The sequence below is a fragment of the Pongo pygmaeus genome, chromosome 15 (genome assembly GCF_028885625.2).
Source record: "Pongo pygmaeus isolate AG05252 chromosome 15, NHGRI_mPonPyg2-v2.0_pri, whole genome shotgun sequence".
Taxonomy (NCBI): domain Eukaryota; kingdom Metazoa; phylum Chordata; class Mammalia; order Primates; family Hominidae; genus Pongo; species Pongo pygmaeus.
The window spans coordinates 16,236,401-16,307,789 of NC_072388.2; the positions used below are offsets into that span (position 1 = coordinate 16,236,401).

Below are 71,389 nucleotides of genomic sequence, written 5' to 3' on the forward strand. Positions count from 1 at the left end.
AGTGAGCATCACATTATAAAAGCACAGCTCCAAAGGTGGTGATTTCAAGTGAGGACCCTTCAGTCACAAAGAGAGGATTAGCTCACATTCATTATTTCCAAATTTCCCTCACTAAAGCACACACTGTTAAGGCATTTTTGAGACATTTTTATCAAAATGAAAATGTGTTTGACAAATAATGGAGCAAACTGAGATATATGAAATATTTACTTGTTTGAATATCTGCAGATACTAGAAATGTGTCCTTAATTTACTCTGTCTTATATGAAATGTAAACCAATGCTATCCATTAGCTTCTAAACCTGGTCCAGCTGATGCATGTTCCAACTGCTCCAGCCCTGTTGCATAGGACAAGACTCAGTTTTTTCAGAATGAGCAGACCAAGTAAGACCAATTACTTATTGTCATTGAAGTTTGTGGTTTTTGATCACATTTCATAAGGGCAAAATATAATGTATTTAATCATCATAGTGGCCACTCTTTATACATAACTTTTTAAAAACTTAAATGCAAACTTCACAACCTTTGCCTCACACTGAATAAGGCCTCATAACAAGCCCTCCAGCTGACTCTGTACCAGTAGAAGTCTGATTTCACATTCCATGAGTGTTTGTTGAAGGAGAATATGTGTTCCTGTGTTCTACTGGGCATTTCTGAAGGATATTGACCAGAACAGCATATAAATCCTACGCTAGCTGTATCACAGATTGGCACAATGGCAGAAAGAATATCTCTGAGAATTTACATCCTGGCAGAGGCAAATCAATCAGTCAACTATGGAGTAAAACATCGTTAAATTCAATTGGAAAAAGAAGTTGAAATTTTCTAATATTCTTTGTCATCTAATATCTGATATGTTTTTCTCCATTCAGTTACTCTTCTCTGGATTTCAAATACAATTTCTAATAATAAACGTGTACCAATTCTATCATCAAGCTATGTTCTTTACATTTCTGTTCTTGATAATTATATACTAGTCTTTCAATATGAAGATAATGCTTCTGACCCAATATTCACAGTGTATGTGCCTCGAGTTGTTATGTTTTGCAAGAGAAATAAGTTTATTTTGATCTGATGCACTTTCTTTCCCAGTCTTCATGTGACCAACAGCACCAACTGCAAGACTGTCTGTCACCTGAGTGTGGCTTGCAACCAAGCACATGTGGGAATTCAGTGAAGGCCCCTGCCTTGGTCTCATTATCAACAAGAACCAGCCAAAGACAGTGGTCACTCTTTATCCATGTAAATAGACACTGTAATTTATTTTCAAAAAAATCCAAATGACAAAATCTGAGGTCATTGTAATATCAGAAATCGGCACTGTGAGTACTTGGAAGATGACAGTTGATAAACCTTGGAGGTTTACAATGGCTAGATTGTCAGAAGGGGTTAAGTGTATGTTCTAATAATAAGAGAACAAGAAAAAAGAATGCCCTGGTGATTTGTACAATTAAAATACAGCAGTACATATTAGGAAAACCAAAAATCAATCCATGAACTTTGAAATGAAGGGAGATAGTTCTGAGAGAACTAGAAGAACTGGACTTGAGATCCAAGTTTACAATTTACTTAATTTTTTAATAGATACTTTAAGTATGGAAAATTTAATTTTATTCTTATAGATAGTAAGGTATAATACAGAATATAAAGTCCATTAAATTAAGGTGGTTACAGATCCTGCTTTTCTTGACATTCCTATATTATGCTGATGGTTCCTGTGTGAATATTAGCATTACCCCCTTCAATTCACAAGTGTCTTGCGGTGTGTTCGTGTGTGCATGCTTGCATGTGTAGCTTTTGGTTTTATTCTTGTTTGTTTTGCAAAAATGAAATGATAGCAAACATGTGATCCTGAAACTTTCTTCACTGAATACGTATCTTAGAATCTTTATTTTTCTTATTATTCAAAATAATTCCTTTTTTAACCTACTATTCACTCATCATTAAATATAGTTATTTAATCCTCCTTTAAAACCACTTGAATTGTTTTAAATTTTGCCCTACTGCAAATAATTTCATCATATTCTTTTAACCTATAACTGCACATATGTTTTAGTATTTCTGTAGGTTAAATTTTTGGAAATGGTATCAGATCAAAAAGTTAACATTAAAATCATAATGAATATTCCTAAATATAGACACATTTTTGAATCTTCAATTTAATCATTTAATCACTTTCATACAATTTCAACTTTCCTTAATAATACTTCCAATTTAAACTAAGGAGATTTAATTGTTTAGGATCACAAAGATTTCTATCAGAGGGAGGATAAAATGTGAAATATTTCACTTTGTAATTTATTTGTTGCAAAAAAATCACTGCTGTTTGGAAATTGAGAAATTGTCCAAACAAGTACACTATGGACAACAAATGTCGTGAACTGCCTGTCCGCACTGAGGTTTGAGAGCCACAGGAGACTTGAGACTTCTTCCAAGACAGTTTAAAGAAGTCTCATTTGTTTGTCTTTTTATACAATGTAGCAAATCAATATATTAAATAACATAAGAACACCAAGTTTTCTTACATATAAAACTGGAATAACTTATCAAACAAAGCTGTTCCATGTAACTGAGAACTCATTAGCCCTGAGGTCCTAGGACTATATGAAGTCAGTGCAATAGCAGGCGATAGTCTCTCATGTGCAACTAGGGCTTCTGGTGGGGAAAAGTACAACATCCCAGATTCATCAGTGATGTGGCTAGATCGTTGGGTGTGAGAAATGCACCAGCCCTGACTCAGAGATGCCCTCTCTTGCTCATCTTCCTGTCATTCTGGTGCTGAACACCTGTGCCCACCCATAATGACCTGTGACCGAGGACATGGGCACAAACACTTTCCCTATCTCCCTTTTTCTTTCCCTCTTTTCCTTTTATTCTTTCCACTATCCTTCTTCCTCCCCCTGACAACCCCAACTCTTTTCATATCATCAACAAATGGCAAGTACAGGCCCTGAGGAAGACACAGATGACTAAGACGGAGCTTCTGCCCTTGAAAAGCCCCTGATCTAGTCTGGGAGACTGACATATAATCAGAGGATCAGACAGCCTGATGAACACCATGATCATGTGCCTGACACCTTAGAATAAAGAAAATGTGGCAACTCATCTTGCTAGGAGGAATCAGGACAGCTTGGCAGAGCACCTGGCATTTGTGATGTGTCTGGAAGTTCATTGTCTTTGAGTGTAGGAAACCACCATTGGAGCACATAGGCTGGACCTAGGAACCCTGGGCTCTGCACCAACACAGGCTGCTGAATGGAAGATAGGTGACATTGTCACTGTCCTCAGTCGCTGCCCTGGCTTGCCTAGAAGGCAATAAATTAAGTTGTTATAGGTGGTGTGTACTTGTACCTAAAGATGTCACTGCTAGCTGAGGGGAAATAAGCCCCTGAAGATTGTTAGGGCAGTGAAATTATTCTTTAAGACACTGTCATGGGAAATATATGACACAATGCATTTAGCAAAGCCTATAGAACTGTACAACACAGGGACTAAACCCTAATATAAATTGTGGATGTTAGTTAATCATAATGCATGAATATTGGTTGATCAGTTGTAACAAATGTGCCACACAAACACAAAATGTTAAAAATAATAAAAACCAGAGGCTGGTGGGGGAAGAGAGTATACAGGAACCCCGTATATTTTGCTCACATTTTCTGTAAACCTAAAACTGGTCTAAAAATCAGTCTATTAATTTTTTCAAACACCCTGAAACAGTATGTCTATCTTCCCTTAGCTCCCTGCCTTTGTGAAAATAAGAGCAGATTTTTGGTTTTTCTTCTTTAGGACAAGAATTATATTTTTATAAAAATTCCTGCATTATGTTTGATATATCTGATTATTTCTTTAGTAACTGGATCAAACACTTTAATATTAATGAAGGTAGATCCAATAGGATATCCTGGTAGATTGGAAGAGAGAGTGAGAGAAACAGAGGCATAAAGGATGATGCTGAAGTTTTTGGCTTGAGCAAGAAGCAGCAGGGCTGGTACTAGGGTGAACCAAGTGAGATGCTGAGGGCATAAAATTTAAGGAGGCCCTTGCATAGCCATGTGAAAGCAAGGTCAGCACTTCCTTGATGCTCTGAATGCCTTAAAGCTTGTGCCTAAGTGGTTGGCTTACTTCACTCTTGTCCTAGTCCTGACTGGATCAATGGTATCACCATCCACTGAGTTGGGGCAGGCTGAGCAGAAGCAAGTTTGGGGAGGCTGGATTGAATATACAAGCCTGGTTCTGGACATGTTGACTTTGAGATGGCCATTGAACATTCAAGTGGAGGCATCAGGTAGTCAGCTGGATCTCTGAGTCTGTATCTCAGGAAAGAGGCTGAGATGAAAGTTATGTATTTAGAAGTTATCACAAGACTAGATGAACTCATGAAGAAAGTGAGTGTGGATGGATAGTCAGATAGATGAGGGAAGACTTTCAAGGCCTGAGCCATGAAATGCTTGTATTTGTCAGAAAGAAAAAGAGGAGCCAGCAAAGAACCTTGAAAAAGAGCAGGCAATAAGAGAAGGAACACTGGCAGTGTATATTCCTGGAAGACAAGACAATGCTTCAAGGAGTAGAGAGTAATAAATTGTGTTTCATGCTGCTAGAGTTGACTTAGACAAAGCTTGAAACTTGAACTTTGGTGTTAGTAGCATTGAGGTCATTGACGATGTTGACTAAAATAGTTTTGGTGGAGAGATGACAACAAAAGCCTGAATAGAGTGCACTGAAGAGAGAAGAGGAAAGGAGACAAATTTGAGTCTGCAAATACATAAAACTCCTTCAAGGGCTTCTTTTAGAAAGAGGAAGGAAGATAGAGAGAGAGAGAGAGAGACAGAGAGACAGAATGAGAGAGGTGAGAGAGAAGCCAGAGGGGGAAGAGAGATCCAGAATTTAATACTTTCCCAGTTTTTCCAACTTGCATCCCAACCCCTTATCTCTGGGTTTAGCACTGGATACATTGAGATTCTAATATTATCTCCTTAGAAGGTGAGATGCAGAAGAGGAGATAGGAAATTGAGATAATAACTACTTTATTCTGATGGGTGGGAAAAATTCTATATGAGAGTTTTTCTACCAAGACACATGTGAAAGGAAGTGGCAACATGTGGCAATTCATCTAAGATCAGCAACTTTTTTTCTCTGTTTGAATTTGTTGATTTGGAAGTTATTTGTCTGGCTCTGCAACTGAATCATTATTTGCTCTACCAGTTTTTCCAAAGTTTCACATGCAGATGCCAGTTAAGAAAGAATACATTTTAGTCTGTCAATTTTTGCTTACAAAAGAGGATCTAAAAGTGTGTTCCAAGGTAATTTGAACAGACTCTTTCAAGATAGTGAATCTTTTAGTAGATCCGCAGAACAGTAAATATAACTTGATAATCACGCCAAACATTTCTTGCATTGTAAAACTTAATTGGCAGCTTCGCATAATAAAGGACTAAAATTATGAACCACACAAGATTTGCCTGAAACTTGATTGTTCAGTCTCAAAATTCTCTACTGAATACTCTTGTGCTTGCTTTTGTATTTATCCATTTTCATGTAACTGCTTAGAGCAGACATTTCTTTTTTCATAAAAATAAATTTTAACAAATATGCCAAACTCACTCCAATAGCATCCATCATATCATATGTATTATATAAATACATATTTTACCATTATAATTGACAAACCAGCATTTAAGAACTTGATTCTTTGTGGATGCATTAGGAGCAGTGTTTCTTCATAGGATATAATATTTCATAATTTCTTATTCTTTACTGCTTGCTGCACTGTAAGATGTTTATAAAATGAGTTGCTTTTGGGGTGTGAAATGAGCAATCATCAGAGGAAAAGCATTAAGGACAAGAAAGTGGAGTGAGGATCATGAAGAACTTGCATTTCTTTCTCAAGGTCGTGGGTAAATTTCAGCTCCATGGAAAATCTTGAGAAAGAATCCAGCAAGAATGAGATCATGAGATGTTAGCTTTCCCCAAGTAGAAATTCCATAATAGAACTATAAAATTGCTGCTTACAAATTTTTTCTTCTAACTTCTACTTGAAATTAGGGAATTGAAAGGGCCAGGAGGGACCTTGGAATTCATCTAGTCTGAACCCATTATGCATAGGAAGAGCTAAGCTGAGCCATTCTGCAAGTCACACTAATGTGACATAGAAAATACTAGAACCTAAGGTTCTGAATTACTGTTTCAGGTGTTCATCTGCTACAACAAACATTTATCAAACACCTAGTAGGTATAAGAGATCATTTAAACCCACCCCAAACGATACAAAGTTAAGGAAAGCACTCTTTGCCTTTGCAGAAATCACAATCTATTATCAAAGCATATGATAGAAATTTCAATATCTAAAACACAAGATCTAATGTGTTAAGTGCCATGAGAATGATATAAGAGTTTAAGAAGGGAGAAATACAACAAAGTTTGGGCAAGCCAGTATGTTTCTTGAAGGAATAGCACTTAATTTGTGATGTGAAGGTAAAATCTCAGTAAAGAAAAATGGGGAAGAAGATGGTAAGCCTGGAAGAAGGAATATTATTAGCAAGTGCAGGAAAATATACTCTAATCAAAAAGAGCAAGTAGCCTAATGTGACTGGATTTCAATTTACCTTTACATTTTTCTATCATGTTATTTCATTCCCATAAATTATGGCAATAGTCTAAATGAACTTGAATATAAGACCAAATTGCCTTGTCTTATGTAGTAACCCACTCAAGTTTCTAAGCAGAAAATAACCTGACCCCCATTCTCTGAGATTTGAGAAAAAAATTTGTGTATCCTTCACTAAAGTTTGGAATGCATTTTGGAAGGAAAGAGGAAAAGAAAACGAATATGTCCTGACCACGTGTATTACTCATTTGCTCTGAAAGCCACACCCTATCCCTTTTTCTGCTCAGCTCTGAATGTTAGTCTCACAATTAGGTTTAACTAAGTGAAGGCAGAGGAGCGGGCATCCAAAGGGTGGAAGGGAAGGAGAAGCCAGACTATTTCTTTTCACTCTCTGTACTTGAGGTAGCATCTCTTCTCTGGTTTTGGTTCCTGTTGTGCAGTCTTTGCCATGCTTCCAGCCTGGCAGCCTCGGCATTTCCTAAGCAGTTCCTTCTCCATGATTCCAGGTCCTACTGAGGCCCCAACTCAGAGAACCCCATAGTGCCACCACCTCCCTTTGAGCTCCATTTCTGATATCATAGAGATTTTCTGTTGTTGCTAACCTCTGGGTGCTTCACATTTCCTTATTAACCTCTTCCACTCTTCCAATATAGGATATTAAAAAGCATATTACTGAAATGTTAAAAAGCATAACTGCCTTTAGATATAATTAAACAAAGGGCCTCAAACAAATCACATGGACCTGCTTCTTTCTCCCTATTCCTGGACTCTTCTGTGCTCTTTTTGCATTGTCTTTACTGTCAGGCTAGTTCTTTCTATATAGTTAGAAAGATGACTGTTGTTTGGCCCAAGTTTACATCCTTATGGTTCATAATCCAAATGAAAAAGAGATTATCCATTTTCCAGAAACCCTGTATTAAATCTCAAAGTTGAATTTGATTGATTTGCTAGAGGGTAGGGTGATGAAGTTCTCTGGTCCTAGTCATTGGAGAGGGGTAAATGTTATTTCAGCCTCATTCAAGTTTTATGGAACAAGGCATAGTGTTTACTCAAAAGAAGGGATAACGGGGAAAACAACAGCCATCTAATACAGAGAGATGCTGAAAATTATCTATTTGCTCCTCCATATCCACTCTTCACTCTTTTCTAACCTGATTTTGTGCAAATGAAGCTCACCTCCTTGGCCACTCTCTTCCTTTGTCCTCTGACTTTATGTCAAGTGCAGCCAATGGAGTGCATTGCCAAAGGATTGGAAAGCAAGAGGAAAGATCCTTAGTGGGGTTTATTCCACCCCAACCTGGCCAGGCAGTGATGTGGCAGTGGTGGTGGCAGCATCCCTCACTGAAGCAGCTCTTGCTGGGTAGTATCTCTCATGTTCAGGTTCCCCAGTGCTCTGATAAGAGCTCCCACTTCCCCCATCCCTACAGGCCTGATGGTGGGAATGGCCTTCACCACCACTAGTCCCTGGGTGCCTCACTGCTTCTAGTGGGTTCCTTAGCTTTGTCCATACCCTGAATGAACTCTTGATTAAACCCTCTTCAGTTATCCTTTTTTTTAGCATGCCAACTGATCCAGCCAGGACCTGGTATTTATGGGTTAAATGATTATTGCCACTTTCTAGCTGACAAAGCCAAGCTTAAACATTTTCAGAAACTTACTAAAGACCACACAATGAGGAGGAGGTGGGGTTGGGACTGAAATTTTGGTTTATTTGCCTTCAAAGTCTGGATCTTAAAATAACAATTTCTCCGCCTTTGACAGACATAAACCCAAGAGCATCTATGCCATTGTCATGTGCCTTGTCTGTCTACCCTCTACATACATCCGAGTATGATGAGCCAGGCAGACAGAGATTTTGGCTTCCTTAGCAAAATTGGCTCTTAAGTTAAAAAGAAAAACAAAATCAGATGGAGAATCCCCTCTCTTACATTCACAACTTCATGGCTGACTCCAGTTTGCTTTTTGATAATATTCACATTCCATTTCTTAAAGTCTGTGAGCAAATGGGCCTTTCATAAGCCCATCCAAAGGGTAACTTACAATTTTTATTCTGTTCCCTCTCCTTGTACTTTTCTTAAAGTGAATTGCTAGTTAATGCCTGAGAGAGTAAAATTCCTGATCTAATTTTTTTCACATAATGTATAGTTTTATGTGGAAGAAAATAGGAGTCTGGAAGATACTCAGTCTCAATGAACTTTACTCCTCTGAGGAAGGTTAGCAACAGGGATAGGAGTCAGTAGAGGCACCCTCATTAGTCACCAGCTCTGATCGTAAATAGTGGGATAATCGGTTTCAATTCTTTACCATAGAACTTTCTCTGGCACCAGATTCATGTAAGTATAATTCAGAAATGTAAGTGGATAACAGCTTATTGTCCAAGGCTCCCAAGGACCATAAAAGAAGGTGCAAAAACAAATGCTTAAAAGTAGCCAAGTAACTCTGACCAAGAGTGCTGAAGTTCATTCCCCTTCTACATCATTTCCATAATAGCTCCATACCCAAATGGTATCCCAGAATACATAAAGGAATTAGGAAGTCTAAGAAGTTAAATGGAAAATAATAGCAGAAATAAAGTGCAATTAATACCATAGGCAGGAAAGGTACACCACTGATTTAGCTGAGATTTAACACAACTTTGGAATTCAACTTGGCAAAGCAAGAGGGGACATTGGAAAAGCCGTACCTTGCTAAGAGAGAAAGTAGCTTTCTCTTCTGAAGCAGCTATATATGTGCAGTCATAGAAGTCCCAATCCATGGGAGAAATGAGCAGTCCAGTTTATGGGAAGAATCCAATGCAAGAAGGCATTTACATGGAGCTAAATCACTGATCTTGAGGGGTCAAGGAAAACAGAAACCTTATTTAATGACAAAGTAACAAAAACAGAAATAATACTTTTTAAATTATTTTTAAAATCTTACTTGTGATGCAACTGTCCCAGAGTTGTGTGGGCTTTTCTCCAGAAGTACAGATTCACAAAGGGTTATTTATTTATTTATTTATTTATTATACTTTAAGTTCTGGGATATATGTGCAGAATGTGCAGGTTTGTTACATAGGTATACACATGCCATGGTGGTTTGCTGCACCCATCAACACATCATCTGCATTAGGTATTTCTCCTAATGCCATCCCTCTCCTAGCCCCTTACCCCATAATAGGCCCCATTGTGTGATATTCCCCTCCCTGTGTCCACGTGATCTCATTGTTCAGTTCCCACTTGTGAGTGAGAATATGCGATATTTGGTTTTCTGTTCCTAGGTTAGTTTGCTGAGAATGATGGTTTCCAGCTTCAGCCATGATTATTTTGAGAAAAGTTTAGAGTAAAACAAAGGATAGACAAAGGCCCTCTGTGGTCAGAGTTTGTCCTCTGAAAGCAGGTCCCTTTTTCCATGGTGCTAGGCAGTCACGGTGATACACAGACAATACAGAAATGATCTCCCTGTTTTCTTCAACAAAGTTCCAGTTACTCCCAGCATCTTCACAGTGGGTGAGAATGAACCTCTGTTGAGTGCAACATGCTCCGTGGTTTGTGTTTCTTTACTTTTTTTTTTTTTTTGCTACAAGATTGCAGGCTCCTTTGTAGTCTGCAAATGCCTTGAGAACAGGGATGGTCTTTACTCATCATTGTTCTTATTCCTTAGCTCAAGGCCTGGACACATAGCAGGCATTTAATAAAGTGAGTTCTGTTAACCTCATCTTTAAATGTTGATGCTGTTTTCTTTTCAGGAGAAAAACTTATTTAGGCCACACACATACACACACACCACACACATTCACACTCCAGAAAAGTAAATCCCACAGATACACACAAAGAACAACTGAAGTAAAAAAAAAAATGATAAATTGAAGGCAATAAAACATTCATTTTTATACTAAAATTAAAAAATAAGATATGAAGAAAGCTGAGCATAAAAGATTGACATATACAGAAGCTACAGGCAAACAGACCCACAAAGCATTCTTTCGTGTCTCCATGTATTGATTTTTTTTCTCTAACATGGGGAATGAGGTAGGATTTCTGTTGCCCCCTGCCACTTTCTGTTGGCTGCTGATGGCTACATTTCCTTTTCTGAGAATCTCACATATTGACCATAGATATTGTTGTCACTAAATAAACCACAGGCACCATTAATCAAATAGGAATTAGTGAAAAAGGAAAGAGGTATAGTGGATTGAATGATTTTTCCCTAAATGTATATGCATCTGTGTCTTAGTTCATTTGAGCTCCTATAACAAAAATACCAAGGTCCCTGAAGCCTCTTTTATAGGGCATTAATCTGATTCATGAGGAATCTGTCTTCATGGCTTAATCACCCCACCCCCAAAAAAAGCCCCATCTCTTAATACTCTCATATTGCGGATTAAGTTTGAACATATGGGCTGGGCATGGTGGCTCATGCCTGTAATCCCAGCACTTTGGGAGGTCAAGGCGGTTGGATCACCTGAGGTCAGGAGTTCGAGACCAGCCTGGCCAACATGGTGAAACCCTGTCTCTACTAAAAATACTGGGTGTGGTGGCATGCATCTGTAATCTGAGCTACTAGGGAGGCTGAGGCTGGAGAACCACTTGAACCTGGGAGGCGGAGGTTGCAGTGAGCCGAGATGGCACCACTACACTCCAGCTTGGGTAAAGAGCAAGACTCTGTCTCAAAAAAAAAAAAAAGTTTGAACATACGAATTTTGGGGGTACACAAACATTCAGACCATTCTAACCTGGAACATCAGAATGTGACCTTATTCGAAAATAGAATCTTTGTAGATATATTTGGGATATAAAAAGGATTCTAGGATAAAACACCCTGGATTTACAGTGCATACAAAAATCTAATGACTGCTGTCTGTATGAGAAGAGGGAAAAATACAGAGACACAGGGGATAAGACCATTTGTAAACTCTAGCACAGATTGGATTTATCCTGCCACAGACCAAGAAATGCAAAGGCCCACCAGAAGCTGAAAGAGACAAGAAAGGATTGCAGCCTTTCAAGGAAGGGTGTCCCTGCTAACACCTTGATTTTGGACTTCTGACCTTCACAACAGTGAGAGAATACATTCTTGTTGTTTAAGCCACCCAGTTTGTGGTACTTTGTTACAGTGGCCTCAGGAAACTAATACAGGAGGTTTTTTGTTTAGCATATTACAGGATATTGACTTGAGTAGGAACTCAGATTCCACAGAGAGATAGTTGGATGAGGTCTATGTATTAACACCACATGGAATATGAACTGTATAAGTGGGAAGCATTGTTTCCAGGAAGAGCAAATACCACACTCCAACCATATTGATGGTTGTTGAGTCAGGGCCCTCTTATTCTATGAGATTCCTGTCGAAACTACCTTATCAGCAACTGTCTGGCTGAGAGCAAGAATAATCTTTTGCCTCTGTTATATACAGATTTTATGTAGTTAATTAAATAAATGTTAATTTAAATGAATAAAAATCATATTAAATCAATTTCTAAAAACATATTTATTGGCCACTTTTTTTTAGGTCTTCAATAGAATAATGAAATCCATGAATAATCCCCAGGTCTTCAGAGTTTCATCTTGGTATCTTATCGTTCTTTCAAACTATAGGCTGAGGGAGAAACATTCTGCAGCTTCCCTTAGAAGACCCACTTTGGATCCACCTTTCCACAGAGGCATTTTTTAGGATTTCTGTGTCTAGATTTCTCTCTGGGAAAACCAGGGATAAAACCATCAGTCACAGTAATTGCAGCCCAGGGAATGTTCAGCTGGCACACGTGACTAGACCAGTGGTAGAAGGCATGCAGGACTTAGGATCTCACATTTCTTTACATTTGACCTTTACATTTCTTGTTATGGGCATTGTTTATTAATGTCTTCATTTTACACAGGAAAAAAATGAAGATCAGGATAGTTAAGAGAATTGCTCAAGATTACACAGCTAGTAAATGGCAGACTCAAGTCCTGAGCCCAGCAGTCTTGCCCCAGGGCTGTGTGCCATGTTGCTTTTCTCAAAATGCGCTTAATCCTATTTGCTTGATCACTCTCCTTCTTGAGCTCTAGAATGGTAAACACCATTTGTCCATGGAAAACAAAATGAGAACACCTATTTTTTGCCAGGCACTGTTGAGAGTAAACAGTGGTTTATAATCCAAGCTCAAACAGTGTATTGGGTGACTAAAATTTAATAATTCGTTTGCTTCTTTTAGGTAGCCTGATTGGATGATTGGCAGTAATTTTCCTATGTTTTTCACTCTTTTGAGGAACAGGCTGGCCCTGGGAGATGGGATGGAGTGAGAAGGAAGAAAAGGCAGCCTAGCTTTTATAAATCTCATCAAAGTCAAAAGTCTTATGGACACACCTTTGCAATAGCTCCCCTGGTAGTGACTTAAGTGTTATGTATTTCCATGTGCCCTTGTTTTAGTAATTTTTCCATGGGAAAACAAACTCATGACTCAGTAAAATTTGACAAAGTAAATTGCCTAAAATTTCACGACAAAACTCCCCCTAAATGACGATGGGAAGCCACAGTTAGAAACAAATTTTGGCCTACTATTTTTCAACTAATTTTTTAAATAGTGGTAAAATACACAAAACATAAAATTTACCATCTTAACCATTTTTAAGTGTGCAGTTCATTAGTGCTAAGTGAATTACATTGTTGTGTAATCAATGTCCAGAACTTTTCCATCAATCACAACTGAAACTCTATCCCCATTAAACAACTCCTCATTTTCCCCTCTCCTCAGCTCCTAGTGTACTTTTAGATTCAGACTGATCTATATTCAAATGTGGAACTGATTCCACATTACACGTCTAGCTGTAAAACTGGGAGTAATGTATATGACCTTTGTAGATCTGTTTTTTTCATCAGAATAATAGCAATACTTACCTTGCAGGTTTGTTCTGGGAATTCAATGGGATGACATATATGCAGTGGGGCTGCAAATGTACTGATGTTAGAGTCAAAATGCAAGAAAAACAGGGGCCTTTTAGTGTTCTACATGTAGAGTATTCTTTGTAGACTTGCACCCCCATTGATACTGGAGGCAGTCGTACGATCTTGGTTTGATCTAGTAATTGACATGTCATTTAGTTAACACAATCTGTTTTAGATGCTTTTCAGACTTTTAGATTCTCTCTCCTACTCCTGAACTTCCCTGGAATGACACCAAGTTGTATGAGGGGTTTACTGTGTCCTTGTGATAGTGGAGAGAAAAAAAAAAATTCAGATCATGTGGAATCCTCAGATGCCCTCTATGCCCAGCTGTGGACAGGCTGTTCCACCTCTCCTTGTCTGAGGATTGCTGAGCTCTGCCTAGCTCTGCCTATCCTTTTGGAGGGAAGCTTTGGCTTCCTGGAGTCCAAGGTTTCAGGCATTATTGTGTATTCGAGTCCACCCCCACTTTATCCTATCCACTCTGACCCCAAGCTTCTGACAGTTGCCCATTCCTTTCTCAACACTTCCACATCCCCTCTGGAGCATTTGGGAAATCTTAAACCCCTGTCATAACAAGTGCAGACAATGGAGAGCCAGGGCTCCATCGTGGACTCATCACCTGAACCCATTCTGCAGTCTTACCACAGAATTGCTCTGGAGCCACGATGGATCTGGCATCCAGCTGAAGACCCAGGTTGTTCTAGGGGCCTGCAGACTCTACCTTGGAAAATAATCTACTCCTCTGATATTTGTGTATTGCCCTGTACTTACTTCTATGTTCCTAAAAGACTTTTGCATTTGATGTATGATTCTTATGTGGGAATAGGAAACTTTTTGTTCTACTTTTTTTTTCTGCCTCCATTATGTGACAGGATGGCAAGGGGTAAGCTTTCCTGTTGCTTTCCCTTCCTGTCTGAATGCAACTGTCCTATATCATTTGCTCCTCATTCCTCTAAGATTTCAGTTTCAAAGTTCAGCCCAAATGATGAAATTGGCTGTATCTTGGTTTATTCTGGCTACTACAACAAACTACCCTAGACTGGGTAGCTTATAAAAAAACAGAAATGTATTTCTCACCGTTCTCAAGTCTGGGAAGTCCAAGATGAAGGCAACAGCAAATTCCATGTCTGCTGAGGGCCTGTTTTCTGGATCATAGATGGTGCTTTTTCACTGTGTCTTCACATTGGTGGAAGAGGCAAGGGCTTTTTCTTGAGTGTCTCATAAGGGCACTAATACCATTCTTGTGGATCTGCCCCCATGACCTAATCACCTCCCTAAGTCTTCACCCTTTGATACCATCACCTTAGGAGTTAAAATTTCAGCATACAAATTCTGAGGAGGCAGAAACAGTCAGACTCTAGCAGGGTGCAAGGACAGAAATCAGTCCAACCGTAAGAAAACTCGGAAAATATACCTAAAACTTTGTCCCTGTTATAGATAGAATACACTTGGTGCAGAGCCTGGAATATTCCATGAACTCGGATAGGTGAATAACACTGTACTACACAGTGATAGCTGTGAAAGATCCAAGTGTTACACTTAGAACTGACAAATTCAAAATATTTTGTCAGACAAGCATTGGACTCATTCTGTCCATTCCACAGTCTATTGGCTGAACTCTACTAAACCTATCTGATTAAATAGAGACATCTGTAAAAGTCTTAATGATGGTCACACTACAAAGCTCTTTGAGTAACTAATCCCAGTGTTAGCCAGCAATGAGTCTTAGGGAAGTTCTTCACATTGACCTGGATTCCAAATACCTAATAAAAAAGAGCAAGTGTCAAACTCAGAGTGTGTATCTCTCTCTCTCTTCCTGTTTATTTGTGAATGGCTTTTAGTGAATAGGAAAAGAATAAAAACTATAAATGCAGCTTGTGAACCACAACAATGTGCCTTTTCAACTTTTAGCTGATTAAGACATGAAAAAGTTATAATTTCACTACTTTTTACATAAACATAACTGCATATTTTCACAGCTTTGCTTTAAGACTTAAGATCCTCCAGCTGATCATAAATTGCCAGGAAATGTCTGCCCAGTCTATCACAGTGTCTTAATTAAGCAAAGGCATAGAAATTATATGGGGGCCTTGGCCCATGGGACTCACTGGGTGTAATGAATTCTGAAGAAGCCGTAGGCACAGATTTCCCAGGGTGCGCTAATAATAAATACTAGTAGAAGGACAACAGAAATAAAAAAAAGTTTTTTCTCTTTTCTACCAATCTCTTCCTTTTTAAAAAGATAGCAACAAAGATAGCTTAAAGATAGATCTTTAAGCCTCAATTTTGATGCCATTTCTTTCTAGAGAATTTTTGGTTTCTCCTTTCCACACTCCATTATAGGCTGTGCTAAGGGACCCTCCTCTGCACTCCTATTGGTAAACAATATTATTATTGCATTATTCACACCTGCCATAATTGTCTTGTTATATATTTGTCTCCCCCAATAAGTCTGTGGCCTTGCTTTGCAGATGTTTTATTCATCAAAATATCACTAGAATTATAGAAAATGTGTGGTCCTTAGTTATTTCTCAAAAAAATAATAAAATAAAACATAAAAAATTACATTTTTAAGCTCCCAGAGCACTTTAGTAATCATAGATGCAGAGAAGTTACTTATTTTTCATTTTTATTTTTGGCTATGAGTGAGCCTTCAGCAAGTAAACCTTCAGTTAGTTCACTACCTGTTTCCGCCCAGCTGGGAACTAAAACATTTGCATTGTATTCTCTGTAGATGCTTGTGTTTCCAATAATTCACTCCGCAGAGGGCTTTCCCAGGGGGCTGGGGGTGGAGAGGGGCCCACTGATAAACAGCGGATGCCCAGTAGGCCTGAGGCATGTCTGACACATGGATGATGAAGGAGATGGGGAAAAAGGAGCAGCAGCTCCTGGGATGACAGAGTTAAGAGCCCGAGTAGGTGCATTGCTTTAAAATTACTGATCATAAGAAATAGTTCCTGCAAATGATGTGGGGCATGCGCCCTTCTGTCCATGCCAATTGAGTTGGTAAACACACAGAAACAGAATTCTCATTGGGTACTTGAAGCTCACAGAAATGTCAAGAGTAAAAGGAATGGTGCAGTTGGAATCCCTGTGCAATTTGAAGCTCTCACTTGAAAATGAGAGAGGGACAAGGAGCCAGGAGTGAACAGACCAGGGGATCAAACAGGAATAATATATGGTTCAATACTTGTCCAAAGTAAGAGAGATGAAATATTCACCACTTTAGAAAAAACTAAAGTGCTCACCTTTCTGAGGTCATGGCCTTCCAAGAAGAGATATTTTAGTTGCAATAAATGAGCTCTTTCTACACAAGGCTGAGGGTTTGGCTTCCTTAATTCTGAAAAAAAAAAAAAAGAGAGAGAGAAATAAAACGCACCCACTGATGTTCAAAGAGGAAGAGCAAAAGCCTGAACTTGCCATATCAGAATAACTCTGCCATATCTTGCCAGAGTTATTCACTGGAATAGGATACATAGGATTTGTATCCCAAGAGAGGGCACTGACCCTGTTTGAGAAAGATCATTTGGTTAAGAATTGTTTAATTTCCTTCCTTTTTAAAATTTGAAACAACAAAATCTATTAAGCAAAAAGTGGTAAGAGAGCACAAGATGCAGGAGACTTTCTCTGTCCCAAAGGACCTTAAAGACTTGTTGAGAAGATTGTATGAATAGGTGAAAGTCACCAAACACTGGCATATGTGCTTGGCATAGAGTGGGCAATTGGTTAATATCTGTATGGATTGCTGCTTAGCTAATAAAGTCTGTGGTACATTTACTAGCCTTAAGTACATAATGTTGACTAAACTATGCTCTGCCCAGACAGATGATGAGGCCTGCTCTTCGCACCACTCCCACCTCGGGCTGTGCAATGCGTCCCTGAGCTCCCTGTCCTTAGGAGTCACCGCCCTTTGGTCTTGTGAGACCTTTCAGACCACACCCCTCCTGCCCTAACCTCCTGCCCTAACCTCCTGCCCTAACCTTCTTACTTAATTGCCGCAATTCTAGTTTATTTGCCAAAGGAAACTAATCTGTGTGACTGTGAAAGTAAGAAGTAATATGAAGTAATATAAACAGGTGGGATAAAGTGTGATGATTTTGTATTGAGATGAGAAGTTGATCAGCTCGAACACAGAAGGAAGGTAGTGCCCTTGGAGTCAGAAGTATAAATTGATGATCCAGGTCTGTCTCTTCGAAGCGTGCACCCTTGAGCAACTTACCAATTCACAAAACCCAAGTTTCCTCATGTTTGCAGAGAAGGGATCCCAGCTGTGGCACAGGCTTTCTTGGGCCAGTGGGGTGAGCGCAGCTGGAGTGGACAGCCTTAAGTCCATTTTGCATGAACAATGGCTTGTTTGAATAGAAGTGCTGGTAGGTCTTTTATTGGTGGTGAGAGAGGGCAATAACAAGTAGAATGTAGGTGACAGTCAATCAGCTATTTCAACTCATTGGTGACAGTCATTTGGGAAATGCAGGTTACATACTGTCAGGCCTCTGAGCCCAAGCTAAGCCATCATATCCCTGTGACCTGCACATATATATCCAGATGGCCTGAAGCAACTGAAGAGCCACAAAAGAAGTGAAAATAGCCTTAACTGATGACATTCCACCACTGTGATTTGTTTCTGCCCCACCTTAACTGATAAGTGTACTTCGTAATCTTCCCCACCAAAAACTACATCAATTATTACAGTTATTGGGAAAATAATAAAATATTTTTTCCCTGAGAGCTTGGAAACGAATAAGAATATCTTCTATTACCATTTCTTTTCAACATCATATTCAACATCATATTGGAGGTTCTAGCCAGTGCAATAAGGAAACAAAAACTATAAAAATGAAAAGGAAGTTGAAAGCTCATTATTTGTAAGTGACACAACTGTGTATGTAAACTATATAAATGAATCCACATATGAACTTAAAATTAATAAGTACATTTAGCAAGGTCAGCGAACTCAAGATCAGTATTAATTATACTTCTATATATTAGCAATAAACAAGTAAAATTATGTTTAAAAGTCATACCACTTATAAAAGCAGAAAAATTATACATAATATAAGACACTTAAAGAATATCCACCAAAATGACTAAAATTTAAAAACTGGCTAGGCATGGTGGCACACACCTGTAGTCCCAACTACTTGGGAGCCTGAGGCAGGAATATCACTTCAGCCTGGGAGGTCGATGCTGCCAGGAACCATGATCGCACCACTGTACTCCAGCCTGGGTGACAGAGCAAGATGTTGCCTCTAAAAAAATAAATAAAATAAAATAGGCTGGGAGGTGAGATTCACACTTGTAATCCTAGCACTTTGGGAGGCCAAGGCAGGCGGATCACCTGAGTTCAGGAGTTCGAGACCAGCCTGGCCAACCCCGTCTCTACTAAAAATACGAAAATTAGCTGGGCGTGGTGGTGCATGCCTGTAATCCCAGCTACTCAGGAGACTGAGGCTTGAACTCGGGAGGCGGAGGCTGCAGTGAGCTGAGATCACACCACTGCACTCTAGCCTGGATGACAGAGTGAGACTCTGTCTAAAAGAAAAAAATAAGTAATAAAAATAAAATAAAAGAAATACTAACAATCGTGTTAAAGAGAATGTGGAGCAATCAGAAGTCTTTTAGCCTGTGCAAACCCACTGTAAGTACCCACGCAAAAGAGAAGCTTATAATTCTTTGCCAAGTGTTTGCGGTAGCATTATTTGTAATATCCCCAAATTGAAAATAGCCTAAATATCCATCAATAGTAGATGACTGATTTGTGGAGTACTCCTAAAATATAACACTAAATGACAATGAAAATTAACTCACTAGGGCTACCTATAACAATAAGCATGAATCTCACAAAATTTTATTAAAATAAAGAGTCCTAACACAGATAAATATAGATTTTATGATTTCATTTTATAAAACTTAGCAAAACTGATCTACGTAGATAGAAGTCAAGATAATTGTTAATATGGAGCAGGAAGGTTAGAGATAATAACTGAGCGAGGACATCAGAGCGACTTCTAATGTCCTAGTAATATTCTATTTCTTAATCTAGGTGGATATGGGAAAGGCTAGAAATGAATTTTTATTAAGAATCCTTATTTTTAACTCCTCTCTCTAACAGCCCTTTGTCATATGACTTCTGAATTTCTCTGATAAAGGCAGAATATATCTCCCTATATGACTAGCTTTGGTTAATAAAATGAGACAGAAGTGAAGGTATGTCTGTTCAAAGCGTAGGCTTCAAAGGCCTCCATTTTTTTTTAATATTTCATTTTAAATTTTTGTGGGTATATAATAGATGTTTAAATATCTCACAAGGTCCATGAGATATGTTGATAGAGGCAGGTAATGTATAATAATCACATCATGGGAAATGGGGTGTCCATCTCCTTAAGCATTTATCCTTTGTGTTACAAAAATCTGCAATGCTTCATGAATTTGTGTGTCATCCTTGTGCAGCAGCTATGCTAATCTCCATATCATTTCAATTTTAGTGTATGTGCTGCTGAAGTAAGCACCCTAATGCATTTCTATTTGCTTTTTAGCTTTTCTGCAATCACTATGAGTAGAACATGTCTGTGTTAGCCACCCAAAAGGAGGATGGATGGGCTGTAGAGCACAGATACACCAGGTGTCTTACTTTGGTTGTGTTGTTATAACAAAATACTTTAGACTAGGTAATTTATAGAGCACAGAAATGTATTTTTCATGGAGGCTGGAACCCAAGATCAACGCACCAGCAGGTTCAGATCTAGTAAGGGCCTAATCTCTGCTTCCAACTTGGTGCCTTGTTGCTGCATCCTCTGAGGAAGAGGAAGGCTGTGTCCCCACCAAGTAGAAAAGGTGGAAGGGATGGAAGGACAAAAGAGAGAGAGGCAAACTCCCTCCATTGAGTCCTTTCACAATGATATTAATCCACCCATGAGGGCAGAACCCTCATGACCTGAATACCTCCCCAAAAACCCATCCTCCCAACACTTGCCTTGGGGATTATGTTTCTAGCAGATGAAGTTTGGGGATAAATTCAGACCATAACACCAGGTAAGCTGCCCCAGCCAAATGTAGCCTATAGTGAGCCCCTATTGGTATCTGCAAATGCACAAGTAAGCAGCTAAACTGCGAACATAGGAGTAATGCCAGACATGTGGGTTCTGCTCTTGGTTGGATTTGGCAGGTTTTGTTTAGATGGGAAAGTTCTGATTCACATGTTTTTCATTCTCTTCCACAGGCTAATAGGCTAGACCAGGTGTGTCTTTCTCATGATGATGGCATCAGCTCATGTAGAACAGCTTTTTACACAAAGTCCCTTGGATTCTTGACTTGGAACTAGCTCTCCATAAGTTCTGCTTTATTCCATTGGTCAAAGCAAGTTAATTAGATGACCAAACCCCAAATCAAGGGGAAGAGAAATGTCTTCTTTTGTGGAAGAAAATGCAAAATCTCAAGGCGATAGCTTTAATCAGATGGATTGTGAAGTATTCGAGCCATTAACACAATCAATGACTCCTAGGATGTCACACAGTAAATAAGTAATCACAGCATAATTCATTCATTAAACTTGTATTAAGTATTATGAAGAAAAAATACTGCATGGTAAGCTCTACATGGAAAACAATATAGAAAACAAATATATTGCTAAGCATCTCTATTTCAAGATTACAATCCTGGATAATTATAATATTGACTATCACATTTCCATAGTAAGAGCTATTTAATAATGCACATGATGTCTAGTCTGTATTTTGTTAAATGCTTAAAATTGACATTAAGAAACAAAACTAATAATATCCTGGTTATGTAAAAATCTCTGATTATTTCTCTATTTAATTTTGAGAGCTAAGCAAGTCAGGCTATTTCCTTCTATCTGCAATAATTTTGCACAAAACTTTTACACTGTTCAGGAATACATACTGTGTGGTTTTACATCTTTAGGTTTGAGAAACACATATATTGCTTAGAGATTATGAGGGAGTGAGGTAGGGAATTATTAGGGAAAAAATTGTCCTCAATGTGTTACATTTGCACAGAAAAAAAATTTGCACCACCATTTATACTTTCCTGGGTATCTTGTTCAGGACCCTTCTCATTATTCTGCTGTCCACCCCCTGACTTACTACTCTGCAGGAGGAGGAAGGAGTATCTAATTTGTCCACATAATCAGTTAGTGTCCCAAAAGTTCTCTTTTCTCCCTTGACTGCCTTCAAGCAGAGTAAATTCTTCTCTCTTTCCTCTTCCAGTGTAATAAATATTTTGAGATCTATCCTCTCTTACAATAGTGTGGGGAAAGATGAGGAAGAAGCTGCAGTTTGAAATTTTATCTGCATCTAGGTAGGCAAACTCAAATACGAGTGGGATAAGTAAAATGTCCCTGCTGTATTTTTCAATCTAGTTTTACCAGTAATGTATACTCAGATTTTGATTTGGCTTCTTCTGTCTGCTCTTAGTTGGTTGGATTTAAGATGGCTGCAAATTCTTTGACATTCCTTCTGTTGAGAGTGGGGTCTAGATCCCCTGCCCTATAAATTCAGTGAGGAAGTGATGTTATATAACTTCCAAGGCTGGGACATAAAATTTCCATGCAGCTTGTACCTTGTTCTCCTAGAACAATCACTTTCCAGATGCTTCCTCTTGGGTATCTCGGATTCTAGCTGCCATGCTGAGAGAAACCTAAACCACCTTAGGCAGGCCCTGTGAGGGTATCTGGCTTACAGTCCCAGCTGAGGCAGATTAAGTCAGGCACCAGACAAGGAAGTAAAAGAGGCTCCAAAATCATACACCAGAGACCAGCCAGTTTTGTTGGACACCGTCTGAATTCTTGATCCACAGGAGCAATGAATATAATCAAATGGTGGGTTATTTTTCAGGCCACCAAATTAGGGTACATTTGGTGTACACACTCATTTCTCGAAATGAGTGTGGATGAGGGAAAACCATACATCCGTGCAACAAATGAATCATACAAAGGAAAAGGACAATTCTTGGAAAAGAGAACTCTCAGAAATGCCAAACTCTTTCAGGAGTTCTTCAAGCCTCATCAGGATCTAACTGGCCAGAATCAGTTGCTTCCAATTAAGCCCCTAATATTCAAAGCCAAGTATTAGTGCAAGTCTGAAATGCTTTAGGAATTTAGGAATAATTTAGGAATGTGATTTTAGAATGACCAAGGCCAGATTGTAGTCACTAGAAACACAAGTATCACCCACCTGGTCAGCTCTATGTCTGCACCCTGGAATGATGGGAATATATATGTATGCGTTCCTAATTACAGAAAATTTAAAAGTAGTTGTGTGTGTGTGTCTGTGTGTACCTCCTTAGAGAAAAAGACAAATGACAAGAAAATAAATTTATATCGGAGTTTGAGTTTAGTCATAATATAAACTCATCTTCAGATATTCTTTAGATACACACACACACAGACACACACACACACACACACACATACATATCTTCTGGATTTGGAGTAAACCTTCACCACCTCTTCTATTGTCTACATTTATATCTACATTTCTAACTATGAAATTACTATTTATTTGAATTGAAGATCCCAAAATAATTGAATATTTATTTTCTCTACTACATGTCATCAAGTATGTTAGGAATTTAAAATTTCAATAATAAGGATGAGACAAACAAACAAAAACCTTTAAAATAATTTAATAACTGAGGTCATCAAAACTGTACTATTCCCAGAATTTAATGATCCAAGTTTTTTTTTGTTCCCTCTTTCAATACTGCAGAATAGTTACAAAATTTATTTTGGAATTTTAGTATACAATTTATGCCATTTTAGTGCCTACTTTACATCCTTGGGAGAAAAATAATTAGTTTACCTTTGTATTGATTATTTAGACTCAGTTTCAAATTACAGATACTCACAGGCACTAGCTTAAGCAAAATGGAATATTTATTATAATGACGCTAGAATATCTCATAGAATTGAAGGGTAAGCATAAATTTAGTCCTCTGGAACTGCCTGGAGACTAAGAGCTAGGAAGTTTTATGCCTTTCTTTGTGTCTGTTTCAATTTTCTCCTTCTCAAGGATCAGCGGATTCCAATTTTCCTGACCACATAGAGAAACAACAACAACAAAACATGGCCGCTGATGAACCCCAAGTTGACATGTTGCTCCCTGGAGCAGACTTTTCTTTTTTTCAGTCTCAACTTCAAATTCCTAGGGATTGAACCGCGAATAGCTTAGGCTAAGTCATTGTCTTTGGGGAATGGACTCTGATGGCCCTTCCCTGTCAGGCCTGGTGAGAGGACAAGGTCATGTTGCACAAAATAGCTTCCCAGACTGACCACTGCCCTCTCGTGGTGAAATGGGAAAAGCGGCCCCCAAATAAGGGTGGTATGAAGACTAGTCAGAACGACTTCTCATGAGAAATCTATAATGAATGCAAATTCTGTATTTTGAAATTCCAAAATGAATTAATAAGAAGACCAATGAATTAAAAAGTCTTGCTTTGCCACCTAATGTACTTTCCATATTGGAATGTTATGCAAGGCATCTACCAGTTACATTAATCTCTTCAAGGAGCCTGAACATAACAGCCAGATCTATCTTGATCTTGCCAAGTTCTGTTCCCTTTGCATTGGCTATGCAGTTGATTTACAAGGGATTACTGCCCAGCAGTCTAAGGGGATCAAGGGAAGAACCCCACATACCAGCGACACACTATGCTAGATTGTGACCGTCAATCCATCAATGCATTCTTTTCCAGGGGAGTTGGAGTTGAAATTGGTCACCTTGACATTAGAGTCAGTGCAGGTGCAGCAGGCTCTGCAGTAGTAGCTGGACATCAAATAGGTAGAAGTATTTCCATAGAGCCCAGGCAATACCTGTTTTAGCAGAAATGACCAGTAGAAATACTTCTGATTGAGCACATCCAGACCAATAGAGCTAGGGTTGTATCAGGTCCTGTAAGAAAACAACATTTCAGGCCCCAGGTGGCTTCTAAGGCCAGCTCTTATGTTTTCTTATTTACCCATATATTGTTAAACTGGGTTCCCATCACCTGAGAAAAACTGAATGTGATTCTCTGCTATGCAACTTAAAAGAAACTATATGACACACTTCTCAGAATGCAAACAATTGACACTGATAGTGAGACTGAAAGGATGCTCAGATTAATAGTAAGTAATTTTAGGAAGTGTTGGTTTTATTGGTAACAATAATGAAAAATAGTAGTGATAATAACAATGACAACAATGCTAACTACTTTATATTGAATGCTTACTATGTTCCAGTGAAAGTACTTTACAGGCATTATCTTAACCTAAACAACACATTGGTCCTATGAGGTTGTTTTAATGTTATCATTCTCATTTTAAAAATGAGGAATCTGAAGCTCAGAAAAGTTAAGTTTCCCAAGGCCCTGTAGCTGGGAAATTACTTAGACAAAAATGTGACACAGTACCTGAGCTCTTAACCACTTTGCTGAACTGCTTCTGTGGGATTTTTTAAAGATATAGAGTATTGAGAACAGATCACAATTTCATTTTGAAAAACCAAGTAAAGTGCAATCTAAAGACACATACATAGAGGACTCCAAGTAGCAAATATGTGGTTTACCTTTCCACATATTTTCTGAAATATTTGCCCTTAGATACTAATCCTAAAACATGTCAACATCTTGTTCAAATTACACATTTTGCTTTATCTATAAAACTGCAAAACGTTATATCATTAGCACCAAGCAAACACGTGTTCCTCATTATGTTTTATTCTATTCATATTGAAATAATTATTGAAATAACATCAGTTTCTCTATTTTCCTTATTTACTTGTACTATTTTAGTAGCAAATAAAGTGTTTTATTGTTAGTATAAAAAGCCATATTGAAAATTTGGGAAATTTTAGTCTTCTATCTTGTTTTTGCAAGTCATCAGCAAATGTGATAAAATTTTAAAAAGTTATAATCCAGAGTTTATTAAAAATAACTCCCACTCTAATAAACGTACATTTTAAAATGTCACCAATTACTATTTAAGATAAATTGAAAAGGCTTTTAAAAATAGCTTTTCTCTATTCACCATCCTAGGATTCTTAACACTGTGGATGACCTCCTTTTCTAAAGAAAATTTTTCCTTTTTGATTTATTGAATGTTTTCTTCTAATTTCTCTACCTCTTTGACTGCTTCTCTCGCTCTACTTGTACACAGTTGTCTTTCAAGGCAAGGTCATGTTTTCGATGTCTTATATTCCACCAAGAAAAAAAAGTAGTGGTTTCAATAATCGCCTGTAGTCACAGGAGCCTGAGTCTTGGACTCAGACTTCCTGGAATTGAATCTCTCTCCAAGTACTCGATGTCTGCATACCTCAGTTTTCTTACATGTAAAAATCTGATATATTAGTCAGGGTTCTCTAGGTGGACAGGACTGATAGAATAGATGTATATATGAAAGGGAGGTTATTAAGGAATATTGACTCATATGATCACAAGGTGAAGTCCCACAAAAGGCTGTCTGTAAGCTGAGGAGCAAGGAAGCCAGACTGAGTCCCAAAACCTCCAAAGTAGGGAAGCCAACAGTGCAATCTTCAGTCTGTGGTCAAAGGCCCCTGAAAAACCACTGGTGTAAGTCCAAGAGTCCAAAAGCTGAAGAACTTGGAGTCTGATGTCCAAGGGCAGGAGGTATCCAGCACAAGAGAAAGGTGGAGGCCAGAAGTCTCAGGCAGTCTAATCTTTCCATGTTCCTCTGCCTGTTTTTATCCTAGCTGCACTGGAAGCTGATTAGGTGGTGCCCACCCAGATTAAGGGTTGATCTGCCTCTCCTAGTCCACTGACCCAAATGTTAATCTCCCTTGGCAACACCTTCACAGACACACCCAGGAACAATAATTTGCATTCTTCAATACAATCAAGTTCACACTCAATATTAACCATCACATTTAGGAAATTATACTGCCTTGCTCATAGAGACATTATAAGGATTAAAATGTGAAAATAGGCTTAAAACATCTGGCACATTATATATTAAGCACTTATTAACATGGACTGTTAACTTTGGCCCTGACCTGAACCATTCTTCTCAACCATTTTTCTTCTTCCTGTTCTTCTTGTTCAATTTAATATTTTCTCCTGATTTCCAGAGAGAGTAATTAGTAGTTAAAAATAAAGACTTAGTGATTAAAAGTCAATATCACATTTTAAGAAGAGTATCATTTAAGAAACGAGAAGACAATGTAGGCCTGGAGGCAGGAATGGCTGCTGTGGTAATTTGGGCATGAAATGTGGACAGCCTGAGCTAAGGAAATGGTGGTAGACATGATAGAGAGCTTTTGGAAATACAGTGCATATAAGACTGACTGCATGTATAAGTAGCATGGTTTATAGTGATTGAAATACTGAATGAATTGTTTGGCAACTCATTAATACAGAGAATAGAGATTGGTGACTGGTAACGAGTGTTACAATAAAAGCAGTGATAAGTTAGGTTTTGGATATCCTAATGGTGAGCTGTCTTTAAGAAATTCCATTAGAGCTACACAATGCATATATGTATATACATATACCGGTCTTAAACTCAAAAAGGAGATGTGTGATCTGTAGATATACATTTACTGGCTATTAGCCTATGAATATGCATAAGATCACTTAAGGAGAGTTTGGAGAGTAAGAAGAAAATTGAGCCCAGGAGAGAATGCTATGTGACACTAACTGTAAATGATATATGGAAGAATGGCATACAGAAGAAGAGTCTACAAAACTAATTGAGAAAGAATGCTCAGAAATGTAAAAGAAAAATCTTGAGACACTAGTGTCATGGGAGCTATGGATGACTGCATTTTAAGAGTGAAAATGTGAAGCAATCTAACAGCAGTATATACCATAAAGAGAAGACTCTCACTTGAATTTGTTCCTGAGATTTAGCAAACTAGAGGACACTGGAAATTTCCTAAGAGAACTTTTCACTTGAATAGTTGAATTGGAAGCCATGCTACCATGAGTTTTAAGACAGTAGGAATAGAAATGTGAAATGGGAAGAGGAAAATACAATTTGGAACACTGGGGTGAAGGAGACCAATGGTGTAGCTGTAGTAGGTTGCAGGTATGCAAAGATTAAATAAAAATTGTTATGTCTGTCCATTTGTTTTCTGAGCTCATGGAAATGTAGAGATGTTTACTTTGGACAGGAAAGAAATAGAGTGGGAAATTTGGAGTCCCAGATAGGGTAGTGGATGACCTATGAAGCAAAATCCATAATAATGGAAGAGATGGGAAAAGATGCCTCCCCATTTTTTCCTGTGAAAGGCTGAACATTAGATTTGGGAAAAATGTGACAAATCCCTGGAAATGAAAGCGGGTAGAACATAAAGATCAATACAAATCCAGATAGATGTACAGATTGAGAATGGGAGAAAGAAAGAAGTGATAGACCTCCCTTCTGATTTACCACTGATACAATGACTACTGTCTTCCTTCTGTTCCTTTATGGTCTTCTCTTCTCTTGTTTTACTTCTCCTTTTATTATTCTTTTAAACAAGCCTAAAATATTTTGTATTGAAACACAGCACATTTCCAAGAACACAAAATTATAATTGGACTTTGGATTACAACATTGCAAAATAAAATAATGTTATATTATTTTTGAGACATCAGAAGAGAAAATATTATAATGAATCAAAGACTGGGCTGAAGAAACCTTTGGCAGAAAGAAATTGAAAACGTACATTTTCTTGGATACATAATATTTTCTTCAATTATATGAAAGACAGAAAATAAATAAAAAAGACAAAACCCAGTACCTGTTGTCTCCATTTGGCCATAGCCAGGTTTATACCACAGTGCCTAACCCCCATCACCTGGGAATCTGACACCTGCACTCTTGATTGAAATGATTACTTATAGCATCCTCATTCTTTATTTTTGGAGGTTATTATGAATATTCATTTTTTAGTAAAATCTTGCAACTATCATTTGTTTGATAATTGAGCAACTATTTCAATCTTTTGTTAGAACTCTGCAGTTTTGAGGGTTTATTCTGAAAATAAAATGACCTGGAATGTTTTCATTTTAGTTTGGATGGGAAAAAACAAAGTGAATACCATGGTAAATATGTTCATTGAAATCCTAAATTACCTAATTTTAATCCCATGTGTTCTGAGGATAGTAAAAGAAAAGTACTGATGAAAAACAATTGTAAGACATTTTACACACCATTAAGAAATAAATAAATTACTTTAGGATCCATGTAATACTCTTTTGGAATTTTGTTTTATCTGAAGAAGTTTCAGGCCAAGTCTCTTTAGTTAACTTCACTATCTTTAATTCTGCATTAAAGAGAATTATACTGATTTTTTTTACATTTGTGGTCTTTTTTCTCCACTCTTTGTGAATGCTATTTTTAACTTTTGCTAGTTCTACACTCTGAAAGTCCAGAAAGAACATAACTTTGCATGAAGGCAAACAAACTTTATGCATCTTCTGGGCCACCTCTCCCAGAAGGGTGATTTAGTAAATTCATCCCTTGCACCAAATGTTAAACCTCTACTTAGGCAACTGTTAGCAGAACAAATAAAATGCATTTTGTTATTCCATATAATGGTAGATTTTAACAAACTATATTATGTTTATAGAACTCTCTATCTAAAGGCAGCTAATGTATGTATAAAATGTGTTAAATATTATCTAGGGCTGCTAAATGAGATGTTTAATGTTCTTTTGTAGATATGATTCATCAAATTATTTGGTTATTTTTGCTGTTGGAAACACTTTAAATATGTATTCATAAAATTTTTTCAAAGATTTTTCAGGATTAAATAATCACTTCAAACAAATTAGAATGAGATGTTTTGAGAGTACTATGAATTGAGTCAATATTCATTTCAATCACTTTCTAATACAATTTTCTTTAATAAAAATGTGGTAAACTAAAAACAAATGAACAAATTATTAATAGATACATAGATGAACACATACATACATACACACATAGGTAATTACCATTTTCAGATTCCTTTGCAGATGGACTCCCACACAGCTGTGGTTCCTCTAAGTAGTTATAACTACATCGACTCTGAGGAAGGAATCAAGCAATCAGAGGAAGCAACTATATCGAGGGATGCTGGCTTCTTTAGAAAGCAGGCAGCACAGGTTCAGTGGGTTGATGCTTTGTATTCAGATCTGGTGGAAGTCCTAGTATATAATTCTTAAAATCCTTACTGCCTAGAACTATAAAAAATAGTGTTGGGGCTTTCATTTAAAGATAATTAAATATGATTGAGCTTTTTCTTAACTTCTGTTATTGCTGTCCTTCTTGGAGATTCTTCCAGCTCTCTAAGACTCTAATAAATCTCTTTCTATTTAAGCAAAACACACAGATTAGTAATGAAAGGGACACTGATATAGGTTAAAAACTACATTTGTATAGAAAGAGTTCCCCAATTTGGTACCTAGCGATATGGGTGTGGAGCAGAGGAAGGCCAGCTGCTAGAAGGAGAGGAAGAATTAAGTAGGTGGGGAGAGAGAAAGAGGGAGAACCTGAGTGAAAGCCTGGAAGGAAGCTGTGGGGAATGAATGTAATAGCAAGAGTCCCAGGAATGTCAATGAGCCTTTCCAAATACTTAACATTAACGGTGCTATTCATAAAAGTAGGCTGCCTTGAAATGCAGTATCCCATGTGATTAGGTCTTACTGTAGCAGCCACAGACACCAGCCAGATCACTTCTATTCTCCATTACCACCTATGATGATTAACACTGAGTGTCCATTTGATTGAATTGAAGGATGTGAAGTATTGTTCCTGGGTGTATCTGTGAGGGTGTTGCCAAAGGAGATTAACATTTTAGTCAGTGGACTGGGGAAGGCAGACGCACCCTTAATCTGAGTGGGCACCACCTAATCAGCTGCCAGTGCGGCCAGAATAAAAGCAGACAGAAGAACCTGCAGAAACTAGACTGGCTTAGTTTCCCAGCCTCCATCTTTCTCCCTGCTGGATGCTTCCTGCCCTCAAACATCGGACTCCAAGTTGTTTGGCTTTGGGACTCTTGAACCTTCAACCACAGACTGAAGGCTGCACTGTCGGCTTTTTAAAGACAATGTGGGTGTAAGGGAGAAATAATTGTCTTGATGATGTTTTTGCAGGCTATCATGTGATAATTTTATTTAGCAGCTGCTGTCTCTCAAAATATTGTATGATGTTAGAAATAATGGGTCATATATATTCCTAGATCAAGACATTCACTCCAATATATGTTATCAAAGATGATTCCATCTTGAATTTGAAAAGCAGACCAGGGACACTGGCTTCCTTATTATTGGAAAGGGAAATATATTAAAAAAAGTGTTTCTAAAATTTATGTATGTATATAATTTTTCCAAGAATAAATGTATATGAATAAATGCAATTTAAAAACACACATTTCCATATATATTTGCATATTACAATACATATATAAGCTTATTCCTAGTTAACATATAGTATAGAGCAATTACATTTTAAAGTTTTAATTATATCATTAGATGCATTTAGCAAAATAATAACACTAATGCTGATGCTGCTGATAATCGCTATTTGAGTTGACTTAAGCTATAAGGAGAGAAATAAATTAGATTTTTGTCAAGAATTGCTCTCTGTTTCCTAACAACGGCTTGCTCAGTTTAATTCCTAACAAGGTCATCATCTAATCCTCAATTTGAAACGTTAAGTTTTAAGAGTCAGGAACAGATGTGATGTGTTAACTGCAAACTCTTGCTTTTTTTGTGAGTTGATAGTCTAAGGTTGAATTGTTTATTCATCTATTAACAATTTAATTAAATGGAGATTATTATTTTTATTTTTCACATGGTCAGTTAGAACTTATTTATTATTTGTTTTTTTTGAGATGAATGGAGTCTCATTCTGTCACCCAGGCTGGAGTGCAGTGGCAGGATCTTGGCTTACTGCAACCTCTGCCTCCCGAGTTCAAGGGATTCCTGTCTCAACTTCCTGAGTAGCTGGGATTACAGGTGCCTGCCACCACACCCAGCTAATTTTTGTATTTTTAGTAGAGATGGGGTTTTGCCACGTTGGCCATGCTGGTCTCGAACTCCTGACCTCAGGAGATCCACCCGCCTTGGCCTCCCAAAGTGCTGGGGTTACAGGTGTGAGCCAACATGGCCAGCCAGTTAAAACTTCTTACTTCCCTGTTCCTACGAGGTGGTGTTTATTATGCTATGAGATAACCTCCACGGGGCTGTGTGAAGAGCAATTTAAACACCAGGGAGGGATCCAATTTTACCCTTTCTTCAGCTCCAATGTCTCACAGTTTTATTAAGAAAAAGCAATCATCAACATAAAAAGGCAGGCTAGTCAGAGGTCCCCTCCTGTTCTGTCTTCCCCCCTCTTTGTCTTGTCTCACCTCCACCTCTTGTCTCCATTCCTTTAGTGATTCCCTAAGGTTCACAAAGAACGCAAGAGGCTGTAATGAAAGCTGTGCTAAGTGACAATGTGGCCAAGACATAAGCAGAGCAGATGCTCGTTGAAGGCACAAATTCAAGAGGAAACCCGCTGCTCACAGCGATACTCACTTTTCTGCCCACGTTTCTGTACACTTGGGCTGTGCAGCACCTCTTCTATAGTGTCTCTTATTTTTCACTTCCTGACACATGGTTGCATTGTTTTTGTTTTGTTTTGTTTTTGTCAACAGGTTTAGCCTTGGGACTTGCTTCTAAATGTGAGCAGAAGTGATATGTGAAGTGTGACAAACCGGGACTCAATTCTCCATGTTGTCTTCTTAGTTATGACCTTGAAAGCTTTTTTCTGCATGGATCTTCAAATAGATACAGTGAGTAAAGTCTTCTAGTAACTTGTATGGTCATGTAAAAGAGAAATAACCTTTCACTGGATTAAACCAGTGATAATATGTGAAAGCTATAATAAGTATCCTAGGTGTAAAAATGTATATTCATGCCAGACATGAAATAAATGGTCAATAAATGTGTTTTCTCACTCATAATTCAAGCAACATATTTCATTTCAAAGCAAGAGGGAATTTTAGATAGCAATTCTAGCTCTTAAACCTTTGTTTCCTATATAAAATGGGAAAGATTGATTTTTAAAATTCTATTTTTAATAACTTTCAGGAATAAATATCGTGTGAACATTGTTCTAATGTTAAAACACCGACAGAAACTATGATGCTTAGCTTCAATTCCATCTGATTTTATTTAAGCTGCAGCATTTCAAAAAGCAATTTTCCATGCACTGAATTCTATGTTGAATTCACGATAATTAAATGATGTGTAGGCTCTGTATTTAGGCATTATAAGTAATCTAGAGATAATTTAAAGTAAACAGGAGCATATTCATAGGTTATATGCAAATATTACAGCATTTTATATAAGATGTTTGGACATTTGCCAGTCTTGTTATCTGACGAGGGTCCTGGAATCAATCACCCATGAACACTGAAGGTCAATTGTAGCTTTTTTCCCTACAACACACATACACACAAACACACACACACACACACAAACACACAGAGAACATGATTAAGGCTCACTCATCCACAAAACTTCAGTTCAAACATTATTTAAATTTTTTCTTATTCAGATCACCATTGTGTCTCAATTTAGACAGCCTCTCACTCTCCGCTGTCCATAATGACCTGTCCTGTATCCCTTCTAGTATCTGCCACATATCATAGTACTCATTCCTTCTAGTATCTGCCACATATCATAGTACTCATTCCTTCTAGTATCTGCCACATATCATAGTACTCATTCCTTCTAGTATCTGCCACATATCATAGTACTCATTCCTTCTAGTATCTGCCACATATCATAGTACTCATTCCTTCTAGTATCTGCCACATATCATAGTACTCATTCCTTCTAGTATCTGCCACATATCATAGTACTCATTCCTTCTAGTATCTGCCACATATCATAGTACTCATTCCTTCTAGTATCTGCCACATATCATAGTACTCATTCCTTCTAGTATCTGCCACATATCATAGTACTCATTCCTTCTAGTATCTGCCACATATCATAGTACTCATTCCTTCTAGTATCTGCCACATATCATAGTACTCATTCCTTCTAGTATCTGCCACATATCATAGTACTCATTCCTTCTAGTATCTGCCACATATCATAGTACTCATTCCTTCTAGTATCTGCCACATATCATAGTACTCATTCCTTCTAGTATCTGCCACATATCATAGTACTCATTCCTTCTAGTATCTGCCACATATCATAGTACTCATTCCTTCTAGTATCTGCCACATATCATAGTACTCATTCCTTCTAGTATCTGCCACATATCATAGTACTCATTCCTTCTAGTATCTGCCACATATCATAGTACTCATTCCTTCTAGTATCTGCCACATATCATAGTACTCATTCCTTCTAGTATCTGCCACATATCATAGTACTCATTCCTTCTAGTATCTGCCACATATCATAGTACTCATTCCTTCTAGTATCTGCCACATATCATAGTACTCATTCCTTCTAGTATCTGCCACATATCATAGTACTCATTCCTTCTAGTATCTGCCACATATCATAGTACTCATTCCTCCTAGTATCTGCCACATATCATAGTACTCATTCCTTCTAGTATCTGCCACATATCATAGTACTCATTCCTTCTAGTATCTGCCACATATCATAGTACTCATTCCTTCTAGTATCTGCCACATATCATAGTACTCATTCCTTCTAGTATCTGCCACATATCATAGTACTCATTCCTTCTAGTATCTGCCACATATCATAGTACTCATTCCTTCTAGTATCTGCCACATATCATAGTACTCATTCCTTCTAGTATCTGCCACATATCATAGTACTCATTCCTTCTAGTATCTGCCACATATCATAGTACTCATTCCTTCTAGTATCTGCCACATATCATAGTACTCATTCCTTCTAGTATCTGCCACATATCATAGTACTCATTCCTTCTAGTATCTGCCACATATCATAGTACTCATTCCTTCTAGTATCTGCCACATATCATAGTACTCATTCCTTCTAGTATCTGCCACATATCATAGTACTCATTCCTTCTAGTATCTGCCACATATCATAGTACTCATTCCTTCTAGTATCTGCCACATATCATAGTACTCATTCCTTCTAGTATCTGCCACATATCATAGTACTCATTCCTTCTAGTATCTGCCACATATCATAGTACTCATTCCTTCTAGTATCTGCCACATATCATAGTACTCATTCCTTCTAGTATCTGCCACATATCATAGTACTCATTCCTTCTAGTATCTGCCACATATCATAGTACTCATTCCTTCTAGTATCTGCCACATATCATAGTACTCATTCCTTCTAGTATCTGCCACATATCATAGTACTCATTCCTTCTAGTATCTGCCACATATCATAGTACTCATTCCTTCTAGTATCTGCCACATATCATAGTACTCATTCCTTCTAGTATCTGCCACATATCATAGTACTCATTCCTTCTAGTATCTGCCACATATCATAGTACTCATTCCTTCTAGTATCTGCCACATATCATAGTACTCATTCCTTCTAGTATCTGCCACATATCATAGTACTCATTCCTTCTAGTATCTGCCACATATCATAGTACTCATTCCTTCTAGTATCTGCCACATATCATAGTACTCATTCCTTCTAGTATCTGCCACATATCATAGTACTCATTCCTTCTAGTATCTGCCACATATCATAGTACTCATTCCTTCTAGTATCTGCCACATATCATAGTACTCATTCCTTCTAGTATCTGCCACATATCATAGTACTCATTCCTTCTAGTATCTGCCACATATCATAGTACTCATTCCTTCTAGTATCTGCCACATATCATAGTACTCATTCCTTCTAGTATCTGCCACATATCATAGTACTCATTCCTTCTAGTATCTGCCACATATCATAGTACTCATTCCTCCTAGTATCTGCCACATATCATAGTACTCATTCCTCCTAGTATCTGCCACATATCATAGTACTCATTCCTTCTAGTATCTGCCACATATCATAGTACTCATTGCTTTTTTCTGTTTTTTAAGCTGGGCCGTTTGCTCCTCTGAGCAGCCTCAATGACTCATTCATTACTGTATTCCCATTGCCTAACACATATCTGACAAATAGTAAAAGCACAATAGATGCCAGTTAAATGCATGGTAAATATAAATTAACATAAATAAATAAATTTTTTTAAATTATCTGTTGCTTCTCAAGTTTCCTTTTCAGATTATCAATTTATTTAACAAATATTTCTTGAATGCTTACTATCTATAAAACATGGAGCAAGAGAATGTAAAACATTTATTTGGAATAAAATTAATTTATGTTATATAAAATTAAATTAGTAATTAAACTATATTAGTTAATTTTTATTCTATCAATTAAGATTTGTTGGGTATTTCTATGTGTGGTATCCTTTTTAAAATTGAAAAAAAGGAAACAATGCTCCAATTAGGACATAGAAGGCATTGTGATACTCAGTAAACTGAATACTGTTGGAATTCACAATGGTCAATAAAGGAATTCCCTTGTCTTTACTTATGGACTAGGGCTATGTTAGTGTGTTTATGCTTATACTCAAGTAGTTAGTGTGCAGTTTTTAAATATACAGGGTCTGTCACTATGGTTTAAGTCACACTTTTGATGGACCAAAATTAACCAGGGACACTTGGATTCCATTCTTGTGCTTTGCAGTGTTGGCAGACTTCCAAGACTAGGACAGCTAATGTTCTCATTAAGCTGGTGGATGAGATTATCTTCCAAGCCACTGATAAAGTTTATGACAATAGTGGGCCTGAGAACTGACCCCAGTGGGACAGCTCTCAATATGCGACCTCAGTTTGTCCCATAATCATTGATCACCACCTATGGGTATGACCTTTCCACCAGTTATACATTGACCTTACAAAATATTCCAAATTTCTTGGTGAAAAATGTCATGTGAGTCTGTATCAGAGGCCTTACTAAGATCCAGATCTATTAAAAGTCTTGCCTTTTTTTAAACCATCACTATCACAAAATATTAAATTGTTCTGGGGTGATTAACTTGCGTAAAATCACATTTAGTTATGGTTGACAATGGTGGTTTTTAAAACTATTTGGTAGCTAACAATTTTATGATTATATTTAGTAGCAATCCAAATACTAAAATTAGGCTGACTAGTCTTTACTTAATTTTTCTTTTTTTTCTTTTTGTTAGAGACAGGGTTTCACTCTGTAGCCCAGGCTGGAGTGCAGTGGTGCTATCGCAGGTCACTGTAATGTCGAACTGCTGGGTTCAAGTGATCCTCCACCTTATCCTCTTGAGTAGCTGTGATTAAATATTTATTGAGCATCTTTTATTTACAAGATACATTTCTAAGAACTTGGTATAAATCAGTGAGCAAACAGATAAAGCTGCCTTCCACTTTTCCATTTTGGCACTTAGATCCTTTGCTTGAATTCTCTTGCAAATGTATCCTATATTTAGATGGTCTTCTATATATTGTTGATAATTTCATGAGATTTCTGTGTTCAACAGAATCTTAGATCCAGGCAAATTACTTTGTTTTCTAGTCTATGTAAAGATTTAAATCTGTTTTCTGTTTGTGGACAGGTTAAACAAGATAATGTTTGAGGTGCCTTGGATGATGCCTAACATGTAATAAGCATCATGCCTGTAATCCCAGCACTTTGGCAGGCTGAGGTGAGAAGATTGCTTGAGGCCAAGAGTTTGAGACCAGTGGCCAACATAGCAAGACTGCATTTCTACATTAAAAAAAAGAAAAATTTTCCTTATCATGACTAGTATTGGTATTTTAGAGATCACAGCAAAAATACTGCATTTAAAATTATAAGTGTTCGGCCAGGCATGGTGGCTCACACCTGTAATCCCAGCACTTTGGGAGGCCGAGGCAGGCAGATCACGAGGTCAGGAGTTCAAGACCAGCCTGACCAACATGGTGAAACTTCATCTCTACTAAAAATACAAAAATTAGCCGGGTGTGGTGGCGTGTGTCTGTAATTCCTGCTACTCAGGAGGCTGAGGAGGAGAATCGCTTGAACCCGGGTGGCGGAGGTTGCAGTGAGCGGAGATCGCACCACTGCACTCCAGCCTGAGTGACAAAGTGAGACTCTGTCTCAAAAAAAAAAAAAAATTATAAATGCTCAATAAAGTGTAAATATTCATTTTACAATACTTTTGCATGATAACTCCCTACTGAATAATAAGCTCCCTGAAGTCAAGGATTGTCTCTCTCATTCAATCTCTCCTTATTTCATTTGGCTTCCTATGTGGATGACACATCATTGACATTCAAAGTGTTACCTGCTATATTAAATTTAGTTAAAATACTATAATTTCATCTTAATTAACTTCTAGGTTTTCATTTATTCTCAAAGTTTTCCAAAATATTTTTTAACACCTACCATTTTCAGTATAAAGAAAAAACCCCAAGGAACTAAATTATAAGATATTGTGGATCTAAATATTACTAGGTTTAGAAAAATGTCAAATTTCACTCTTCTATTAAGAAAGTTGCATTTGATTTTCTAATTATAATTGAGATTTACTTGGAAAATAGACAAATTATGATACATATGAAAGTTTTAGCTCTGCTTATTGAAATGAAATGTAGACCATCTTATTGTTTAATCCTGGATTTTAATTGAAGGAGAGGCAAATCTGAGAAATGTACACTTAAGAGGCCACGATAAGTAGGTATTTTACAAACAATCTAGTTTGAGGACAGTGAAATTTAGCTTCCAACCTTTGCATAGCCCAGATTTTCTACATTTGGTATGCTAATGAATAATCAAATCACAATCAGTATGCATTTTAAGCCACAATGCAAGTACTGAGCTTAATTTGGTGATGCAAATACATGATAATAATTACGGAAATTTTCTTGGATGAAGGGCAGCAAATATTAGTACAACTAATGTGGTCCTTATTTGTGAGGTTCTAACTGCCTCAATCTGCCACAAGCTGCTAAGGAAGCTGCCATGCTGTCTTTATTTTCTCATTGTCATTGCTAAAAAACTGGAAAAGGACACTCTTTGTAAATGAGCTAACCTACTTTTACAAAGTCCTTTGCAGTCCTTTGCTATGTTTTTCTAGATAACTTTATAACTGTGTGGCTCAGTCTGTCTTGCTTCAGTATTTCTAGGACATCAATATGAATATTTAGAAGTGTCTTACATATGAATAATAAATCATTTTAATAAACAAAGAATCTGATGGCCACTGTTGCATAGGACTATTCTTCAGGTTTGCTGCAATACGGTAATTGAGATTTTCTTTTGAAAGTGTTAGATTAGCTTTTCAACACTAACTGATGACAACGGCCTGTCTCTGAAGGAGTTAAACCTAGATGCTAAGGAAGGCAGTGTTTTATCTCTGTAAGAGCCATTTACTGCGCTGTCGTCCACCTTGGATTAGAGGTGGGCAAGATCATCTTATCAATAGTTCAAAGCAAATCCATTTTCGGATTTCAAATTATGAGATGGCACTATATATTGCAGAGTGGTCTCTCTTGCATTATTTCAAGTTATTTCTGCATTTCTATAAAGTAGATTAGATGTTTGTTAGATAAGAAAACTTAGCTATACATAGTTAAATCACCTTAGTCATTTGCCCATTAATAGACAAGCTCTCAAATTATTTTCTTCATTTTTAGTCAGAAGGTTATATTATTTCCATAGGATAATATTAATATGTACTCTAATATACAATGTATTACAAAGTTTAAGCATTAGAGAACTACATAATACAGGAAGAGAAAGACCCACATAATCACCTTCCCCTTCCAATAACTGTTTTCAGTTCACTTTCTTCCTTTTTGTACACATAGTATCTATATATATTTCCATTCTTTTTACTATTTATAAAAATGCAACAATAATGGATTCTATTCTCTACACACTATGAAAAATTTGTTGGAATTTTTTCTCCCCTTAGTAATAAGGGGAAAAATAATATTATTTCTGTGTGATTGTGTGTTTTTGTACATTTATCTGGATTAAGATTTTTACTACTAATAAAAATGTTGTAATAAGAATTCTTGTTGTTTATAGTTTTTTGTTCTCAGGTGAACTTTTGTTTAATTTACAAAATGTAGTATATATCAATAAGTAATATGTAGTTGAATAATTATGTATATATTTCATTCAATGTACTATGTGAAATAAATATATTATTTCACTCAATTCCTGACAATACACAGGAATTATTGACTAAATGTCAGAAGATGACTTAAAGAATTAAGATAACATTTTTCTAAACTTAATCTGTGAAAATACCTTTACAACTTTTTTGAAGGAAATTGGTCAATCTGTGTGTGTTTAACTGTTTAGTAAACCAAGTAATAACATTTATCAAGTATTCACAATGGAAAACATGTAAGCTACTCACTTGTGGAGGAAGGGAAGACAAGGAGAAATAAGAGTTATTTAATCTCTGTTATGCTCCAATCATTGTGTGAGACTTTGTTTTTACTGCCATTCCGTAATCTACAAACCATTATGTACATTATGAATTACTATTAATTTTATTGTTATATAATCTGATGCTTCAAATGGTAAAATGAATGAACAAACAGATAACTAAAACCCAAGTTTACAAAGTTTGTAAGTGGTAAAGTTGAGATTTGAACCGAATATTTGATCCTAAGGTTAAAACTATTATTATTTCACCATATTGCATGTGATACGATGCAAAGATAACGAAATGTTTTGTGAGTAAACAGTATATTATCCACTTCGCTTGTAAAGGGAATATCTACACGGAGAGATATAGATATGATATATGGTTTCTTATAACAGTGGGGCTTCATGAATTTAATTATACATTTTTTTTCCTGTAAAAAGAAATCGAATTCAGCTGATTGATTTTTTTCCATGGGTAACATTAAGGTAAAGGTGTCAATGTTGCAAACTTGGACAGAGACATCATTTTAGAACTCAAAAATTAAGTTTCGGTAAAAATCTAAAAGTAAAAATGTAATATCTTTAATAAATCTAGGTTCTAAGTCATTACTACTAATGTTGCGGAGAATGTTAACATGAACATTAATAAAACACTTTTTGCAGAGCAAAACAATTGAGGATTTGCCAAGAATTAGAACAACATGATGAAGCATAACATAGACAAAAATTACTCGAGTTTATTTATTACAAATAGCTCAGAGTGGTTAATGAGGACTCCTATCATATTCTGATAAATTTTAAATCATCAGTTCAGCTCCTGCATATCAGTACAATCCCCTCTTTATTGTAAGTGCATCTAACCTTACAATTACAGTGGCTGCTTTTTCTCCCACACAGAGATTTTCTGTGAAATCTTTTATGTATTTATTTCATCTTAAGAAATAGTATAACAGTTGATCAAATGTTGCATAAACTCCTCCACGACAGTAAACTGCACATCCATATTAAGTGAAATAAACTATCCCAGATGCCAGAATCCCACTGAGGGAAGTTTTCTGTGAAAGCATGCATTCGTTGCAAAGACATAGACAACTTATTCCCCAGGAAATATTCATTTACTATGACATCAGGGTTTTTATCATACACCTGAAAATTTATTAGAATAAAACAGTGTATTTAAAGAAACTTACCCTAGCAATCATAAGGCAGAAGCAGTTAATGACAGGTATCTTTTTAAAAAAGGCACTGAATGTCATTAAACTAAAGCAAGTCACATGCCTCTGATTGTGACTAAATTGTGTAACCATCAGTAATCCTTTTCTTCCACAGTTTTAGGGACGTGCTATTATACATTGAAAGCAAAGCGGTCATTACCTTGTAAAGTCAGCCTGAATCATTGTTCCTTGGGGGCTGCCAGAAAGGCATTGGCCTCAGCGGGAGAGCCCCAGCCTCCTCCTGGGGCCTCGCCGCTTTTTTCCCCAGATGCCCCAACGTCCCCCTGCAAGCCTGGCGTCCTGTCCCTGTCCCATGGGGAACTTCTTGCCGCTTTGGGGTGCCGCCCGTGGGGGAGACGCGCACCCTGGGTGCAAGTCAGGGACTCCACAACCCTCCCGGCCCTGCGCAGGGGCTTCCGGGAAGGCACCGCCATCTGCGGGACAACCACAGCCTCCTCCTCGGCCTCGCCGCTGTTTTCCCTGGGCTGCCTCAACATACCCCTGCAAGCCTGAAGTCCTGTCCCCATGACCCGGGGGACTTCTTGACGCTTTGGAGGGCCCCCGGTGGGGGGAGACACACATCCTGCCTGAAGCCGGGGACTCCACGACCCCCGGGGCCCTACGCAGGGGCTGCAGGGAAGGCACTGGCCTCTGCGGGATGATCCCAGCCTCCTCCTCGGCCTCACCGCTTTTTTCCCCCGGCTACCTCAACCTCCCCCTGCAAGCCTGGCGTCTTGTACCCGTGACCCTGGGGACTTCTTGCCACTTTGGGGTGCCGCCCATGTGGGAGACACGCACCCTGGGTACTAGCCAGCGACTCCACGACACGCCGGGCCTGGCGCAGGAGCTGCCGGAAAGGCAATGGCGTCCGTGGGATGACCCCAGCCTCCTCCTGGGCCTCGCCGCTTTTTCCACCGGCTGCTTCAACATCCGCCTGCAAGCCTGGCATCCTATTCCCCTGCCCCGGGGGACTTCTTGCCGCTTTGGGGTGCCCCCTGTCGGGGAGACGCGCACCCTGAGTGCAAGCCAGAGACTCCAGGACCTTCACGGGCCGGGGAAGGGACTGCCGGGAAGGCACTGGCCTCCGCGGGATGACCCCAGACTCCCCCTCGGACTCACCACTTTTTTCACCGGGCTGCCTCAACGTTCCCCTGCAAGCCTGGAGTCCTGTCCCCATGCCCTAGGGGACTTCTTGCCACCTTGGGGTGCCCGCCTTGGGGGAGGCATGCACCCTGGTTGCAAGCCAGGGACTCCACAACACCTGGGGCCCTGCGCAGGGGCAGCCGGAAAGGCACCGGATTCTGCTGGATGACCGCAGCCTCCTCCTTGGCCTCACTGGTTTTTTCTCCGGGCTGCCTCAACATCCCACTGCAAGCCTGGCGTCCTGTCCCCGTGCCCCGGGGGACTTCTTGCCGCTTTGGGGTGCCCACCGTGGAGTAGACACGCATCCTTGGTGCAAGCCAGGGACTCCACGACCCCCCGGGCCCGGCGCAAGGGCCGCCGGGAAGGCACTGCCCTCCCCGGGAAGACGCCAGCTTCCTCCTCGGCCTCCCCGCTTTTTTCCCTGGCCTGCCTCAACGTCCTCATGCAAGCCTGGTTTCCTTTCCCAGTGCCCCGGGGAACCTCTTGCTACTTTGGGGTGTCCCCCGTGGGGGAGACACGCACCCTGGGTGCAAGCCACGGACTCCACGACCCCCTCGTGCCTGGTGCAGGTGCTGCCGGGAAGGCACTGGCCTCAGAGGACCCCAGCCTCCTCCTCATCCTCACCGCTTTTGTCTCCGGGCTGTCTCAACGTCACTCTGCAATCTTGGTTTGTCCCCATGCCCCGGGGGACTTCTTGCCCCATGGGGGTGCCCTCCGTGTCAGAGACCCGCCCCCTGGGTGCAAGCTGGGGACTCCACGATGCCTCCCCGGCGGCACAGGGGCTCCCCGCGATGGCACTGGCCAACTCGTGATGACCACAGCCTCCTCCTGGGCCTTGCTGCTTGTTTCCCCGGGCTGCCTCAACGTCTCCCTGCAAGCCTGGCGTCCAGTCCCTGAGCCCCGGGGGACTTTTAGCTGCTTTCAGGTGCCCCCCATGGGGAAGACAGGCACTCTGGGTGCAAGCCAGGGACTCCACGACCATCCCCCACCCAGCCGGGTCGGTGCAGGAGTGGCCAGGAGGGCATTGGCCTACTTGGGATGATCACAGCCTCCTCCTGGGCCTCGCGCTTGTTTCCCCGGGCTGCTTCGACGTCCCCCTGCAAGCCTGGCTTCCTGTTCCCGTGCCCCGGGGCACTTTTTGCCACTTTCAGGTGCCCCCCACCGTGTTGGAGACACGCACCCTGGGTGCAAGCCAGGGACTCCACAACCCCCCTGGGCCCGTGGGAGGATCATTTGAGCCTGGGAGATGGAGGCTGCAGTGAGCTATGATCATGGCACTGAACTCCAGCCTAGGCAAGACAGCAAGACTTTATCTAAAAAAAAAAAAAAAAAAAAAGGAAGAAAGATTGGTCATTTGTGATGGATATCTGTAGCTTTGCTTTCCCAAAATCTATTTTCCTTTCTTTGGGTCCCTGATTTGCCTGCAGGCACCACAACTGCAGCATTGTCTGTAACTCAGGAAGAACTGTCCTTACCATTGGCTACAGTAGTAAAGACAGCTGATCAGTTTTTTGTTTTGTTTTGTTTTTTTTGTTTTGTTTTTTAAATCAGTCACTCTGGCCACAGTAACTATTAGAGAAAGTGTGTGATCAAACCTGACCAATTAAAGCCAAGAAGACTGAGGGGATTTTAATCAGGAGCTCTCAGGATAGAGATAACCTCATCACTAGGATTACTAAGAAGAGAGAATTGAACCTGAAGCTCCTGGAAAACACCTTCCTAAAAATGGTGCCCAACCTGGGAAAACAGCTCCTGCATTCTGCTTTGTCTAAGGCCAGCTCTAAAACACGTTATCCCAATCACTTCTCAGCCTTTTGGCTAAGATTAAGAGTAAAACACATCCCTAGGGCTTTCATTGTATTAATAAAACAAGTGAATAAATTGCCTTTTCCTTTATGAGTTTGTTTTCTTTCCTTTTCAATGTAAAAACCATGCTTTATACCCTATGTTGATTTTTTTTTTTAAATAATAAGAGTTGAGGCCCTCATTCGGTAAAGGGATTTGCCCAGGGTCTCAAATATACCCAACTGGATCCCAGGGATTCTGACTCTTGCCTCGTGCTTCATCCACTACTCTTTGCATAGAGTTTGTGCCTTTAAGACTTGGCTAAATATCTAAAATCAAATTCTTACATTATATTCACTAGAAAAAATATATAATCTAAAGGAAGCCGGTGGTGGTTCCTTTCATGGGGTTTGTGATCCAGACTGTTGGCAACTCTTAGATATTCTCTACTGGATACATGCATATATATCACATAGAAAATGTGACTAACCCATAAGGAAAAGAACTGGAGAATAACTTAGTAACAGCATTATTATTATGCTCAGAGGCTCAGTAAAATAGATACACATAGAACTACAACTAAAATTTAAAGTTTACATGTATAAATGTATTACTATAAATATACATCCACTGATATATAAAACAATCACAATAGTCTGATTATATTTTATAAGCTTGTTACATACATAACTACAGGATTTCTGCTTTATAATTATACTTAGAAGTAGAATTTTCTTTTCCCCTTTTGACAGGTAACCAAAGTTGAAAACATAAACTATTTAGAGAAATAAACTTGATACCAAGGGACAAAATAGATGCCAGAACCTTCATGTCATATTGCAAACTTGATTCAAATTCTGTTGCTGTAACCTTTGTGACGTAACTTTATGTAAAGGTTTACCGATTTTTATTTTTTAATTAATATATTATTTACTTGAGTAAATGAAATAATAAATGTTCTAGTCCATTTGGCCTGCTACAACATAAATACCATCAACTGGGTGGCTTAAACAACAAACATTTACTTATCACATTTCTGGAGACTAGGGACTCCCAGATCTGGTGTCTTGTGCTCTTCCTCGTAGTGGCCCAGGTCCACGCTGTTCTTGGCAGCCCTCTTCAGCAGTTGTTTGCTTGCACTCTTGCCGCTGCCACCCCCATTCTTCTGGGCACCATGTGCTGCCAGCGAGCTCCTCTTGGCCTGGACAGTGCACCACGTGGTCTGCAGGCAGGAGTCGGAGGCCTGCAGGTTGGCCATGGACAGCATTCCCTGAATGGTTTCCTGCATGCTGGGGGAGGCCGGGGGAGGCCGGGGTTGGCTAGGGGCACAGAGAGACAGGCATTCAGCCCAGCACTCTTAGCCTGCAGCCCAGGCACTTTAGACAAGATTCCATAGCCTGCACTAACTCCTGCACAAACTCCTGGCCTTGGTGGCAGGCAGTGGGCGTGGAGCAGAGAGGGTGGCAGTGAACTGATGACTTCTCCCTTGGAAGAGGCCAGCCACTCCCTCCATCCAGCTCTGTTCACCCACCCATACTCCACAGGGAGGGCTGGAGGCCTGGGGAGAGAGATGGGCATGGAGAGGAGAATTGGGAAGACAGCAGATGGGAAGGAGGGTCCAGACCCTCACATGGTCATGGTCTGGTCTCCCCAACCTTAAAGCCGGCAAGCAGACTCAGCGACTTCCCTTCTGCACCCCAGCCACTCTGTGTACTCCCTCCGTCCACCCTGTCCCTCTCTCCCAACTGCAGAACTAGCCCTGGGCATTCCTCACCCCACTTCACAGGGAACCTTCCCACGTGTCACCCTGAGAAGGGGCAGCACAGCCCACTCCCTCCCATGGCACATGCTCTCCCCAGTGACCTGCAACTTTCTCCACACCCACACTTCATCTACACCTGTACCTACCCCTACACCTGCATCTACACCTGTACCTACCCCCAGACCTGGATCTGCATCTACACCTGTACCTACCCCCACACCTGCTCCTGCATCTAAATCTGTACCTATCCCCACCCCGCACCTGCATCTGCACCTCTGCCTACACCCACACCTGCATCTGCATCTACACCTGTGCCTACACCCACACCTGCACCTGCATCTACCTCTGCCTACACCCACACATGCATCTGCATCTACACGTGTGCCTACACCCATACCTGCACCTGCATCTACACCTCTGCCTACACCCACACATGCATCTGCATCTACACCTGCGCCTACACCCACACCTGCACCTACACCTGCGCCTACACCCACACCTACATCTACACCAGCGCCTACACCCACACCTGCATCTACACCTGTACCTACACCCACATCAGCATCTACACCTGTAACAACCCCACACGCGCACCTGCATCTATACCTGTACCTACCCCCACACCTACATCTACACCTGTGGCTACCCCCACATCTATACCCCCAGCTGCATCTACACCTGTACTAACCCCACACCTGCACCCACCTGCAGCTACATGTGCACCTGAACAGGCACAGCTGCACTGCAGCTCAGCCCAAGCTCACTCCATTCTGGCAGGCTCCACACAGACTCTCAGACTTTCTCTTTGCGCTGCCCTCAGCTTCAGGTGGCCCCTCCCATAGTGCCCAGCCTGTCTCTTATCTACATCCTTGTCCTATGCTCCATACCTGTGCACACACCTCCTGTCTACACTGGCTCTCTTCCTTCTAGAAGAAGCTTCTGCAACACCCGATATGTGATCAGCCTGTCTAGCACACAAAGTGGTGAGATGGGGTGACCACTGCCATCCCACAGAACCAGGGGCTTGGTGCTGCTGGATGGTAAGGACCCCCAAGGCCTGGGCTCTTTGGGGACCTCCCTGCTGGGCCTTCCCATGGGATCCAGCCCTGGCCTCTTCTTGGGGCCTTGCCCCACCGCAGCCAGGACTCTAACCTGTCTGTGCACCAGAACTACTTGGGCAGCTTTACAAATGTCAAGGCCCAGGCCCCACCCAAACACTCTTGAGTCAGGGATCTGCCCTGGGCTCCAGATGCTGTGTGTAGCCAGGACAGGTGCACCAGGCTTCCCCACCACTCACCTGGTCCAGCCCAGCAGGTGCCCCCTGCAACGCCCCTTTCTAGTCCTCACCCCTGCCCATTTCCCTGTGGCCCAAACCTCGTCCCAGGACAAGGCAGCCCACACCCCGCCCCCACCACAGGGGAGGCCCAGCCACATCTGTCACTGCATCTGGACACTCCCGGGCCCATACTTGGGGCACACAGGGTGCCTGCCCTCCTCTCCCTCCGCTCCCTGCACCCACCCCTCCAGGACTCCTGCATCAGCATCACTGTCCTGTCTCTCGAGCTGCCCATCCCCTCTCCACCACTTCCCAGAAGCACTAGAGGCACTTTCAGTAAAACCATTCAAATGAGAAAGGCTGGAAAACCTGTGGCTATGAGCACACCCAGGCGCTTTATGGGGTCCTGTGTACCAAAAACCCCTCACCAGAGACAGCACACATGTGAGACAAGAAAGAAGAGGACAACACAGTGGCAGGCGGACCACCCAGCTCTGCATGCCTGTACCCACCTGTGTCACCAGACACAGAGACTGAGGCACCTGCGGCAGTGGCCTGCGAGGACAAGTCCCTGCTCAGAAGCAAGAGGGCTCCTAAGACTGAGGGTATGCTGGAGCGGGACAGGGAGAGGAAGCTGCCACAAGGAACCTAGACACAGAGGGAGCCCTACGGCTGATGAGGCAACTTGGACAAAAGTTGCCCATGCTGGACAGTGCTGAGGCCCGAACCCACTGCTCTCTGAGGGTCCAGCGGACTCAGGGGGTGCCCAATGACGGAGCAGGCACCCTCGCTGCAGCCCTCACCAATGCCACCTCCCAGTCCCTGTCTCAGATGCACTGGACTGCGCCGTGTTTCGGGTTTCACAGGAACTGAACAGGACTGAGGTTTGAAAGCCACACCAATGAGAAAATCAAGCACAGGCAGCCTCGAGCGCTCCTCAAAGGCACTGCCAGGAGCTGCCCCCACAGTGCCAGGACCACACTTCCCCTGCCACACAAGCGGCAGAGCTGAGGGCCTGCCTGAGAGAGGATGGTCACTCATGTCCTCACTGACATCTCCGCAGGAACAGGCTCTTCCAGCCCCCAGCTCAGGAGCCAGCCAGAGCACGCAAAAAGGATGAGGGCTGCATGCCCGGGCCCTGCAGGGTTGCTGGCGAATCAATGAGCAACATCTAACTAGTTGGCATGAAAAATAATACATTAATTCCCCAATTAACATACTCAAATCCTCTCTTTTTCCCCCAGCTGTAAACACTGAACAAACTATCCACGACAAATTAACATATTTTCCTCCATTTTCTTCAGCTGTTTTTTCCAGGCAGTCCATACTTAAAACAGAGCAAATGGACCATCAAAAACTGGCCTACGCTCCAAATGGGAGACTTTGGGAGAGGAACTGCCTACAGCGGGCTGAGGGGGACCAGCAGCCTCAGTGGCCCCTGGCAGGCGCACTTGCACGTGCACACTCCCCTGAGGCACGGGTTCAGCGGGGAAGCTCTGGGTTTCTTGTTATCAGTGTGTCCACGGATGGGTTGCCCCACTCCTGGGCTCAGATTCACAGCCGGGAGCCCAAGACACAGTGCCTCTTCACAGACTCGAGCACAAAACCTTCCCTACCTCTGTACCCATCACCATGCCCCCTGCAAGTCCACAGGTGCCCACGATAAAGCACCTTGTGGCCCCTGGGCTCTTGGCCCTGTCTGCCCTCATCTTGGGTGGACTCAGACACCCCCCACCTCCAGGGCTCCTGGGCCTCTCCAGGGACCTCGTGAGGGGCCTATGGTGTTTAGAAGCCTCTCCCACCCCTGAGGCCAGTCACTGAGGTGTCGGCTAGTGCACACTTCTTCCCAGAGACAGGCATCCCTCAAAGAGCCGTGTGGAGCACCACAGCCTCTGATAGGGAGGAAGAACTCACAGCCAGGCTTCACCCCCAGCCACAAGCACATCTCTGCAGCAAGGAGCTTAACATGGACAGAAACCACCTAATGCCAAGCAGGGAATCTGTCCCCTAAGGCGCTATGGAAGTCTCCCATCATGCTTCACTCCCAATAATAAAAAAAGCACCTTAAAGCTGGCTTTCTGATCAATATTGCATGTAAAACAGTAATACATGAAATAAAATACAGCCAAATGATTTAGCAAAAGCTCTTTTCAATCAAGCCCTTAATCCACCTTGCCCAAGCCCCTTGTCTGCCTAAAAGCAGGCCTGCCCTGCAGCCTCCACCTGCCCACTGAGCAAGCTCGGGGCTGTGGAGCAGATGGCAGGACAGCCCGGGGTTGCCCATGGATTCTGGAAACCACAGAGTCTCAGAGAAGATCTTGGGAACTGAGCAGGACCCAAGCATGGGCTCCATCTTCCTCAAGCCAAGTCACTGCTGGACAAGGGACCAGCCGTGCACACCCAGACATCACTGCCCAGCACTAATCAACCCTCCAGGACCTCCAACCTCAAGTTCCAGAATCAGGCAGACAAAGATTCTGGGCCTGCCTCTGCCACTTCCTAGCAGTATGGCCATGTGCAAGTGTAAGCCCTCAGAGTCTCAGTTTCCCCATTTGTGCAATGGGAATCTGCAGCTGTCAGGAGGACCGGGAGGGCTGTGCTCCCCATGGCAGCTGTGGCACCCTGCATGGGGCTAGCCTAGAGTCATGCCAGCCTTTCTCACCTCCATCCTCAACTCCCTAGCACTGTCTCAGAGTGAATGCCATTTAATAGCTTCCCCAGGAACCTAGAAGCAGAGCTTCAGGGGCACCATGGAGGGGGCTGCAGCTCTGCCCCGTGGGCTACCTGTCTGTAGTACATGTGGAAATACCCATAACATTTCCACCTGAAAAAACAACAGTCTCAGCACTTAAAATTGAAAACCTGTGAGTTCTGAGAGAATTTACCAGGGACCATCACTAGAATAGTAAGCCCTTGGTTGAAAGCAAAGCCCCAGTGAGAGCAACCAGTCCAGCATGTGCACCCTGCAGTGTGCCCTCCTGGCATCAGAGCAGCATCTGTACCCTGTGGTGTGCCCTACTGCCCAGGCCCGGGGCGGCTCAGCACTGGCTCCAGCTGTGCGTCCACCTCACAGGCTCCCAGCACCATGGCCAAGGGCCAGCCCTGGACCTGCCTGGTCCCCACTCTTGGGTGCCGCTGGGTGGTGGGGCCCACCTGCTGGGGTTGTACTCCAGGGTGCCGATCTCCTTGCTGGCCTGCAGCAGGTGCAAGATGCCGGCTGCCGAGCTCCTGCTCTCCTTCTTGACTCTAGCATTGTGGCCAGGCTTGGTGTCTGTGTTGATGTGCAGCAAACCCTCGTCCAAGGAGTTGTCACTCTGCTGCGTGAGAGACAGGGCACCGGTCAGGGGAGGGTCCGGCCACCAAAGTGGCCTGGGAGTTGGGAGGGGGATACTTCTTCCCTTTAGGGACTAAACTAGGTTTTTTAACATTTCTAAAGAGCACTGCCTTTCTAATGAACACTGCTGGGGTCAGACAGAGGCCCCTGGAGCCAACGGGGCTGGATGGCCCACACACGGGCACATGGGGCAGACGCAGGTGCTAGAGATGTCTCAGGACCACAAAGAACCAAACTGTCTTCACACTGTGCATCATATTCACGAGAAACTGGTTCAATGGAACCCTTAACACGAGAGAGCCCCAGTGTGTAACACATATAAAGAAATGCCGCGATGACTGGGTGGAGAGGCAGGGACAGGGCCTGTAGCCTCAGAGGGACCTCAAGTTGCAGGAAAGCAGTTAACAGGCTCAAATCCGGATAAACTCCTATGACAGGGTGCTCAGTGGGGACACGCCCCTCGCACGCCCAGGCAGAGATGACCACTGTGTCTTAGAGTTAGATGTGATCTTAGAACATTCACTCAAGGGTGGGGTGAGGGTAAGGGGCCCCTCCACCATCTCGTGCAGAAACACCCTCAGAGACCGCCCTGGAGTCACTCAAACCACGGCCTTGGGGACTGCCCAGAGATGGCCCCCAAGACCGAGGGGGCCCAGAAGGCAGCTCACCTTGTGTGCTGCCGAGTCCAGCTTTGGCTTCATGACAAGTGTGGACAGCACTGCCTTCTTATGCAACAAGACTGAAAGCACAGCAGATGGGAGTCCAGTGGGCAGCCTTGAGAGGAGCCACTCCGGGAAGACCTCTCGGGGCACGACGGGCCTCTCCCAACCCCTCCCCCAAAGCCCCTTCCCAACTCACAGGACAAGTCCCTTTTTGGGGCAGTTTTCTTCCTCCTGATGGGTAACTCGTTGATCTTGAGCTCACCATTGTCCGAAACGTACTCATACTCGTCCTGCATGGGCTTGGGCTTGTCTTTCTTGAAGTTCTGCAAGGCCCTGAACACACCAGGGCTTGTCAGGGGCCTGAGAGCCTTGGAGCTAGTACAGAAGTGAGTGGGTCAGCAGCATCCACACAGCCCCATGGCAGTGGACAGGTGGGACCTCCTAAGGGGTCCCCTGCCAGGGCCATGGCAGGATGGCCTCCAGGAGGCAGGTGACATCCCCACCATTTGAATTTCAATCTGAAGAAGCCTCAGTACCAGTCGAGGTGGGAGGAGGACAGAGGGCCCAAGCCTCTGCAGCCAGGAGGCCAGGCTGGGCCCTCAGTCCCCATTGTGGGAAGCTACCTGCCCACAGGAGAAACACTCCCCAACCCCATGGCCTCCTACACAATGCTGTGCTCCCCTCCCCACATTCAGCCAGAGAGAGCCCTTCCCCAGGCAGTTTAGATGCTCGGACAGTGACCCCCAACTGTCCTAGGGCCACTGGACAAGCTTAAGCCCTGCCTCTGGCCTGCCTGGGAATCCTGGCACATGCTGAATCTGTCTTTATCCAGAACAGGATCCAACTTTCCTGGTTTTTTTTCTCCATAGCTATACTGGAAAAATAAACTCAGGCCCAGGGCTACAGGATAGATGTAGTCTAAGAAAGGGCGTGTAACTTGTCTCCCTGCTGGGGCGAAGGAGGACTACTTCAGAGCTTGGCTTGCAAGCAGCTGCTGCCTCTGCCTTCCCAGGGGTTTGAGGACGGGTTTCTCCCTCTATACTAGCAGGGACAACAGGCTGAGGCAGAAAAGACTGGAACTTCAAACAGACACAGCTCCAATTCTGAGGAAATGGAAATGCAGACACCTGGATAGAGCTCCACGGCGAGGCTGCTTCCAGTGCTCTAAGTGAAGGGGGCGGTGCGCCCTGCTGCCTTACAGGCTGAGCCACAGAACACGCAAGTGTCCACAGGCTAGAGTCATCCTCAACTCCCTGGCACCATCACAGCGTGAACGGAACCTGGAAGCAGAGCTTCAGATAGAGCAAGCGGCATGCCCAGGGTCATGAAGCTGGGCAGCCACAGGGCCCTGCAGACCTGTTCCCTGGCTGAACAGCCTCACATGTTGCCGTGAGCTCCCTGGACCTCACGAGGCTCTGCCTGGGCACTGCTCCCTTTCTCCACCACCCGGGAAGAGGCCTTCTCCTACCATCTTCAATGAGGAAACTATGACCCAGCCAAGTTAATCAGTGATCGCTGCAGAAAAGTGGCCGCCCCTCCCACTGGGACCTCTCTGACTCCAGCCAGGTGTGGGGCCTCAGCAGGTGACATGCCCCATGCACTGGGAGCACACACAGGCCCAAGTGTTGCCGCTGGTACCATGAGGCTCTCAAGGCTGCTACGAGGCTCACAGCCCTCAGCAGCCCTCGCCTCACCCCGAGGCTCATCCAGCATGCACACACCTCCCAGACACACCCCCTAATCTCTGCTCAGCACCACCTCCTACAGGAGGCCCTCCTGACTCCCAGATGGGTCAGGTTCTCAGCACTCAGGTTCCCATGCTGGGTTCATACCAGGCCCTCCCCACTGGCCACTGGGCTGCAAGGGCCAGGATCCTGTCCAACACTCACGTCCTCAGCGCCAGCTCACGACAGCCACACATCTAGCATTCGTGGAGTCCCACAGCCTCCCTCCCTGCCTAGGGGGCCCATCCCTCTCTGCAGGCTGGCTGCATCTTCCAGCCCAGCCCCACCCAGGCACATCTGCTTCCTCACACCCACCCTGCAGGTGGAGCATGGTGGGAGGCAGGGATGCAGCTCTGCTGGTGTCTAGGGCCTGAAGAAGAGGTGCCGGGAACAGGGCTGCAGTCAGTGAGGTCAGCAGCTCAGGGAGAGGAGTCCCCAGAGGTGTGTCAGCCAAAGGCTGTATGTGTATGGGGTGTGTGATGTGCAGTGTGTGGTTGTGTGTAATGCAGTGTGTGGTGTGTGTCTGATGCAGTGTGCATGCATGCTGTGTGTGTAATGTGTGTGTAGTATCAGGCAGTGTGTGTGATGCAGTATGTATGATGTGCGTGACGTGCGTTATGTGCGAGGTCACCCCTCCCATCCAGGCACTCACATACCCAAGGAGTTTCCTGTTGGAGAAAGAAAAAGAGAACTTGTCTTTGTTTCCAGCTAGAGGTGACTTCTCTAGCTTCCTCTCCTCTTCCATCTTCAGTAAGGAGTTGGGTTTGCTGTTCTGAAAAGCAAGACCAGGGCCGTCCCTAAGCCCCACACATAAGTGGGGGGTCACGACCCCGACTAGTGTCAGGGGGCAGAGACAGCTGCTGGGAACAAGCCTAAGGAAAGTCACCCATGGGTCTCATGGCCACCTGGGCCGCTGTGGGGTGCTCAGGGGCCTGCACCCCATGGGCTCAGTGCCTCCATGGTGCCTGGCCCTCAGGGAGTGGGAATGAAAACCAGAGTGTGGATGATGAAGGGAAACACTGTCAACATACAGGGTGACACACCCAACCTCTTGCATCCCTACCAACTCAGAGGAAGTTAGTCCATGGGTGGCTACACACACTTCAGACTCACATAGCCACACCCCATGGCACCACCTGCTCAGGACACGCAGACACATGTCTGCACATTCCTTCACACACACAGGGCTTCATGGATTCAGATCTCTGCTCACACTCACTGACCTGACATGCACGCACATGCATCCATGCACACGTGCACGTCTCACCTTGTACTTCCACTTGGCCGACTTGCTCTTGGTTTGCTCTCGAATTTCCAGCCTCTCCACATCATTCTCTGTGTGGACCACGTCCTTGTTGGGCACACTCAGGATGGTCTTTGTGGCCTAGAAAAAAGTGCTGCTGTGACCCAGAGGGCCAGTGGGACTCCCTTGTGCTACACAGATTCCCTGTCTCCTCCTAGCCCATGTGCTTGCAGCTCATGCCTCCATCCATCTACCCATCCATGCATCCATTCATCCACCTATCCATCTACCCATCCATGCATCCATTCTCCCACCCATCCATCCATCCATCCATTTATTCATCCATTCATTCATCCACCCATCCATCCATCCATCCTCCATGCATTTGTTCATCCATCCACTCATCCATCAACATTCATCCACCCACCCACCCATCCATTCATTCATTCATCCCATTCATTCATCCACCCATCCATCCATCCACTCACCCATTCATTCATTCATTCATTCATCCATCCATCTATCCATCCATCCATCTGCCCACCCATCCATCCATCCATCCAGGCATCCGTTCATTCATCCCATTCATTCATCCACCCACCCATCCATCCATTGACTCATCCATTTATTTATCCATCTACCCATCCACCCTTCCATTCATTCATCCTTGCATCCATCCATCCATCCACCTATTCCTCCATTCATGCACCCATCCACCCTTTTATTCATTCATTCATTCATTCATTCATCCACCCATCTATCCATCTACCCATCCATTCATTCATCCATTCATTTATCCATCCATTGGTCCATTCACTCACCTATCCATCCATCCATTTGTTCATCCATCCATCCATTTGCTCATCCATTGATTCATACATCTGTCTATCCATCTATTCATTCCTCCATCCACACATCCATCAATCCATCCATTTGTTCATCCATTCATTCATCCATCCACCCATTTGTTCATCCATCCATCCATCCATCCATCCATTGATCCATCCATCCATTTATGCATCCAATCCATTCATCCACCCATCCATCCATTCATCCACCCATCCATCCAACCACCCACCCATCCATCCACTCACCATTTGTTCATTCATTCATCCACTCATCCATCCATTCATTTATCCACCCATCCATTTGTTCATTCATCCACCTTTCCATCCATTCATTCATCTAACCATCCATTTAATCATCCATCCATCCATCTATTCCATCTAACTATCCATTCCATCCACCCATCCATCCATTCATTTGTTCATTCATCCATCCAACCATATATTCATCAATCCATCCATCCACCCACCCACCCAACCATCCATCCATTCTTTCATCCATCCACTCATCCATCCATTCATCCATCCATCTACCCCATCCATCTATCCACTCATCCACCCATCCAGCCCCTCATCCATCCATCCCTTCATTAATCCATTCATCCATCTACCCATTCATTCACCATCCATTCATCCACCCATCCATTCATTTATTCATTCTTCCATCATCCATCTACCCATTCACCCATCCACCCATTCATTTATTCATCCACCCATTCATTTATTCATCCATCCACCCATCCATCAATTCGTTCATCTATCCATCCATTCATTCATCTATTCATCCATTCAACCATCCATCCAGTCATTCATGAATTCACTCATTCATCCATCCATCTGTTCATTCATTCGTCCATCTATTCATTCATTCACCTATTCATCCACCCAGTCATTTAGCCATCCATTCATTTCTTCATGCATTCATTCATGCTTGCCCTGAGAAAGGGAACACAAAAGTGTCCCGCTAAATCCCTGTGATGCTGGCCCTGAAATGTCCTGGCCCCCAGGAAGTGGATAACAACCTCCTCCTGGAAGAAGCTCACACTCAATGGTGCTTGATCTCAGGGGTTCATGGTCCCTGAAGCCCAGACCTAAGATCCTCTAGTTAGAGTGGGTCTTCAGGGATGGGCCCATCTCTCTCACTGTCCACAGGGTCTCAGACTATCAGGGAAACTCTGCTCCTGTCCTCACCCCTGAACACTCTCCCCTCCAATGGCATTCTCCTTGTTGTTTCTGCACAGACACCTCATCTAACTCCAGGCCTCAGCCTCAATGCCTTGGCCCCAAGGAGGACCCAGGGCTTCTTTGTCCCCTGGCAACTGCTCATCTGGCTAGGAAACCTAGACATCCCATCCTGGAAAACCACCGTGCCTCCCCCACAAGGTGGCCCTCCTGAGTGCCACCAGTGCCACAGCACACACACACTGTGCTGCCTTCCTCAATGAGGGCTTCTCTCCAGGCTCACTGCTCTGTGGCTTGCTGGGGCAGAGCCTGTTCCCCCTGAAGGGTCTGTGCCCGGATGCTGCAGGATTGGGTCAGGACCAGGCAGGGAAGTGCATCTTCTGGGCAGACTGAGCTCACAGAAGAGCCCAGACCCCCACATCCTCCCAGGGGTCCCTGGAGAACAAGGACAATGGGCCCCAGCTATATCTATGGGCCTGGCCCCCAAGAGGTGCTGCAGTGCCTCTGGTGATGAGGTGGGGAATCAGGGTGAGGGGGCCCTACCTTGCCCTTCTTGGGTGGCTCCATCTTGGTCAGTGCCTCCTTAGTGTGGGCTCTGAGCAGGTCCAGGTTGGAGATATTAGGCGAGGCTGACTCTCAGGTCTTCTTCCCTTTCTTCTTGCCTCCATCTTTGAGCTTCAGCATTTGGTGGGGCCTTGGGGGCTTAGGGGGTTTCGGGGGCTTGGGGATTTTGGATGGCTTGGGCATCTTCACAGTTTTGGGAGTCTTTTTTGGAGGGGCACTTTCTTCAGGAGGGATTGAGGTGGGGTGGCCTCAATTGGAGGCAGGGGCTCCTCCTTCTCCCCGTCCCCATCACAGACCTCATCTGACAAGAAGACAGTATTCACTTCCGGTCAGACAGCTTTGGAGACATTCTGGGGTACAGAGAGGAGAGGGTCACTTGCTGCTTCTGCCAAACTGTGGCCCAGGAGGGTCCACACACCAGGATGCTGGAGACCCTCACTGCTAGCCTGGCGGGGAGCTGTTAGCCCAGAAAGGCTCAGCTACCACACACGATCATGTGACATGCTCAAACCCACCCCACACTGTTGTGTGACACACTCACACCTACCATATGCCATCAGTCACTTGCTCTCCCCGAGGCTCTTCTGTCCTACCCTGAGCACAGCGGCTGGGGGCTCATCCAGGATCACACACGCTGGGACTCCAGGGGCTGAGGCAGGGGCTCCTCCCACAGAGTGCCCTCTCCATGGGAGCTTCAGAGGGGCCAGTGCCATCTCTTGGTCCCTACACACTCACACCAGGACACAGACCCAGCCAGAGACCTGGGACCCTGAGCCCTCACAAAGTCAAGCTTACCCAGGAGAGTGCAGGGAGGACTGTCTGGGACACTGTCCTTCCTGGAGCCGGCAGCTCTGTGTCAGGCTGGTCCCCAGGCCCAGAGAAAGACAGGCAGGCCCTCCCCCATCCCCAGGGGTCCAGCCCAGTACCTGGGCACGACCCCACCTCACTGAGCTGGATCTCTTTGGCCAGGTCTTTGATGAGCTGTGAAGGTTTGACGTGCTCTGGGAGATTGTTCTCATGCTCTGCCAAAGCATACAAGACAACGGGGCCCAGGGTCAGTGCCAGACACATCCCATGGCCTTGATCTATTCCTGCATCCTTCCAGGCTGTCCCGATTGCTGAGACACCCAGATGAGCATGAGAGGGGCTTCCCAGCCAAATTCTGCCCCAGCAAGAGGTCTCTGCTGTGACCCCCATCAACAGGTGGACAAACTGAGAACCAGAGGGGACAAGCATGCCTGAGGACACCACCAGCAGGCTATGGAGTAAACATGGGTCCCATCCCTTATTCCTGGTCAGAGGCCACTCCACTGGGCCACACGGCTGAAGTGAGGTAGGAGGGGCACCCTGGACTGCCCTGGGCCTTGAGGTCTGCGGGAGGTGGTGGCTGCAGGATGGCCCTGGGAACGTACTGGCTGTCTCTCCTAACTGGCCCACCCATGAGAGAGGCAGGCTGCACATGGTGTTCCCTGCAGCCTGGCCTCCCCCTCCTGAAGGCTTCCTGCAAACCACCACTGGCCCTCTCTGGCCTGGGAGAGGATCCTCCTCCCTCAGGAGCGGGCATGGAGCCTCTGCACAATGAGAGCCACAGCAGGAAACACTGTCCCAGAGGGTGCTCGAGGCTGAGCCAGACCTTCCCCTCCCTTCTATAGCCAAAACTAAGGGAAGATGCTAAGGAAGCAGCTTACGTTTTTAGCCAAAACCAAGGGAAGATGCACAGGAAGCAGTTTCTGTGGGGGCGTGCACAGGAGGGTCATCGTGGAGGGTCACAGGGAGGGGATGCCTGGGTCACAGAGCAAGGTGGCTGGGGTGCTGCATCCGCATCAGGCAGCCTAGCTTCTGAACTAATGCCAGGGCCAGCCAGGAGGAGCCAATAAGGCGTCCCCAGCACTCCCTGTCCTGGGGCCAGCTTCTCCCCCAGTCCTTCCCTGCCCCCACCAGATTCCAGGCCTTTCTGTGCTCACACAGTGTCATCCCACCATGAGCCATCTGTCCTCCGCCCACAGACCCACTTTCCTCCCAGGAGACATGGGCACCTGCTCACCCTCCTCCCACCAACTTGTGACCAAACTGTGAGCCCCTGGTGGAGGGTGCTCTGCGCCTGCATCTGTCCTCCCTGAGCCCCTGGTGGAGGGGGCTCTGCACCTGCATCTGTCCTCCCTGAGCCCCTGGTGGAGGGTGCTCTGCGCCTGCATCTGTCCTCCCTGAGCCCCTGGTGGAGGGGGCTCTGCGCCTGCATCTGTCCTCCCTGAGCCCCTGGTGGAGGGGGCTCTGCGCCTGCATCTGTCCTCCCTGAGCCCCTGGTGGAGGGGGCTCTGCGCCTGCATCTGTCCTCCCTGAGCCCCTGGTGGAGGGGGCTCTGCGCCTGCATCTGTCCTCCCTGAGCCCCTGGTGGAGGGTGCTCTGCGCCTGCATCTGTCCTCCCCCAGCTCTCAAGTGGCCCAGTCAGTGGAGAGCAGGAGACGGACCCATGGGGTGTCTGGGGCAAAGTCACACCCTGGGCCAAGCCAGGCAGGAGAGCACCACCGTCCCTGCCAGTCCGGATCTTACTGAAGCAGGACAAGCCCTGGACATTGCTGCTGGGTCTCCGGGGAGGTTCTCCCACCTGTCACTGCTCTCCTGACCTAGGGCATTTGTGACATGATTCCTACCTGCTGCTTCATCCACGGTTGGAAAGCATCATTGAGAATTTTAGCTCCTTGGACTAGATGAGGGGGCAGCTGCTTCCCAGATTTGTGAGAGCCTGGGAAAGAGACACTGGGTGAGGTGGGTGGGTGCCCACTGCCCACAGGTGCCTTCAAGCCCAGCCACACAGCCAGACTAGGGGACGCCAGGTCCAGCGTTCCAGAGATCTCCCTTCACCCATGGCCACCAGTCCAAATGCCAACGGTTCCTCTTGGAACCTGGGGGCGCCCATCCTCCTGGTGGCCTGCCCTGTGAGAGAAAAGATTGGCTCTCCTACTGTGCTCCCACTGTCTCATCCTCCAGGCCCCTAACACAGGCTGCCTGGCTCTGCTCACTCTGCCCAATACCCCAGCCCTGCCTGAGCAAGAGGCCACAGTCATGCCAGGAGCTGGGCCACAGGCTGTCCCCGGGCATACAACAGGCATCCCCAGGCACCTCTTCCCACCTCATGGCGCCCCTTGGCACAGTGGAGGGATCAACCACAGCTCAGCTGGGAGATGCGCTCTTGCTGTGGGGCTCCATTGGAGAGGGCTCCAGGGCTGCAGGGCTCCAGGGCTCTTACTCACCAGGGCCACGACAGCTCCCTGGGTTTTCTCAGTCTTGGAGGCCAACTGAACTGTCATGTCCTCAGAGAGGAGGGCCCAGGCAGAGAGGACATGGCCACGGTGTCCTAGCTGGCCAGTAGTCAGGCTGGCCCTGTGGGATGGCTTCCCAGGTGCTACCCTGATCCCCTCCCTGCTGGCATGAGTCCCCTGAGGGCAGGGCTAAACTCCCATCCTGGGCACTTCCCTCTGCCAGAGTCAAGCTCAGGGCTCCACACTGAGGGAGCAATGGGAAAATCTTACTGAAACCTGGCCAGCCACGACTAAGGACCATTCTTCCTTCTCAAACTAGGGCTAGAGTGCAAAAGGTTCTGGGTAAAAGAGCTCTTGGCTGCTATCAGAACCAAAAAAGAGCAACTAAGAGCAACTTCTGGTGAAGGGCACACTGAGAAAGCAAATCACACATAAATGCAAACCCTCCTGGAGACTCCCTCATGCTGCTAGGCAGACTCTGGAAACCTGAACAGGGTGGTGGCTGCCAGGAGCCACGTGCTCTCATTTCTGAGGGCGTAACCAGGCAGGACCTGGGAAAGAAGGGGCAGCCCAGGGATGCCACAGCGTGTCCACAGAGGGCCAGGACCGAGCCACAAGCCTGCCTCACGGTTCAGCTGCCATGGCCCTTCCTAAGGGGACCCAGAGCCCACTCACACCCACTCCTCAGCTCATGACAGAGCCAGGGCCCCACCTTCCCAATGGAGGCAAGTGTGGAGGGTGGAGCAGGTGTGACTGATACCTGCACCGAGGCCACGCACACTTGCCCCTCTCATCCCGCAGCCCAGTGTTCATTCTAAAACAAGGCACAGTCCAATCAGAAGAAGAGGCCCAGCCTGTTCAATCTGGTCCTGCATTATACAGATGAGCAAACTGATGGCCAGGAGTCTGAGTCCCAAGGGGACTTGCTCAGGCCACAGGAAGCTAGCACTCACACCCTGACAGTCAGCCCTGACACAGGTCTGGCCGCCCCCACAGCCAAGAGCCTCAGGCTTGGATGCCCACCCTGGAGTGGCCAGTACATCTGAACGCCTCCAGCAGGTGCTTCCTCAGGTACCAGAAAGCAGTTTAGAATTTGGGAGACTGAGTCAGGCTGCACAGCTGCAACCTTCTTTCCACTTCATATGCTCTGGAAGCCACCAAAGAGCCACTCTCAATGCACTGACCAGCAAGCAGGCGACGATGGGGGTGGGTCCAGGCCCCAGACACACCAGCTCAGCCTTCCCCACTGGGCCCTGCATAGCTGAGGTGGACCAGCAGACAATCGCCCTGGGTGGCTGCAGGCCTCGGTGCCCATGAGAGCTCTGTTTGTGCCTGAGAAGGGAAGGGAACAGCCTTTTAAGCAACCCAACCTCACCAAGGGTGACTATAACCATCCAGCAGCCAGGTGCCTAGAGGGGCCGGCCGGCACGTTATCAGAGCCCACCTCCTCCTTCCCTCCACATCAAGAAGAGGCCCACCGAGGCTGATGGTCATGTCCAGGTAACCCACAGGCAGGCTGAGCCAGTGCTCAGCCCAAGGCATCTGGCACCAACCCCGCTAGAGGGAGGACGCTGCTCCGCGGAGCCTGAGGGCAGACAGTGTGGCATGCACTACCTCCTCTGCATCTCCACTCAGGCTGTGGAGGAAACGTCCCATGAGGGCCAGGCAGTCCACAGGGGTGAGTGTGGCATAGATCCAGCCTGAGAGAGAGACAGGAGTGTTTAAGGCCCCACATCGCTCCCATGAATGGGCTTCTCATGGCTCTAGATCGGGGAGCAGCAGAGACCAGCACAGGCCTTCCCTGGCCCAGCCCAGGCTCCAGCTCCTGCCCGCCTGTGCCTTGGTGCCGTGTCCACCTCTGCAGCTTCACCAGCAGCCTGGGGCCTCCCTGGGAGAAGCTCTCTGGCCCTGGCACCATCCCAGCCTCCATGGAAGGGGGCTGGGGGAGAGGCTGCATCTGAGGCAGCACAGACTACTCAGTCTAGCCCTGTACCACACAGACAGGGAAACCGAGGCCCAGAGCTGAGGAGACTCACTCAGGCCACATGAGGGCAGTACTCAGAGAGAGGAAGCCCCAGCCTGTGTCCAGCTACCCAGCCTCCCAACCACACTCGGGCAGGAGACAAGGCCGGGGCAGCTGCATCGCCCCCAGAGCTAGGATTGGACCCCGGGTTATTCTCGGAGACGGAGCCTGGGCCAGATCCTGGGAAACCCACAGCTCTTTCCTAAATAGCTGTTGACTGTGAGGAAGCCGACGCAGGGAGGAGGGACCCAGAGATTACAGAAGATTCTGAGGCTTATAAATCATTAAAATGTGAAGGCCTCAGTTGATACTTTTTTAAAAAAGAAAAAAAAAACCCTATAAAACGATTCAAAACTCTGAACACGACTTAGCTATTTGAGAATACTAGGGAATTGCTGTTAATTGTTCATTTTTTGAGGTGTGAGAACAGTATTGTAGCTATGCTACTTTAGAAGGAAAGGAAGCCCTTCAGAAATAGTGGAATATTTAATGAAACAGCTGGATGTCTGGGATTTGTTCTTACATCATCTAGGGGCACACAGCGGCTCACGACGGGCTTTCTCCTTCAGCACAGACTCAAAATGTCCCCTAATATTGCCTTAATTAGCAGCTAGTGTCCTCCTCCCTCACTGGCTCTGATGCCGTGGCTGCTGTCCCCACACAAGGCTCTCTGAGCTGGGTCTCCAGCCGTGGGCTCAGTCACAGTGAGCCCAGCCAGGTTGTGAAAGGGGCTGACTGGCTGTGCAGCTCCAAGGTGGCCTCGGTGGTGAGAAGTGCCCATGTTGACCAGACAGCACGAGCCCCACTGCTGGGCCCTCTGCAGGGACTGGGCTGGGGTGGCGTTAAGCTCCAGACAAGGGAGCAGGCATGCCAGAGATGCAGAGAGACCCCGTGGTGGGGACACAGCCTGAGGGAGAGGGGTGTAACCTTGATGAGGGCCAGCAAGCCCTAGGACATGATCCCCAAAGCTGCCTGCACTCACCTGAGGGGATGAAGAGGGGATGAAGAGGGTCCGGCCCTGCTTGACGATGAACTCGTAGCATTTGTGCACCTGGTCGGCAAAGAACATCTCGCTGTGGTTAAAGGCAGACTGCCAGAGCTCGTCCAGGGAGATGTTGGCCGAGGTCAGCCTGATGGGATAGAAGGTCTGCTCCTCCTGCCAAGACAGCCTGTTGGCAGAGCTGCCCATGCTGGAACACAGGGGTGGGGGTGCAAGTGTTAGGTCTTAACGTAAGAAGTATCCTGTCCAGTTCCACAAATCCTGCCTGCAACACTGAGAGCACAGGTGCTTTGCAATTCAGAGATGTGCATGTTAGGAAGGTTCTGGGTATCTGGGCCCCCAGCAGAGTCAAGAGCTAAAGCCCATAATCCCACATTACATAGTTCTGAGTCACTACAAATGGTGTGGGTGCCCAGGCTGCAAATAAAGCTGCAACTGACAGCTCCACTCTTGAGGGCCTCTTGGATCCCAGGCTCGGTCAAATGATGCCACTGTGTCCCAGGCAGTCTTATGCCAGGCCCCAGGAGGGGTTCTGCACTGGGAGCAGCGAGACCCCTGTCCTACTGCAGCGAAGGCAAGGCAGGTTCCGAGAATGCCCTAGTGACCTCCTCAAGGCCTCCCAGAGGTGGGATCAGCACGCGCACCTGCCCCTAGCTCCAGCGAGTCTGGAGAAGCTCGATGAGCAGCTGGGGGAGCCCACAGCTTAGGGTTTCCTTTGTTTCTGTTGCTATTTACGTCTCATTTTTCTTCTGGCTTCCCACTCTCGGCCTTGATGATGAGATTCCTAGCCTTCCCTGCCCACTCAGATGCCCCTATCCTGCCTGCTGGCTCCTGTGCGGGGCCCTGGCTATGGCTGGCCCCTCTTCCAGGATGTCTTCGCAACACCCCCTCCCTCTCTTCTAAGTGCACAGTCACCCAGCAGCCTCACCCAATTGTTATTGAGCCTGAATCCCATTAGAAAAATGAGACACTCGGGCGGTTCTCTGATCCCACATGCACCCCTGCCCCTCCACCCACACATGCACCCCCGCCCCTCCATCCACACATGCACCCCCGCCCCTCCACCCACAATGCACCCCCGCGCCTCCACCCACAATGCACCCCCGCGCCTCCACCCACACATGCACCCCCGCCCCTCCACCCACAATGCACCCCCGCCCCTCCACCCACACATGCACCCTTGCCCCTCCACCCACAATGCACCCCCGCGCCTCCACCCACAATGCACCCCCGCCCCTCCACCCACAATGCACCCCCGCCCCTCCACCCACACATGCACCCCTGCCCCTCCACCCACAATGCACCCCTGCCCCTCCACCCACAATGCACCCCTGCCCCTCCACCCACACATGCACCCCTGCCCCTCCACCCACAATGCACCCCTGCGCCTCCACCCACAATGCACCCCCGCGCCTCCACCCACACATGCACCCCCGCCCCTCCACCCACAATGCACCCCCGCCCCTCCACCCACAATGCACCCCCGCCCCTCCACCCACACATGCACCCCTGCCCCTCCACCCACAATGCACCCCTGCCCCTCCACCCACAATGCACCCCTGCCCCTCCACACACACATGCACCCCTGCCCCTCCACCCACAATGCACCCCTGCCCCTCCACCCACAATACACCCCTGCCCCTCCACCCAGAGATGTCTCCATGGCCTCCTGTTCCAGGGATGGATGGTCCGGGGCCCGCTGGGGAGTGGCATCTTGTCCAGTCAGGGCTACAGGAGACTGCAGACCATCTTGCAGATGGGTTATGGCCACGGTAAAGCAGAGGTGCCCAAAGGGGTGTGGCTCACCTTGAGCATGTGGTACCAGGCAGAGGTGCCCCCAAAGTCGACGAGGAAGTCAGTGTAGCTGTCCTTCACACAGATCAGGCAGTACTTGGTCACTTTGGGCTTGGCCAGCAATGCATCATCTGGCCAGTTTTCTACCCAGGACAGTTTCTTCATGGTGTCAGGTGGCTCCACGAAGCTGGACATTCTGGGGGTGGGAGAGGAAGGTGGTGAGGGAACCTGGGACTCCCTTTTTGATGTCCCCTGGAGCTGGAAACATGCTCTGTGAAGCAGGCCCCACACTGTCTCACCACCAGCAGGCCACACACAGGTCACAGCTCCCATTTCACAGAGGAACACACAGGATCACAGATGGTGGAAGGAGCCCAGGCGCTGGCTGTGGCCCTGGCAGGAGACTGGGTGTGATACCGTCCTCCACCCCAGAAGACAATGAGAAGACCCCAAAATCATCCACCCCTGAGAGGGAAACTCCTTTCCTGGGAACTGGAAAGTGAGTCTTTCTGGATTGGCCACGTGCACGTGGCTGTAACGTGCAGGGCTGGAGCACAGGTATCATTTCTCACACTCAGCCCAGGTGCCTCTGGTGTCACTTGGATAACAGCCACTGCACCTCAGAGCTGACAACAGGGCACCTGCGACACCTGGCCACATCAGGTCACCGTCAAATCCAGCCAACTCATATCTAGGGAAGGTAGCGAAATGCAAAGGCAGACTTCAAGTCAATGAAATGTCACTGTCCTGGATAAAATGCACTACATTTCATCAAAAACATCAAACTAGGCCAGGCACGGTGGCTCACATCCATAATGTCAGCATTAAAATGTATACGTAAAACCCACATAATATACATAATCCATCCATTTTTTTCTTTTTCTTACGCAAAGAACTCATACTGAAACACACTCTTCTCCACTGTTTACTTGAAAATACATCCCAGAGATGTTTCTCTATAAGTTTAAGACCTATCTCCCTCTTCTTAAAGGCTATATAGCATTCCATCACAGAATATTCCATACTTTTTTTAAAACCAATCAATTTGCCAGATATTTAATGTCCTTCGTTTAGAAATAATGCCTTAGTGTCTCCGTGTAGATATTTTGTGGTATTTTTGAGGCATATCTGCAAATTCCTGCAGGTGAAATGCTGTGTAAAAGAATATATGTATTTAAATGTTTAATACTTATTACCAAATTGCCTTCCAAAAAGTTCCACAAATTTGTATTCCATGAATAATGGTGGTATAATTCTTTGCCAGGGATTTGTGTTCTCAAACTTTTGCATTTTTACCAATTTGATACTTGACTTTTAATAGGATACTGATGTTTTGCATTGCTTATTTTCCTATTTGTTCAGGTTTTCTTTATTGGTTTGTACGTAGTCAACCTTATTAATCTTTTCCTTTGTGGCTTCTGGTCTTCACCTTTGTTTTAGTAAGTTTGCCCACTTTGGTATACTAAGTTCACTAATGTTCTCTTCTATAACTTCTATGCTTTTGTTACTTTACAGTCTTGATCCATTTGGAATTTATTTAGGTCTATTGATGTCACTTTATTTTTTTCCCAACTGTTTAGCCAGGTGTTCTACACTATTTTTTAAGGCAGTCATCTATTCTTTCCTGACTTGATACACTATCTTTATGTTTACATCTATTTCTGGAATCTTTCTGGATTCTCCCCTTATTTCTAGTTCTTGAAATACCAAATTGCTTTAATTATTGTTGCTTCTTAATCTATTTTGATAATCTGATAGGCACAACGTATTCCATTACTCTTCCCTATATCCTCCTTGTAACTTCCTACATATTTTATATTACAATAATTACCAGTATTATTTTCTTAATTTTCTCTATCAAATGGAAATCACTCTGATGGAATGCTGTAAGTATTCTGTATGATGTATGCTCTATATTTTTAATAGATACCCCTTATTGGTTTCAGAAACTATAGTTCCCTATAAAGCTGAATCTCCAGGCAGTAAGCAAGCAGGACTTTTTATTTCCTCTTCTAAAATTTGCTTTAGCCTCTGGATTCAAGCAGAGATGTACAGAGCCTACTTATCTCCCATCTTTTACAGAGCACATTTAGGCTGTATCACTACACAGTAGCCCAATTCCAAGTTGCCACACTCCCTGTTTCTGGACAGAGATTCTGGCAGGTCTGCAGCTTGTGTCACGTGTGACTTCGTATTTCTGTTCCATTTATGGTCCACAGGGAAATCTGTGATGCTTTTGAGTCCAATTTACCACACCCTCTTGACAGTCCGTGTGTATTTCCCTCTTAGGTTTTTAAAAGGAGATTCTCAGAATCTAGAAGTATAATTATCACTTAATGAAGCTTCGGGTGGTCATGATCAGTGGGGCTCGGGGACAAGATCATCTGGTCATCTTTCACTAGGAGACTTTTTGGAGGTTTGTTTTTATATCTGGAAACTCCAATATGTTAACATCCCCTTGCATAACCAGGACTTCCACTATATTCCTTCAGAGATATTCTGAGTTCAATTCCAGGCTGCCTCAGTAAAGTGAGTAGCACAATAAAGTGAGTCACACAAATTTTTTGGTTTTCCACTGCATATAAAAGTTATGTTTACACTATACTTCAGTCTATTGAGTGTGCAATATCATTATGTTTAAAAACCTAATTTAAAATACTTTATTGCTAACAAATGCTGACACAGAGACATGAAATGAGCACATACTGTTGGAAAAACGGTGCCAATACACTTGCTTGATGCAGGGTTGCCACAAATCTTCAATTTATAAAAAATGCAGTATCCGTAAAGTGCAGTAAAGTGAAGCACAATAAAAGAAGGTATCCTGGTATATGTTTTTGCTTAGCAATGGAGTGAGACATTTGGGCATTAGTCTATAGGCAATATCCTTTGCTTCACACCTAACTCTAAAGTTAGGGGCAAAGAGTGATGAGCGGGGATAGGAAAAGATGACATTGGGGACTTATTAGATACTGAAGTGTCCATGCTCAATTGTAAAAACTCTTATCATTTTTCCTAGACAGCAGATTGTATAATATGAATTCTCTGATCTAGTTGGTTGTGCTGTTTGATTTAGAAAATTGGGCATTGGAGGGGTAACTGTCTATCAATGGCAGTTTTTTTGTTTTTTTTTTTGACAGAGTCTAGCTCTGTCACCCAGGTTGGAATGTAGTGGTGCAATCTTGGCTTTCTGAAACCCCCACCTCCCGGTCTCAAGTGATTCTCATGCCTCAGCCTTCCAAATAGCTGGGATTATGGGCATGCTCCACCATGGCTGGCTAATTTGCTGGGTTTTTTTTTTTTTTTTTTTTTTTTGAGATGTGGTTTCACCATTTTGCCCAGGGTGGTCTCGAACTCCTGGCTTCAAGTGATCTATATATTTTTGATAGATACCCTTTATTGGTTTTAGCGTATTTTGGCTTCCCAAAGTGCTGGGATTACAGGCATGAGCCAACGCACCCAGCCTCAGTGGCTATATTTCTTACATTATTGTTACATGGTACAGGTTTTCATAATATTGAAAACAATAAAATGTAAAAATAAATATACTCCCCCATTTCTTTGGTTCTTTTAAAAATACTTTCTTTTTTAGTATGCGTATTTAAAGCGTAGAAGACAATGTTTTAATACATAGAGTGAAATGGTGTTTGGGGTCTTAAATGTGAAGTAATCTTTTCATATTTCTGTGTGGTTATTTTCTTATTTTTTCAAAGGTAGAAAAAATACTTTCATATCTCACAGGGGAACCACTTAAGATAAATGTCAAATTTTCCATGAATGTGAGAAATCTTCAATTACATGAGGGGAAAGGATGCTTTTGGGATGGGACGACCATCATATGGTCTAAGTCAAGGCCATTTCAGAAACTGTGATGTCCTTTAAACTATTCTCCGCCATGTTCCTTTCTACCTTCCAAGGTTTAGGAGGAATTTCTGCCCATTAGAACAGGTCAGAGATTTACAAAGTGCCAAGTTTTCTAAAGGAGAGATTCTAAAGAGACTGAGAAACTGGTTAATTTACATAATGCATTTTTGGTTATCCTGAATTATTTTCATTAAACGTACTGGTAAGATTCTTAAGATGAGGAATTATGCATCACACTTTTAAAAATGTTCTCAAAAGAACTTGCTAAGGGCTTGACAAACATTTGTGATGTTAATTTACAAAACACTGTTGGCACCATCTCAGCATTTTAATCACGACAAATCTCAGGACTGACAAACTGCATGTTGATGTCCTTGTTTTCTATTGAATGAAAATATTTAATTTTTGGAATCAATTGAAAGTCACCCTGGATTTACTGAATACCAAACTGCCTAAGATGACAAATCATTCTTGAGAGCAGCACTATGTCTCCAGAACCCCAGAGAAGAGCCAGGCTCTCTGGATTTTAGCTCTAGGTGTCCTCCCATTTGTCTTTCTTACCGGGTAAATGAAATCTTTATTAAAATCCAAAAGCATAATACTGTTTATTCTTAGAAGCTACCATTTACAGAGGAGAATAATGCCCTAAATTATAGACAAATTGAATTCTCATGACCTTGTTGGCTTTGTAGTTGTCACCCAATGTAAGCATTTCTGTCTGTAGGTCACCAATGTGCCTAATAAAGCCCGAAAAGCCATCACTGATGATTTTCTGATTCACTCATCTTTGAATTCATCTGCCTTGCTTAGAGTGGAAAGGAAAATGTCTCTATATTAGTCCATTCTTGCATTGCTATAAAGAAATACCAGAGACTGAGCAATTTATAAAGAAAAGAGGTTTAATTGGCTCATGGTTCTGCAGGCTGTACAGGAAGTAGAGAGGCTTTGGCTTCTGCGAAGGCCTCAGGAAGCTTCCAACCCTGGCGGAAGGCAGAATGGGAAGCAAGGCCTCTTATATGGCAGGAGCAGAAGAAAGAGAGAGGGAGGGGAGGTGCTGCTCACTTTCAAACAACCAGATTTCTTGAGAACTCACTATTGCAATGACATTACTGAGGGGACTATCTGCCCCCATGATCAAATCACCTGTCACCAGGTCTCACCTTGAAAACTGGGGATTAAAATTTGACATGAGATTTGGTGGGGACACAGATCCAAACCATATCAGTCTCTTTAAATTTTTGTGTCCAAAAGGGAACATTCTTGGGTACTTTATTCTATTCCATTAATTTGGTAAATGATCATTCAAACCCAAGGAAGAAGCTTCTTGAACTAAATAATAATAAAAAATATGGATCTTGATACTCTACTAGGTTAAAATAAGGTTTTTGTTATTGTCGCTGTTGTAGCAAATCTCTTATTAAGCAACTTTAGCATTATAGTCTCAGTAAAAAAAATAGTGAGTCCATCCAAGCATGCATGTTTTTGGTGAAGATCATAACAATGGAGTAAGAAAGTTGTGATTGCTTTCTTAGAGGACAGTTTCAAATAATTTTCACCTGTCTTCTGTTTTTTTCCACCACTAAGCAGAGGGCATCCCCCTACTTCTCAGCTAAATGTAATACAACTTCCTTTACCATCTTCAACTTCCTGTCTATGCATTCCTTTCATAATCTTTACAAATTATGATGCTAATCATCTTACAGATTTTTTTCACTCACCTTAGAGTTATTATAATTCCTTTTGCACAAATTTTAAGGACAGAAGTTTTGACCCCAATGAACCCATCAAAGGTATTAGGTTTTCCCTCCAAGGAGTTTTCAGAAAACTGAGTCCTAGATAGCAATCAGGCTTTTGTTACCAGGTATCCAAAAGATGAATGTATGTGTTTTAAATAAGCTTATTGGGTATTTCATTTTACTAGGAGTCAGAAGTACATGACGTATTTAGATTTCATCACATATTACGGATCTGAAAGTGATATACTGTGACAGTTATAAAGAAAAAAATAATGAGCTCATATTCAATGAAAGATTGTGTCTTTTATATTCAGAAAATAATTTGAAGACAAAGGTAATGAGCAACCCAGTGGAAATTGCTAGTGGACTCTCAAAGGTGTCAGTACTGAGTGATTCTTTTCTTTTTCTTTTTTCTTTTATTTTTTTTGGAGACAATCTCACTCTGTCACCCAGGCTGGAGTGCAGTGGCACAGCCTTAACTCACTGCAAGCTCTGCCTGCTAGCTTCAAGCAATTCTCATGCCTCAGCACCCTGAATAGCTGGGATTGAAGGCATGCACCACCATGCCAAGCTAATCATTTATTTACTTATTTATTTATTTATTTATTTTTATGTTTTTGAGACAGAGTCACACTCTGTCACCCAGGCTGGAGTGCAATGGAGCTATCTCGGCTCATTGCATCCTCCACCTCCCAGGTTCAAGCGATTCTCCTGCCTCAGCCTTCAGAGTAGCTGGGATTACAGGCATGTGCCACCACGCCCAGCTAGTTTTTGTATTTTTAGTAGGGATGGCTTCACCATGTTGGTCAAACTGCCCTTGAACTCCTGACCTCAAGTGATCTGGCCCTCTCAGCCTCCCAGAGTGCTGGGATTACAGGTCTGAGCCACCGCGCTTGGCCCAATTTTTTATTTTTGTTAAACAGAGATGGGGTTTCACTATGTTGACCACACTGGTCTCGAATTCCTGACACCAAGTGATCCACCCACCTCAGCCTCCCAAAGTGCTGGGATTACAGGCGTGAGCCAACGCACCCAGCCCTGAATGATTGTTTTGTCTGTACATGTCTCATGTCTTATACGGCATTGTATAAGACAATCAGATCTTTTCAT

The 71,389-nt window shown here is 43.7% G+C and overlaps 1 non-coding gene and 1 pseudogene across 1 annotated transcript; both read right to left on the reverse strand.

Moving 5' to 3' along the window:
* Positions 1–19,918: 19,918 nt before the first annotated feature.
* On the reverse strand, positions 19,919–20,022 carry LOC129013350 (U6 spliceosomal RNA). The gene has a single exon (XR_008493841.1). It is a non-coding gene; the product is annotated as a U6 spliceosomal RNA (small nuclear RNA).
* A 23,066-nt stretch (positions 20,023–43,088) lies between these two features.
* On the reverse strand, positions 43,089–59,910 carry LOC129013191 (lysine-specific demethylase PHF2-like; annotated as a pseudogene).
* Between the last annotated feature and the right edge of the window lie 11,479 nt (positions 59,911–71,389).